The sequence below is a fragment of the Moschus berezovskii genome, chromosome 27, assembly GCF_049115385.1.
Source record: "Moschus berezovskii isolate FMDL1 chromosome 27, NW_MosBer_1.0, whole genome shotgun sequence".
NCBI classification, from domain to species: Eukaryota; Metazoa; Chordata; class Mammalia; order Artiodactyla; family Moschidae; genus Moschus; species Moschus berezovskii.
In genome coordinates this window covers 19,853,578-19,914,525 of record NC_142486.1, presented here as the reverse complement: position 1 = coordinate 19,914,525, position 60,948 = coordinate 19,853,578, and the positions used below count along the sequence as shown (strand labels likewise).

The 60,948-nt window shown below is 41.3% G+C and overlaps 1 long non-coding RNA gene and 1 pseudogene across 1 annotated transcript; one reads left to right on the top strand and one right to left on the bottom strand.

Annotated features, from left to right (window-relative positions):
- The first annotated feature begins 526 nt into the window (after positions 1-526).
- On the top strand, positions 527-40,834 carry LOC148773661 (uncharacterized). The gene is made up of 2 exons (XR_016036605.1): positions 527-735; positions 40,709-40,834. It is a non-coding gene; the product is annotated as an uncharacterized LOC148773661 (long non-coding RNA).
- LOC129545012 (5'-AMP-activated protein kinase subunit gamma-1-like) lies at positions 14,008-18,245 on the bottom strand (annotated as a pseudogene).
- Positions 40,835-60,948: the final 20,114 nt, after the last annotated feature.

The window sequence follows — 60,948 nt, the reverse complement described above, 5'->3', positions numbered from 1 at the left end:
CAGCAGGAGCGTCTCTCCTTCTGCAGCTCCATCGCCTCCCGCCTCCGCCCCACTCCCACCGCTCTGTAAGGAGGCATGGAAGCTGTGGGGAGGGGAGGCAGCCCAGTCGGGTATTCCAGAACGAGGCAGGATGGTGTGAGCTCGGAAGCCCTGCAATTGCTGGAGCAACGGTGGCGACACTTGAGTTATTCACAAAGGCTGGAATTCAAATGAGGCTGGCACTGCTCCAAGTCGCAGTAGCTTAGGAGGAGGGAGAAAGGCATATTAACTATTCATCAAGATCGGAGCGTTGCTGGGGCTCTGAGGTTCTCCATCTGCATCCCTCCTTCTATCATTGATTTCTAGGGGGGGAGGGGGCTCCTCCAGAAGCACTTTATCTGCCAGTCTCTGAGCTGGAGGTGGGGGCAGGGGGGCTGAAGTTAGGCAGATTTGTCTCGTCACATGATGGAGGACCTGTATCATGTGATGACTCCGGTGATGTTGGAGGCAGCATGTGACTCCCAGGGCTACGTGGGCTCAAAAACAATTTAAATACAAAAACACAAGCAGGTTCCCCTCCTCTCCGTTGCCTTTTGGTCTGGCTCTCCCTTCCCTTTGGGTTGGCGCCGGCCTAAATGGAAAACCCGTCGTCTTGCCTCCACTAACCTGTGAGCACCGGGTACCTGGAGGCCAAGGCCCCTCTGCTGGGGGGGGGGCCGGTCCCCCAGGAGCTGTACCCCATCATTCCGCAGCCCGGTAAGTTCCTGAACACTTGGAGCGGTCGTGTGTGAAGCCGATCTAGACAGCCTCATTAGTGTGCACGGGCACCCTGGTTGGGCGCGTTGGCCGGGAAGTGTCGGCGGGCTCTGGGGACCCGCGGCTCCCGCCCCGCCAAACAGACGCAGGCTTCCTAGGGGCAGCGCTGCGCGGCTGTGCCGGGTGGCATGTGCGCCGCATCTCTGCGCCCTGTCTTCTGCCTCCTCTCAGCCTCTCTTACTTCTCACCTCTTCCCTTTCCACTCCCCTCTCATTTTCTCTCTTCATCACCCCCACCCTCTCTCTCTCTCTCTCCTGGCTTTTCTTAGGAGTCCCTCTCCCCTGGACTGTAAACATTTGGGAGAAGTACCTAGATTTTACGATCTTTCTGTCCAGAGTCTGAAGGACCAGCTTCTGGGGACCTGATGGTTGGAAATGTACCCAGCAAACCCTCCTGAGATGGTTTGCTCACTAAGACCTTGCAGAAGGCCCAGCTCCTGTCCTGCGTGTGTGCGTGCCTGTATGTGTTAAGGGTGACTGATGGATTTCCTGTGGCCATCAGAACAGTTTCTTGGGTGGATGTTTGCTGGCTCCAGATCCCGGCTCACCCAGGGGGATCATCAAGTGATAGGAACAGCAGTTACAGCAGTTAGGAGACCATGTCCTTTGACCCTAAACGACTGACTCCCCTGTGAGAAATCGGGTGTGAAAGCAGAAGTCAACATCCAGTGCTCAATGCTTAGGGGCTCATTCAGATGTCACGAGACACCTCTCAGAGGTGGCTTTGAGTTTGAGACCACACCTTGGCAGGATGAGATAGAGTGCTGGCTGAGAAACTAGCCACAAGGAAGGACATGTAAATTTAATCCTGGCAGTGTCTGTTCCACAGAGGAGGGCCATGGCCGCGTCAGAAGCTCCTGGTTCACCGTTCTCTAGGTGTGCTGGATCTCTTCAGCAAGAAATAATTAACATTTTAAAAATATTTACTTATTTGGCTGCACTGGGTCTCAGTTGCAGTGCATGGGATGTTTGTTTTGGCAAGCAAGCTTCTCTCTAGTGGCAGTGTGTGGTTTTACTTGCTCAAGGCCTGTGGGGTCTAAGTTCCCAACCAGGGATCAAACCCGAGTCTCCTGCATTGGAATGGAGATCCTTAACCACTGGACCACCGGGAAAGTCCCAAGAATGAACTATTACTGAGCATAATCTACCCACCAATTCAATGTGGAGATGCTATTTGTATCCCCATTTTAGAGGTGGGGAAACTGAGGCACAAAGGAGTTAGTTAGGTCACTCAGTTTGTAAGTGATGGAGCTAGGATTTGAGTCCAGGCAGCTTTTCTCCAGAGCCTGCACTGATAACCTCTATGATAAACTTCCTTCCCCCAAATACCGGTCCCCAATCCTGTGCCTGGTGGTGTGCAAAGCTTTGTGTGAACAAATAGACATCCTGTTCTCATGGAGTTTACAATCCAGTGGAAAAGGCAACTAATAAACATATCGTCACACAAGACCATGTATTGTTTCAAATCAGAGTGTTTGCTAAGAAGGAGAATAATAGGGTAGCATGAGAATATATAACCAGAGACAAATTTCAGTTGGGGGGCATAGGGGAAGATTTGCTCAAAGGAGTTCCCTTTGCTGCTGTAATATTTAAGTTATGACGTGAAAGGCGAACAGGAGTCAACCAGGTGCAGAGCCAGGAAGAGCATTCCAGGGAGAGGGAATGAGATGTCTGAGAATTGGGACCACTTCAAGAGGAAAAACAGGGGTACCATGGGAGGTGAGGCCATCCAGATAGTGTGGGTCGCAGCTGTTATGGGTCAGTCACTCAGTCGTGTCCAACCCTTTCCAACCCCATGGACTGCAACATGCTAGGCTTCCATGCCCTTCACTGTCTCCCAGAGTTTGCTCAAATTCATGTCCATTGAGTCGGTGGGTCACAGTAGGCCTTGCAAAAATGACTTGGGTTTCAGCTCAAGATCAATGAAAAACCTTTTAAACATTTTACATAGGGAAGTAGCATAACTGTATTTGCAATATGAAAAGACCCCTTCCAGAGATGCATTGGTTAGTTTTTGCTGCATTTACAAAGCGCCCCAAATCTTAACGGCATCAAGCAACCATCATTTATAGCTATAAATGATGACAACTGCAGCTGGGATCATCTGGACAGAATTACTTGCCTAGTTCACTCATATAGCTAGTCAGCTGGCAGGCTGGCTGGCGGTGGTTGATCTTAGATGGTCTCACTCATATGTCTACTAATCGGCAAAGGCAATTGAAACTGACTGGACCTTGTGTCTCCATGTCTAACAAGCCAGCTCAGTCCTCTTCAAATGATGGCTGGTTTCCAAATTCAACAAGAGAAGGGAAGCCCAGGTGCATAGGCACTTTCAAACGTCTGCTTGCGTTGTGTTTGTTAGTGCTCCATCGGCCTAGACAAGTTACATGGTCAAGCTCAGATTGAAGGGATGAAGAAATATACCTCTTGACAAGAGGAGTTATAAAATACTATGTCTATTCATTTCCAGGCTGCTATCTGAATTTGAAATGGTAAGCTGGATGCTGTCTTCCTTTACTATGGGAAGAATTGAAAGCCAAGAGGAAGTCTAAAGCCAGTTTTGCTATGATTAGAGATGAACTTAGATCTGGTCATATATCAAACTTTATTCTCTGCTCAGAATAACCAAGGGTCTGAGCATCTCTTTTGGAATCAGAAGAGTGTCTAAAATGTGGTGTAGAAATATCACCTCTTCTCATGGGGTTATCTGGGAATGACTTGGAATTCAAGAAGACTTTGAGATTGTTACCCTAGAGTGAAATTTGGGCCATTTACGACTTGGAGTGCTTTTCAGTGTTTTAGGCAAGACAACAGTGTGTACAAAGGCCCTGAAGTAAAGTAGGTGGCTTATTTGGGGAAATAGGAAGCATTAGTTTAATGTAATTGCAGTGGAGATGGCATGGGAGTAGACAGATTAGAAAAATATTTAGGAAGCAGAAAGAACAAGCCTTGCTGATGAACTTGATTGTAGTTTAAGAAAAGAGACACAGTCATGAGGACCGCAGGTTGGTGATATCATTTCCTAAGGTGGAAAGATTAGGGGAGGATCATAATATTTTGGTAGGGAAAAAGGTAATGCGCAGGGGGGGAAAAAAGCATTCTATCAACTTGGTCAAATGTTGCTGAGATGTTGAGTCAACTTGTCTGTTCAAGTTGGTAACATGGAGGTAGCTGAACATTTTGACAAGAACAATTCTGGTGGAGCAGTGATGATGGAACCCAGATTGGAGTGTGTTGAGGAGTGAATCCCTAGGGGCTCAGTGGTAAAGAATCTGCTTGCGATGCAGGAGACCTGGGTTTGATCCCTGGGTTGAGAAGATCCCCCGGGGAAGGGAATGGCAAGCCACCCCAGAATTCTTGCCTGGGAAATCCCACAGAGCCTGGTGGGCTACAGTCCAAGGAGTCGAAAAGATTCAGACACAACTGAGCTGCTAACACTTTCACTCTCAAGGAATGAATAAAGGTGAATAAACTTCGAAAAGGAGCACAGAAATCTGGCATCATTTAGACATGGGTCAGGGTTGGGGATCTATCTTGCAGCAGCCTGTAGTTTATGTAAACTGTTGGAGTGGTCCAGTTGAAAGGGAGAGAGGGATTTGGGATCTAAAGTGTATGTGAATCAAAAGGTGATGATAAGGTTATTTTATTTTATTTGTTTATTTGGCTGCACCAGTTCTTAGTTTTGGCACTCGAGACCTTCCGTCTTCATTGCAGCGTGCAGGATTCTTAGTTGTGTCCTGCAAACTCTTAGTTGTGACATGGGGGATCCAGTTCCCTGCCCAAGGATCAGACTTGGGGCCCCAGAGTTGGGAGCACAGAGTCTTAGCCACTGGACCACCAGCAAAGTCCCAGATTTTTATTTTATTTTTTTAAAAGGAGGGAATAATGAGAAAAAAGATGGAGGCGATACATGACGATTTGGTGCTGAGAGGATGAAGAATTTCCCATCAGCCAACTTTTATTTTCCCAGTGAAATATAAGGCAAGGTCTTTAGCAGAGAGAAAGGAAATAAGAAGAGGGAGGAGGTGAACATATAAAATGGAGGGGCTAAGATAAGCATCCTCAAGAGAGAAACAGGGCTGCTGGGCCCAGCAGAGTGCCTACTGAAAACAGAGAGCATGGATTTAAAATCGTCTCCTTTTCTCCAGTAACATTTAAGTGCTGGCTTCATGAACCTGGAGAAGTTGGAGTGCAGGTTGGGTTGAAGTTTTGCTGAACGAATTACACAGGGAAGAAAAGGGCCAGATGTTGAAGGGGTTTTCAGAGGAATGGATTGTCCAGGTGAGCCACAGAATCCAAGCTGGGCCAGATGGGAATGGAACCAGGAAGGGGCGATAGAGGATGGTAGGCTTAGCGGAACGGAGCTTATGATGAGGTGAAAGACTGCATTCTTGGAGGTAGTCTGGCATCGTCATCACCTGGGAGCTTGTTAGAAATGCAGACTGTCAGGCCTCAGCCTCGATTTTCTGAATCCAAGTCTGCCTGTTAACAATCCGCAGGTGACTTATAGGTACACTGAAGATTCAGAAGCAATGATCTAGATTGTCTTGTGAAAAATAAATGGTGCTATTCTGGGCAGAGTGAGAAGTCAGTGAACCCCAAGATGTCTTACTCCTTTATTTTTTTCCCCTTCAAAACAGATCTTGATTTAGCAGAAGATCCCTTTTTAAAATTTGGTCCTGGTTTTTAATTTTATTATGCATAATCCCAAATGTATTTAAAAATGTAGTGAAAACCAGTCTACCAACGTTAGTCTCACTAATTTTCAACTCGTGACCAATCTTGTTTTCTCTATAGCATCCCTTCCCACACCCCAGCAAGACCCTCACCACCATCAAACAAGTTTATCTTGAATCAAAGCTTGGACATGATATAATTTCTCCTGTAAATATTTCATCAACTACCTCTAAAAGACAAGGGCCCCCTTTTAAAACATAACCACTGTATCATCACCACATCCCAATAAAATCAAGAATAAATTCTTCTTTTCAGATATCCAGTTAGTGTTCACATATCTGCAGTTGCAATGTTTGCGATAATTTGTTTGCATGAGCATCCCTCCAAATTATGGTCTAAACCTGGCAGTTGGTTAATATGTCTCTTATGTCTTTTATAATTTATAGGTTCTTTCTTTATCTCTTCTGTTTTTCCTTGAAATTTTGTATTGAAGAAACAAAATGATTTGTCCTCTAGATTTTCCCAGAGTCTAGACTTTGCTGATTGTTTGCCCAAGGTATCATTGAGTATGTTCCACTAGGTAATTAGACCTAAAGAGAACTGCTTTTGAAAATACTTTTATGGTGAAATGTACAACACATAAAATGTTTATGTATTAATACATACATATATACAGATAGCCTGAGCTTCCCAGGTAGCATAGTGATAAGAACCCACCTGCCCATTTAAGAGCTACAAGAGGTGTGGGTTCAGTCCCTGGATTGGGAAGATCCCCTGGAGGAGAGCATGGCAACCCACTCCAGTATTCTTGCCTCGAGAATCCCATGGACAGAGGAGCCTGGCAGGCTACAATCCATAGGGTCGTGCAGAGTCGGACACAGCTGAAATGACGTAGCCCACACGCACATATACATATAGCCTGAAGAATAAAAATATCCTTGTAACACCTACCTGGTGCCTTATTCATATTTTTTATTTTGACTGTGCCAATTCTTAGTTGTGTCACGTGGTGATCTTCAGTCTTGGTTGCAGCATGTGGGCTCTTAGTTGCTTCATGAGAACTCTTGATGGTGGCATGTGGGATCTAGCTCCCTGATCAGAGGTGGAACCCAGTCCCTCTGCACTGGGAGGGTGTAGTCTTAGCCAGTGGACCACCAGGGAAGTCCCTACCTGGCGCCTTGTGTGCATATGCGTGCCTATTAATTGCTCAGTCGAGTCTGACTCTTTGCAACCACATGGACTGTAGCCCACCAGGCTCCTCTGTCCATGGAATTCTCCCACTAGAATACTGGAGTGGGTTGCCATTCGCTTCTCCACGGGATTTTTCCAACCCAGGGATTGAACCCAGGTCTCTTGCATTGCAAGCATACTCTTTACCATCTGAGCCACCGGGAAGCCCCACCTAGTGCCTTAGAAGCCCTTCAATAACATCCCTCTTCATCTTCCCTAGAGGTAATCTCTATCTTGACTTCTGTAGTAATAATTTGTCTTCTAGTTTTATATATATATATATACATTCCTAACCAATATATTAGGTTTTCTCTCAGCTTTTTGAATTGTATGTAAATGTAATCAGACCATACATATTTTTCCATGACATTTATTTTGCTCAACATTTTATTTTTGAATTCATCCCTGTTTATGTATGTAACTATAGTTCATTCATTTTTGCTGACGTGTAGTAATCTACCATGTGGATGTGGTACAATTTATTTATCCATTCTACTATTGATGGACACTTGATTTTCCCCCTCAGTTTGGGGGTATCATGAATAACACTGCTCTGAATAGTCTTGTACACGCCTTATGGACTTGGGCAAGAATTTCTCTAAGCTATAAACCTAGGAGTGAAAGTGCTGAGTCATAGAGTATTCGTAAGTTCAACTTTACAAGAAAATGCCAAATTATTTTCTGCAAGTTGATTTTGTTCCCTTCCAAATCCTTACACCTTTTTATTTTTGTTGTCATGGCCTTATTATACCAGCTAAGTTTTCTAATACAATATAATAGAAATGTTGATGGCAATTATCCTTGTTTCATTCTGATCACAAAGGGAAAACATTCAACATTAAATTGCTTTTTTTTTGGTTGAATGGGGTTTTTTAGAGTTTTCTCTTTTATCAGATTAATAAAATTCCTATTTCTTTTTTGCTTGGAGTTTTTTGAAATTATGAATTATTTTTTAATTGTATTGAGTACTTTTTCTGTGTCTTTTCTGATGATAAAATGATTTTCCCATTTTATTCTTTTAGTGTAGTGAATTATACTGATTAATTCTCCCTTTTTTCTACCTTTATTGACATATATATATATACAGTGTAATGATTTGATACATGTATATATAGTGAAATGATTGCTAAAATAAGGTTAGTTAACACCTCACATAATCACCTTTCTGTGTTTGTGATGATAACATTTAAGATCTACTCTCTTAACAACTTTCAAGAATATGAAAGTGAAAGTGTTAGTCGCTTAGTCATGTCTGTCTCTTTGTGACCCCAGGGACTGTAGCCAACGGGCTCCTCTGTCCATGAGATTTCCCAGGTTAGAATACTGGAGTGGGTTGTCGTTTCCTTCTCCAGGGGATCTTCTCCACCCAGGGATTGAATTTGGGTCTCCTGCACTGCAGGCAGATTCTTTACCATCTGAGTCACTAGGGAAGCCCTTAAGCATATAGCACAGTGTTATTGAGTCTGGTTAGCAAAACTTTTTCATTTTATAGCTGAAAGTTTGCACCCTTTGACCAACATCTCCCCAATTTCTCCCATGCCCCAGCCCCTGGCAACTACCATTCTACTATTTTTGTGAGTTTGAATTTTATAGATTCCACATATAAGTGAGAACATATAGTATTTGTCTTTCTCTGACTTAAAAAAAAAATTATTTGGCTGCTTTGGGTGTTCTTTTTTTTGTAATTTATTTTTTTTTTATTGGAGGCAAATTATTTTACAATATTATATTGGTTGGTTTTGCCATATATTGACATGAATTCGCCCCAGGTTTACATAAGTTCCCCCTCCTGAACCCCCCCTCCCACCTCCCTCCTCCCTTTATCCTCCCTCTGGGTCATCCCCACACACCAGCCCCGAGCATCCTATAACATGCAACGACCCTGAACTAGTGATTCGTTTCACATATGACAACATACGTGTTTCAATGCCATTCTCCCAAATCATCCCACCCTCACCCTTTCCCACAGAGTCCCAAAGACTGTTCTATACATCTGTGTCTCTTTTGCTGTCTCGTATACAGGGTTATCATTTCCATCTTTCTAAATTCCATATATATGCGTTAGTATGCTTTGGGTCTTAATTGAAGCATGCAGGATCTTCATTTGCCTCGTGCCAGAACTTTCGTTGTGGCTCATGAACTCTGTAATTGCAACTCTTGGGCTTAGTTGCACCTCGGCATGTGGGATCTTAGTTCCTTGGTCAGGGATCAAACTCACGTCCCCTGCATTCCAAGGCAGATTCTTAGCCACTGGAACACCAGGGAAGTCCCCCTGTCTGACTTAGCTCACTTAGTATGATGTCCTTAGGATCCATCTATGTGTCACAAAAGGCAGGGTTTCCTTCTTTTTTTTCAGGCTGAATAATATGTGTTTGTGTGTGTGCGCGCGTGCACACCATGCTTTCTTTTTCCATTCATCCATTGATGAACACTTAGGTTGTCTTGGCTATTGGGAACAATGCTGCAAAGGACTTGAGGGTGTAGATATCTCTTTGAGACAGTGATTTCATTTCTATTGGATATATATCCAGAAGTGGGATTGCTGGTGATATGATAGTTCTAGTTTCAATTCTTTGAAGGATCTCAGTACTATTTTCCACAGTGTCAATGGCAAGCCACTCCAGTACTATTGCCTAGAAAATCCCATGGATGGAGGAGCCCGGTAGGCTGCAGTCCGTGCGGTCGCTAAGCACGACTGAGCGACTTCACTTTCGCTTTTCACTTTCACACATTGGAGAAGGAAATGGCAACCCACTCCAGTGTTCTTGCCTGGAGAATCCCAGGGACGGGGGAGCCTGGTGGGCTTCTGTCTATGGGGTCACACAGAGTCGGACACGACTGAAGTAACTTAGCAGCAGCAGCAGCAGCAAGTCACTTTAGTAGTGTTCGACTCTTTGAGATCTCATGGACCTGTAGCCCACCAGGCTCCTCTGTCCATGAGATACTCCAGGCAAGAATGCTAAAGTAGGTTGCCATTTCGTTCTCTAAGGGATCTTCCTGATCCAGGGATCAAACCCATGTCTTTACGTCTCCTGCATTGGCAGGCAGATTCTTTACCACTAGCGCTACCTGGGAAGCCTGTTTTCCACAGTCGCTCCAGCAGTTTACATTTCCACCAACAGTGATCCAGGGTTCCCTTTTCTCCACAGCCTCACCAACATTTACTGTTACTTGTCTCTTTGATAACACTCATTCTAATAGGTGTGATGTGATCTCTCATTGTAGTTTTTATGTGTATGCCCTTGATGACTAGTGGTGCTGAGCATCTTTTTATGTACCTGTTGGTCATTTGTGTGTTCTTTGGAAAAATGTCTTTTAGGTTCTTAGCCCATTTTTTTCTTGGCCCATTTTAAAATCAGATTATCACTAAATCTGACATTGAGTTATACAAGTTCGTTATATATTTTGGATATTAACTTCTTTTCAGAGAGATGATCAGCTTAAATGGGAAAAAAATTTTGAAAAAGAATAGGTACATGTATATGTATGACTGAGTTGCTCTCCTGTGCATCTGAAACTAACACAACATTGTTAACTGTACTCAAAGATAAAATAAAAAATTTAAAAAGATAAATAGCAAATATTCCCCCCCATTCGGTAGGTTGCCTTTTTATTTTGCTGAGTGTGGGTTTTGCTGTGCCAAAGTTTTTAGTCTGATGTAGCCCACTTGTTGATTTTTGCTTTTGTTGCCTGTGCTTTCATTGACATATACCAAAAATTGTTGCTAAGACCAATGTTGAAGAGCTCTATCCCCATGCTTTCTTCCGGTAGTTTTACCATTTTGGATCTTCTATTTAAATCTTTAATCCATTTCCACATAATTTTTGTGGGTGGTATAAGATAGGAGTTCAATTTTATTATTTTGCATGTGAATATCCAGTTTTCCCACCATTTATTGAAGAGATTATCCTTTCCCTATTGACTCTTCTTGGCTCCCTTATAAAATGTTAGTTGACTTTACATGTATGGGTTTATTATCTAGGCTCTTGATTCTTTTCTTCTTGACCTATGTGTCTGTTGTCATGCCAGTACCATACTGTTTTATTATTATAGCTTTGAAATAAATCAGTAAGTATGATGCCTCCAGCTTTATTCTTTCTTCTCAGAATTGCTTTGGCTCTTCAGGGCCTTTGTGGTTCCATACAAATTTTAGGCTCGCTTTTTCTATTTTTCTGGAAAATGCATTGGGATTTTGATAGAGATTTCTTTGAATCTACAGATGTTTTTGGGTAGGATGAACATTTTAGCAATATTAATTCTTCTGATCCACAATATTTGTGTCTTAATTTCTTTCATCAGTACTTTATAATTTACCATATACTTTCATATCCTTGGTTAAATTTACCTGTAAGTATTTTATTTTTTTAATGCTGTTATAAACAGCATTATTTACTTCTTTTTCAGGTAGTTCATTGTTGGTGAATAGAAATGCATCTTTTATAGGTTTATAGGTTTATTTTTGTATCTACAACTTTACTGAACTCATTTACTAGTTTTAAGGTTTTTTTTCTTTTTGGTGGAGTCTTTAGGATTTTCTATGTATAAGATTATGTCATCTGCAAACAAAGACACTTTTACTTCTTTCTTTATGATCTGGATGCTTTATATTTCTTTTACTTCCCTAATTGTTCTGGCTAGGACTTCTAGGACTACATTGAATAGAAATGTTGAGACGAAGCACCTTTGTTTTATTCTTAGTCTTAGTGGGAAAGCTTTCAGCCTTTCACCATTGAGTATGATATAAGCTGTGGGTTCAGTCGCTCAATCATGTCCGACTCTTTGCGACCCTAAGGACTGCAGCACATCAGGCTTCCCTGTCCTTTACCATCTCCTGGAGCTTGCTCGAACTCATGTCCATTAGTTGGTGATGCCATCCAACCATCTCATCCTCTGTTATCCCCTTCTCCTCCTGCCTTCAGTCTTTCCCAGCATCAGGGTCTTTTCCAATGAGTCAGTTCTTCGCGTCAGGTGGCCAAAGTATTAGAGCTTCAGCCTCAGCATCAGTCCTTCCAATGAATATTCAGGACTGATTTCCTTTAGGATTGACTGGTTTGATCTCCTTGCTGTCCAAGGGACTCCCAAGAGTCTTTTCCAACACCACAGCTAAAAAGCATCAATTCTTCGGCACTCAGCCTTCTTTATGCTCCAACTCTCTCATCCTTATATGACTACTGGAAAAGCCATAGCTTGGACTAGATGGACCTTTGTTGGCAAAGTAATGTCTCTGTTTTTTAATGCACTGTCTAGGTTTGTCATAGCTTTTCTTCCAAGGATCAAGCATCCTTTAATTTCATGGCTGCAGTCACCATCTGCAGTGATTTTGGAGCCCAAGAAAATAAAGTCTGTCACTGTTTCCATTGTTTCCCCATCTATTTGCCATGAAGTGATGGGAACGGTTGCCATGATCTTAGTTTTATGAATGTTGAGTTTTAAGCCAACTTTTTCACTCTCCTTTCACCTTTATCAGGAGGCTCTTTAGTTCCTCTTTGCTTTCTGCCATAAGGATGGTTTCATCTGCATATCTCAGGTTATTATGTTAAGGTATACCCAATTTTTTGAGAGATTTTTTTAATCAAAAAAGGATGTTGAATGGTGCCAGGTACTTTTCTGCATCAGTTTTTAAAGTTTATTTATTTATCATTTTCTATTGCACTGGGTCTTCCTTGCTTTGTGCAGGCTTCCTCTCTAGTTGTGATGAATGGGGCTACTCTTTGTCTCAGTAAGTGGGCTTCTCGTTACACTGGCTTCTCGTTGCAGAGCACAGGCTCTAGGCGCTCGGACTTCAGGAGTTCTGAAATACAGGCTCAGTAGCAGTGGTTCGCAGGATGTTACTCCACAGCAGGTGGGATCTTCCTGGATCAGGGATCAAACTTGTGTCCCTTGCATTGACAGGAGGATTCTTATCCACTGCACCACCACACAGGTCCCTTTTCTGAATCCACTGAGATATTCGTGATTGTTATCTTTCATCCTATTAATGTGGTGTGTCATGTTTGTTGATTTGCGTATGTTGAACCATGTCTGCAAGACATGTCCAACATGTCCAACCCAGACATAACCCCACTTGAGGATGGTGTATGATCCTTTTAATGTGCTGTTGAATTCAGTTTGTATTTTGTTGAGAATTTTTGTATCTATACTCATCAGTGAAATTGACCTATGGTTTTCTTTTCTTGTAGTGTCCTTATCTGGCTTTGACATCATGGTCATCCTAGTTTGTGAAATGAGTTTAAGAATTCTGTACTCTTCAATATTTTGAAAGTGTTTAAGAAAGACTGGTGTTAATTCTTCTTTAAATGTTTGTTAGAATTCATCAGGGAAACCATCTGGTCCTGGAGTTTTCTGTGATGAGAGGTTTTTGGTTACTGATACAATTTCCTTATTTGTTATTGGTCTGTTCGTATTTCCTATTTCTTAATGATTCAGTCTTGGGACATAGAATGTTTCTAGGAATTTATCTATTTTTTTTTTTAGATTATTCAATTAGTTGGCATATAATTGCTCACAGCAGTCTCTTATGATCCTTTGAATTACTGTTGTAATGTCTCTTCTCTCATTCCTGATTTCAGCTATTTGGATTCTCTTTTTTTTTTCTTAATTAGTCAAGCTAATTCCTGATGGCTTCCTGACTTCCCTGATGGCTCAGACGGTAAAGCGTCTGCCTACAATGTGGGAGACCCAGGTTCGATCCCTGGGTTGGGAAGATCCCCTGGAGAAGGAAATGGCAACCCACTCCAGTATTCTTGCCTGGAAAATCTCATGGATTTTCCTCCCATGGAGGAGCCTGGTAGGCTATCGTCCATGGGGTTGCAAAGAGTCGGACATGACTGAGCAACTTCACTTTCACTTTTCAGTTTCAGTCAAGCTAAAGCTTGGTCGATTTTATCTTTAAAAAAAAAAACTATTATGTTGATCCTTTTTATTTTTCTTTCTGTCTTCATTTCATTTCTTTATGCTCCAATCTTTCTTTCTTTCTGCTAATTTTGGGCTTGGTTTGTTCTTCTAGTTCATGAGGTGTAAAATTTTCTGCAGGGGCACATAGCTCATGGTTTGCCCAGAAAGGGGGATATGAATAAGAGGACAGGAGCTAGCATGAGCTAGGCTAAAAGTTTTTCTGAGTATTGTGAGGATAAGGACACCTCAAAATTTATTCTCCTTCCTTTCCTCATGGCTTCTCAGCTTCCAGGTCGGAGGGTAGGGGCTCCTGAGTAAGGAAGAGCCACCAGTTTCTTCTGCGATCCCCAGAGCTTTGGGCAGGCAGTGAGTGGGGCACATCCCCTGGTGCCACCTGACCTCGTCCCCCAGCTTAGGGCAGCTTCTCTCTGCCTGTGGGCACCAAGATCTGTAGGATGACAGTGATACCGTTCCCTTGATCACGTCATTCTCATCCACCACCACAAGTCAGTGAATCCCTGCTTGCACTAGCCTGTTGAGAAAGATCTCCAGAGTCTGATGCAGGTACATTTAAAGTAATGTGATCGATTTTTCAGGGCTTTGACTACAGACACTTCTAGGTTGTTGTAGGTCTTTTATGCTGCCTGATGGATAACAGTAACCCACTCTAGCGTTCTTGCCTGGGAAATCCCATGGACAGAGAAAGCTCTCGGGCTACAGTCCAGAGGATCCCAAAGAGTCGGACATGACTGAAGTGATTTAGCATGGATAACATCAAACGTGGAATAGTAGTTCACCACACGACCTTCCTCACTCACTGGCAGATCCTGTACAAAGATGCCCAGAGCCATGTCAGTGGGGTCATAATGCAGAACATAGCGATGCTGGCGTAGAAGCTAATCTATTAGACTTAGACATGAATTCTGGCTTGGGCTTCCCTGATGGCTCAGAGGGTAAAGCATCTGCCTGCAATGCAGGAGACCTGGGTTCGACCCCTGGGTCAGGAAGATCCCCTGGAGAAGGAAATGACAACCCACTCCAGTACTCTTGCCTGGAAAATCCCATGAACAGAGAAGCCTGGTAGACTACAGTCCATGGGATTGCAAAGAGTCGGACACGACTGAGCGACTTCACTTTCTTTCTTTCTGGCTTAAGAACTGAGTGATAAACACTTTGAGGAACTTGAGAATGCACTTGTGGGTGAATCAAGCACAAGATGTTGCTTGATTCTGGGCCAACAACTGGCAGCCTGTGGATCTTGTTTTGAATTAGTGAAAAGACAGCATCAGACAAATTGGTGTTAGGAGAAATGCAGACAAGTGGTTTAAAGAAGTCCTGTAGATAAACCTCCTTTCAAGTTTCTATCTTGTATTCTTCCAGCTCATAGCTCAGTAACCAAGGCTGATTTATAGTGATAGTGCAGGATATTGATGAAATTCGTGATAATCCACAGGCCCACAAGTCCTTGCTTTTTAGTATCCAGAAAGAGGCAGCTTGTATACCTGCAGGGAAGTAGCAAATACAACCAAATTGGAGCTTGTGAGAATCAGGTCATTGCAGCCAGAAACTTTATAAAGGAAGGATATATGCTATTGTTGGATTCTGGGGTCTCTCTCTTTTTTTATTAATTTTATTTATTTTTGGCATGCAGGACCTTTGTTGTGGCATATGGGATTTTTCGTTTAGTGTGAGGGCTCTTCCTTGTGGTATGTGGGCTTCTCTCTAGTTGTGGGGCAAGGGCTCCAGAACACCTGGGCTCAGCAGCTGCCACGTGTGAGCTCTACAGTTCTGGCATCTGGGCTTAGTTGCCCCACCACGTGTGAGATCTTAGTTCCCTGATCAGAAATCGAACCTGCATCCCCTGTGTTGGAAGATGAATTCTTAACCACTGGACCCCCAGGGAAATCCTGATTCTGGAGTCTCTTGAGGCTGTTCATTTTTCCAGAGTTGGAAACTCTCAAGAAGTGACCATCTCCATTGCAAGAGGCCCTGGCTGGGTTCATTTGCTCTAGGAAATTCACTTTCTTTTTATTATTATTATTATTATAAAGGTATTTATTGCTTTGGTGCTTCCCTCATGGCTCAGACGGTGAAGAATCTGCCTGCAGTGTGAGAGACCTAGGTTTGGTCCCTTGGTTGGGAAGATCCCCTGGAAAAGGGAACGGCTACCCCCTCCAGTATTCTGGCCTGGAGAATTCCATGGACAGAGGAGCCTGGAGGGCTACAGTTCATGGGATCACAAAGACTCAGATACAACTTAGCGACTAAATAACTACAACAACAACAAAATAGATAATGTATTTCCTGTGTTTCATGAAGTTAACTAGTTGCTATTATAGGTACAATAAGAATTAATTCTGTTTTCTGACCTCCTGAGAATGATATTTTAAGGTAAGTGTTAGTTGTGTCCACCTCTTTCTGGAACCCATGGACTGTAGCCCACCAGACTCCTCTGTCCAGGTAAGGAATTGCCTATTCATTGAACACAGCTCAATAACTGGAGTTGACTAATGATAGACCAGGGAACAGTCAGGCACAGTGTAGTAAATTATGTTCTGTCATCTTATAATTCTTAATAATTCAGCTGTCACTCTAGACATTTTTGTGTCTTTGTCTGGAGAATGGAGAGAAATAAAATTTAGGCTGCTATTACAGACAAGGTAAAAATCTGGGGTGTCGGGGGGAGGAAAGGCTTCACAGAGAAGACTCTAAAATTGGGTGCTGCAGGGTGAGTGAAAGCTCACGAAGGTGACACAGGGAGAAAAAGGGGGCATTCTAGACAGAAGGAACAAGATGGACACAGATCACAGATGGAAGACATCTTTGCTGGGAATAGAGAGGCTGCGTGCATTTGTGAGAAAGAGCTCAGGAACACAGATTGAAGGGGCGGGGTGGGGGCCAGGTAATATGGTGTCCTTAAGAGTTAGACAAGCCCGGGACCAGACTCCTGCTTGGCCTTTAATTAGCTCTGCAATCTTGAGCAAGTACTTCTGTAATATTCATAATTCCCTATCTATAAATTCATAAGAACAAACCAGTACCTATCTCCTAGGATTACTGTGAGTTTGAAATAAGAGAGTCCGTTTAAAATGCTTAAAATGACACTTGACCTCGAGGTATCATTTAAGGGCTCAGTCAATAGAGTGTGTGGTTGCTGTTGTTACTGTCATACTAGTAACAATGTGTGTGTGGGTATACACACTAATAACAATAGTTCTTTTATGTGAATCAAGGGACTAGATTATGAAATGGTTTAGAGACCATGTTTAAGAGTACAGGCTTTTTCTTTTAGGTCAATGTTTCTAAAATGTGGTCAATTAATCTATAAAGTTAACAGTCCTCAAGCAGCTTCTGTGGCAGAAGCAATGAAAAGATACCTGTTTAAAAATTTTATGAATTTGAAATGGAAGAAAAATTATCAAATGCCATTACGCTCTTAAAAAGGGTTCACACCTAGAGATGGCTCAAATTGGACAGACTCTTAAGGTATAGTTAAAATTATTAGGATATAGTTTATTTTAGTTATATCATTGGAATATTGTTGTTTATGTGTGTAAAGTTTACATTTTTTCTTGTTACTATTGTGTTGTGTTATGACTCTGATTAACAAAAATAGATTAATGACTGAAAAAGTGATTCATTGAAGTGTAAAAGCAATGGTAAAAATAGTACAAAACTACAATCCAGAAGCGTAATTAGTGAACAGGATTTCAGGATCTCTTGGAACAAGAGCATCTGTGAACATGATGAATTCACTCAAGCAGCTGAAAAGGAAAGTGTGAATGGGAAGGGTGGCTATGAATATCTAAAAACAGGATTTTATTGAACCTGGGGTTTATTCCCCTCTTGTCTCCAGTGTGCACTCTGTATTAGAAAACTCTGTCAGAATGCTTTGTGATGCTCTCAGAGGTTTTACATCATTTCCAAAACAGAATAACCTGGAGACTTCCCTGGTGGCCCAGTGGTTAAGAGTCCATTTTTTAATGCAGGGGGCATGGGTTCAGGGAACTAAGATCACACATGCTATGCAGTGCAACCAAAAAATAAGCAAATGAAAAAACAAAATAGAATAACCTTATAGGTAAACCTGGAGAAGGAAATGGCACCCCACTCCAGTATTCTTGTCTAGAAAATTCCATGGACAGAGGAGCCTGGCAGGGCTACAGTCCATGGGGTCACAAAGGGTTGGACACAACTGAGCATGCTTGCCTATGGGTCAACCAGTAGTTTTTCCTGAAGCAGGCACAAAATAATATTTTCTGGTATGAAATTGATTTATTTCTAAATGCGGAGAGGCCAAAACAGTAGCATCCACAGATGTATGCCATGCTAGGGCCAACATGTTTATAAAACTGGCCTCAAACTCAGGACAAATAAAATGCTGGGAGAGGAAGCCAAAGCAGTCATGGCCAAACCTAATGTCAGGACAGGATGCTGTATAGCGCAAATGACACACAAAGATGTGGAACTCTTCTTATTGTAATGATGACAGCCAGATTTTGTTTTCAGTTCAGTTTGCTCCCTCAGTTGTGTCCAACTCTTTGTGACCCCATGGACTGAAGAACGCCAGGCCTCCCTGTCCATCGCCAACTCCTGGAGCTTACTCAAACTCACATCCATTAACTCGCTGATGCCGTCCAACTGTCTCATCCTCTGTTATCCCCTTCTCCTCCTGCCTTCAATCTTTCCCAGCATCAGGGTCTTTTTAATAATTTTTTTAGTAGTTGAGTGATTTATTTTGTTTTATAGTTAAGTAAAACTATAGAAAGAGTAAAACCACAGAAAGAGAAAGATATATTCAACTGAATGCAGAGTTCCAGAGAATAGCAAGGAGAGATAAGAAGGCCTTCTTCAATGAACAAATGAACAAAGAAATACAGGGAGGCAATAGAATGGGAAAGACTAGAGGTCTCTTCAAGAAAATTAGAGATACCAAGGGAACATTTCATGCAAAGATGGGCTCAATAAAGGACAGAAATGGTGAGGACCTAAAAAAAGCAGAAGAGATTAAGAAGAGGTGACAAGAATACTCAGAAGAACTATACAGGAAAGATCTTAAAAGGACCCAAATAATCACGATGATGTGATCACTTACCTAAAGCCAGTCATCCTGAAGTGTGAAGTCAAGTGGGCCTTAGGAAGCATCACTATGAACAAAGCTAGTGGAGGTGATAGAATTCCAGCTGAGCTTCTTTAAATACTACAAGATGATGCTCTTAAAGTGCTTCTTCACTCAATGTCAGCAAACTTGAAAACTCAGCAGTGGCCACAGGACTGGAAAAGGTCAGTTTTCATTCCAGTCCCAAAGAAGAGCAGTGCCAAAGAATGTTCAAACTAACATACAATTGTGCTCATTTCACGTGCTAGCAAAGTTATGCTCAAAATCCTTCAAGCCAGGCTTCAGCAGTACTTGAATCAAGAACTTCCAGTTATACAAGCTGAGTTTAGAAAAGGCAGAGGAATCAGAGGTCAAATTGCCAACATTTGTTGGATCATGGAGAAAGCAAGGGAATTCCAGAAAAATATCTACTCCTGCTTCATTGACTATGCTAAAGCCTTTGACTGTGGATCACAACAAACTATGAAAAATTCTTAAAGAGATGGGAATATCAGACCACTTTACTTGTCTCCTGAAAAACCTGTAGGAGGGTCAAGAAGCAGCAATTAGAACCAGACATGAAACAACTGACTGGTTCAAAATTGGGATAGGAGTACAACATGGCTGTATATTGTCACCCTGCTTATTTAACTTATATGCAGAATGTGTGTGTATGTTAGTCATTCAGTCATGCAGAAATGCTGGGTTGGATGAATCACAAGCTGGAATCAAGATTGCCGGGAGAAATATCAGCGTCTCAAATGATGTAGATGATACCATTCTAATCGCAGAAAGTGAAGAGAAACTAAAGAGTCTCTTGATGAGGGTGAAAGAAAAGAGTGAAAAAGATGGCTCAAAACTCAACATTACAAAAATTAAGATCATGCCATCCAATCCTATCACTTCATGGGAAATAGAAGGGAAAAAAAATGGAAGCAGTGGCAGATTTTCTTTTCTTGGGCTCTAAAATCACTGAGGACGGTGACTGCAGCCGTGAAATCTCAAACCTCTCATTTCAACCTCATCGGATATTAAGTGCAGAAGATAACATATCAGGAAATTGAACTGTGATGCAAGAGGCTTTGTCAGCCAGCATTGAGTCTTCCCTAACCCTTGATTTTTTTCCATTTTCTGGAGAAAGACATCAGTGACATTGGGCATATTTAAAAACCATTCAGTGTGCTAGAAAACATGGAGAAATTCTTTCCTGAGCTGAACCCAAACAGAAAACTTTAGAAATTCATTTGCAACTGTCATCCAAGTTAAAACATCCAAGGACTTCCCTGGTGGTTCAGTGGTTGAGAATCTGCCTGCCAATGCAGGGGACATGGGTTTGATCCCTGGTCCGAGAAGATCCCACATGCCAACTGGGGCAACTAGGGGCATGTGGGGCAACTAGGCTGGTGCCCCACAACTAATGAGCTTGAATTCTAGAGCCCACATGCTGTAACTACTAAAACCTGCACACCTAGAGTCCATGCTCCCAAACAAGAAAAGCCATGGCAATGAGAAGGCCATGCCCAGCAACTAGAGAGTAGCCCCTCCTCCCCACAACGAGAGAAAGCCCTGTGCAGCAGAGAAGACCCAGCACAGCAAAAAATCATAAATATTTTTAAAAATCCAACCATACAGCCTTTGACTTAACTGCTTGTAAAATTGGCCTCAGTGAGAGACTTCACCACTGTTTCTAGGTATATGTTCCCATCCAAATATACACAACACAGTATGTAGGCCACCAAGCATTTGCTGCCCATCATTCTTAGTTATGGGCTTCCCAGGTGGCACTCGTGGTAAAGAATCTGCCTGTCAATGCAGGAGATGCAGGTCCAATCCCTGGGTCAGGGAGATCCCCTGCAGTAGGAAATGGCAATCTACTCTGGTATTCTTGCCTGGGAAATCCCATGGACAGAGGAGCCTGGCAGGCTACAGTGCATGGGGTCTCAAAGAGTTGAATATGACTGAGCAACTGAGCGTGCATGCATTTATAGTTTTGTTTTCTAATTTAGTAGAGAAAGATAAATGGAATCTGTCATTAATCCAGATCGCATATACATGTGTATATTATGTACTCTACAGATTGATTGCAAATAATAGTATCCTTTTTGCTAATTTGTTATTCCTCACCATTCTACCTTTGCTATTTCAACTTTCTATCCAAACTCTGGATCTGAGTATATTTGAATAGTTCTCTTTAGTAAGCCTGGTATACGGCACTATCTAAACTCTTGCTACCTGTTAATTATCCAAAATTCAGGTACCAAGTCTATGCATCCCTTGCTATATGAACTTGATTTCCAAACTCAAGGTCAGGAGATAAATAGGTTTGATAACAGGGGATACTTGAATACTATTAATTTTAAGTTATATATTAATTTTATTATTTAAAATTTTTGTGAATGTTTACCTAAAATCGGAGGTTTTCATATGCTCCAGGCAGCTAACAAGTGGTTATTAGACACTGAAAATTTAAGAAACACTCCTTTCCTTTAGGGAATGGGAGAGGGTGAGATCACTGAAAGAGATTTTATTTATTTATTTTTTATTGGAGGCTAATTATTTTACAATATTATATTGGCTGGTTTTGCCGTACATTGACATGAATCCGCCCTGGGTGTACATGAGTTCCCCTTCCTGAAGCCCCCTCCCATGAAAGAGATTTTAAATAGAAGGGAAAATATAATCAGATCTGCATTTTCAGATTATTCAGGAAAATAGTGTTGAGTTTGGAAGATGGCACATAAAATTCCATACTGGGGACTTCCCTGATGGTCCAGTGGTTAGCAATCCACCTGCCAATGCAGGGGACACAGTTTGATCCCTGGTCCAGGAAGATCCAACATGCTGCGGAGCACCTAAGCTTGGGCGCCGCAATTACTAAGCTCACATGCCACAAATACTTAAGCCTGTATGCATAGAGCCTGTGCTCCACAATACGAGAAGCCACTTCAGTGAGAAGCCTGTGCTCTGTAACTAGAGAGTAGCCCCTGCTCACTGCAACTAGAGAAAGCCTGCATGCAGCAACAGAGACCTGCTGCTGCTGTGTCCGACTCTGTGCGACCCCATAGATGGCAGTCCACCAGGCTCCCTCGTCCCTGGGATTCTCCAGGCAAGAACACTGGAGTGGGTTGCCATTTCCTCCAGTGCATGAAAGTGAAAGGGAAAGTGAAGTCGCTCAGTCGTATCCGACTCCTAGTGACCCCATGGGCTACAGCCTACCAGGCTTCTCCATCCATGGGGTTTTCCAGGAAAGAATACTGGAGTGGGGTGCCATTGCCTTCTCCAAACAAAGACTTAGCACAGCCATAAATCAATTAATTAAAATAAGTAAACAAATGAAGGTATCTGTGTTCCCCCCAAAAAACTTGATATTAGCAGACTTTATTCTTTCTACAGACATTCAGGAACCTACTGAACAGAGCTTATATTGGAGGATACAAAAATGGAAAGATTGCAATGGGGGTCTATTGTCCTGAGTCCAGCCTTGTGGCAGTGACCACTATTCAGCAAATTACCCAAAGATAAATCACAATTGTGTTGAGTCCTGGTGAAGAAGCAGGAGTGGCTCTGAGAGATGGCATGGAGATAGAAACCATTCTTAGAGAAAGATGAGACGTGAAGTTGAGAGAGGAAGGAGATGAAAGATGATTCCAGTTTTCTGGTTTAGAGCCTGAGGTTATTGACAGAAAAAGGAGGGCGGATTTAAGAGGAAGTGATTTGCTATCTTTTGAAAATTAAGTGCTGTGCTGTGCTGTGCTTAGTCACTCAGTCGTGTCCTTCTTTTCGCAACCTATAGACCACCAGGCTCCTCTGTCCATGGGGATTTTCCAGGCAAGAATACTGGATTGGGTTGTCATGCCCTCCTCCAGGGGGATCTTCCCAACGCAGGGATCAAACTCAGGTCTCCCACACTGCAGAATTCTTTACCATCTGTGCCACTAAGTGATAGACATGATGAATTTGAACTGCCTCTGAGATATGCAGGATAGTTGTCCAGAAGGCAGGTGTGTATTTAAATGTGGAGAGAGAAATCTGAGCTGCAGGTACATATTTGGGGATACAGGATGGACTGGTAGCTAAGGAGACTGACTCAGCTTGTCCACTATCCTTAATAGCTTCTCCTCTGGCCTCAGTCAAGGCTATGGACAACTGTTTCTGCAGGGCAAGATATTTTTTTCAACCAGCTTCCATCTCTTAACTTCCACTTTGAACCTCCCTACTTTGGTTTAGTCTTTATTGTTTTCTCTTGCCTTGAATCTATATATTTCCATTATGGAATTTTTTTTTTTTCTTTTTGGTTGCTCAACTTCCATTCACTCTACTTCTGCCAATAGCTTCTGGGTTTTGCTTGAGGCTTCACCTTCCCCCACCACTCTAATCCTATGTAGTTCTGGTAATACTGATTCCACCCTGAATTTGGGGCAGGAGAGTCTATACCTGTGACAGAGGCCTGGCTAACCAAGGTCTCCTGGTGATAGAGATTACCTCAGGGTTGATCACATGATCAGAGTGGGAAAGTAAAAAAGAGATGCCATGAAAGCTTTGCTGAGACTTCTGGCATAAAGTCAGGGGTTCTTTCCCTCTTAATGTAAACCTAAAAGGATGTAACAATAACATTTCTATGATAGTCTTGTAGCCACAAGGATTTTGAGAACAGGCGAATACTGGGAGAGGAACACGACGAGAATGAAGAAAAGGGACCTTGGTGATCTTGTTGAATTCTGTCTTTTAATTAGGGAATTTAACCCATTGACATTGATTGTGATTACTGTTGCCTCCTGTTGAGTTTCTTTATTTTTATTCTTTTCATACAGTGGTTCTCAGATACATAAGTCTGACCCCATCCCACAGATTCTAATTCATTTGGTCTGGGGTGTGCTCTGGCCATTAGTATTTTTTTTTTAATTGATTTGTAATGGAGCATAGTTGCTTTACAATGTTGTGCTAGTTTCTACTGTATAGCGAAGTGTATCAGCTGTCCATGTACCTATCTCTCTCTTTCTTTCCCATTTAGGTCACTACGCAGCATTGAGTAGAGTTCCCTGTGCTCAACAGTAGGTTCTCATTGTTTATCTCTTTTATACGCAGTATCAATAGTGTATGCACATCAATCCCAGTCTCCCAGTCCGTCTCACGGCCCCTTCCTGCTTGGTATTCATATGTTTGTTCTCTGTGTCTCTATTTCTCCTTTGCAAATAAGACCATCTACACCATTTTTCTAGATTCCACGTATTTGTATTACTATGCGATACATTTTTCTCTGACTTATTTCATTCTGTATGACAGTCTCTAGGCCCATCCACCTCTCCACAAATGACCCAGCTTCATTCCTTTTTATGGCTGAGTAACATTCTCTTTGGGTGTTCATTGGAAGGACTGATGCTATAGCTGAAACTGCAATACTTTGGCCACCTCATGCGACGAGCTGACTCACTAGAAAAGAGTCTGATGCTGGGAAAGGTTGGGGGCAGGAGGAGAAGGGGACGACAGAGAATGAGATGGCTGGATGGCATCACCGACTCGATGGACATGAGTTTGAGTGAACTCCGGGAGTTGGTGATGGACAGGGAGGCCTGGCGTGCTGTGATTCATGGGGTCGCGGAGAGTCGGACATGACTGAGCGACTGAACTGAACTGAACATTCTCTTGTGTACATGTCCCTCATCTTCTTTATCTGTTCCTCTGTTGATGGCCATTTGGTGGCCTTTGGTATTTTAAAAACTTCCCCATGTTGTATATGCAACCAGGTTTGAGAATTCCACAGCTAGCAGTCACTCTTGATTTTTTTTTAAACGTTTTATTATAAAATACCACATGTACAGAAATATAAGACACTCAGGGAGAAAAACATAAAGCAAGCAAAACACAATTTTACCTTGAGAAATGAAATATTACTGGTACCCCAGAGCCTCCTGCATGCCCCATTTCAGTTCATCTTAAATCTCCTGGCAGATATCTTCTATCAGTACCTAGGCTTACTCTGTGTCTTCAGCATCCCTGGAGCAATTCAAGCCATAACCTGCTTTCAAACCCTTTCCTGCCCTCACTCCAGTGTTGACGTCTTATGAAATTCTAGTTCCAGGTCTTAATTTTTCTCACAGTATCCATGTCTACATTTATTTAGATATACGTTTTCCTAGTGTTTTTATTTAAAAAAAAAAAATTGGCTGTACCACATGGCGTGTGGGATCTAGTTCCTTGACCAGGGATCAAACCCATGCCACCTGCATTAGAAGGTGAAGTCGTAACCATTGAACCGCCACGGACGTCCTCAGTGTTTTTAGACAGCATGTGTCTTGTATCCACCACTCCTTTTCCTAAAATTTGCAGTGTTGGAAGCTGGAGCATTGTTAGTCCAAATGAGAACCTCTGTTCTTATTCCAGGAGCCGGTTTCTGAGATTTTAAGGGATGGGGTAACTGTACTGCCTGACTAGGTAGTACATTTATATTCGAAGAGGACAGGCATTCTCTCCTTCTTAGTAGGTACTGTGTATTCTTGGGGGCACTGCTTGCCTTCTGCGGCTCCTGGAATTATTCAGAAGTGTTCTACCTTGGAGAGCTAGCTAGGTAACTGTAACAGGGCCAGGCACTTAGGGACAACCTTTCCTCTTCCTCCCCGACCTCGGTCCCTATTGTTTCCGAAGCCCTTTAAGAAGGGCTCTGCTTCCCTATCCAGGCCAGCCCTCAAGTTCGGAGCCTTCTCTAGGAAAGTTATTTATTCTTTTGTTCAGAAAGTAGTCCTGGGGTCTTTATCCCTGGGAACTTTCTCTGCCTGGAGCTGTCAACTAGAGGGCAGTGTCTGATCCAGCCAGACCAAATGCAGCCTGGTACTTAATTACCTTAACAACCGTCCAGGGGGACCTCTTTGTCCCTTCATATTTGTTTATTCTCATCTTGGATTTCCCCCTGGCTTCCTTGGGAAGAGCTGCTTTTCCTCAGCAGCGTTTAGTGTCAAGGTTTCTCTACCTTAGTCTTGCCCTTGATTGGAAACTTTTTAGAGTCTATCTTACTGCAGTTCTTCATCATTTCTTTCTTTCTTTGAAAAAATATTTATTTGACTGCTCCAGGTCGTATTTGCAGCACTGGGGATCTTTAGTTGTAGCATGCAAACTCTTAATTACAGTACGTGGGCTCTAGTTCCCTGACCAGGGATCAAACCGCGGCTCCTGCATTGGGAATGTAGAGTCTTAGCCACTGGACCACCAGGGAAGTCCCTTCTTCATCATTTTTGATTTAATAATAGGACTCTTTCTTGGCTTTTGGCAATCATATATGCAAAATTTGCCAGACTCTATAAATATTTTATACATAAATAATACATATTAAGTATACATAATTTTGTATATATGAATAATTTTGTATATCTCAATAATATTTTTCTGTCATTTTAGTGGAATTTGGGAGCATGGGAAGTAGATATCTGTCTGAGAAAATAAAATAGTACGACTGGCAGAAGACGGCATCTTATAGGGAGTAGCTATATTTTTAGCATCTACATTTGGGCCTTAATGCATACAGGAGTATGCTACAGTTACTTATATATATATATTTTTTGGCTGTGCTAGATCTTCCTCGCTACGTGCAGGCTTTCTCTAGTTGCAGCGAGTAGGGCTACTCTGTCAGAGTGCTCGGGCTTCTCATTGCAGTGACTTCTCTTGCTGCAGAGCACAGGCTTTAGGTACACAGGCTTTAGGCACACAGGCTCAGTGATTGTGGCATCAGGCTTAGTTGCTCCATGGCATGTGGAATCTTCTTGGAGCAGAGATGAAACCTATGTTCACTGTAGTGGCAGACAGATTCTTAATCATTGCACTGCCAGGGAAGTCCAGTTACTTCTATTTTAACTAATTCTCAGCTTGCTAAGGGCTTCTCTCGTGGCTCAGTATGGTGAAGAATCCGCCTGCAATGTGGGAGACCTGGGTTCGATCCCTGGGTTAGGAAGATCCCCTGGAGAAAAGAATGGCTACCCACTCCAGTATTCTGGCCTGGAGAATTCCATGGACTGTATAGTACATGGGGTTGCAAAGAGTTGGACACAACTAAGTGACTTTCACTTTTGCAACTTGCTAAATTTGTAAATCTAAAAACCGAATTTTCCCTAAGTCTTTAACATATGACTCACAGATAATATTGTTGTATTTATAAGTCTAGCTGTATCTCATCTAAAGTTAATGACTAATTTTCATTTGTTCTTATATCAATGCTAAATTAGCATGTAAATTTGGCATAGTAAATTTTCCTAAATATTTAACATCATTTACAAACTTGATTAATAACATTTCCGTAGCTTTGGCATTTTAACCACAATTACAGATTTGATTCCCTTCAGTGCTTCAAACGTCTGACAAGGCAGACTTATAAATGGAATAAATAAAATTGCTAAGCACTGAAACACTGGTTACAGACCTAATAAATCTGAAGTTATTTACTAATCCAGAAGTTTTTTAACATTCAGTTTTAGTCTGAGTCAATCAAATTGTCTTAAATATTTTTAATTAAAGTCACAAATCTTCTTAAATCAATCAAATTCTCTTAACCCAACATTCTGCGTATTTCACCTGTTTGTAGCCTGGCAACTGAAGGCAGCAGAGGAAAACATGCACGATTAAGCTTATTGGTTTTGCTTTAAATTTATGTCCAGAAATCTCCAGAAAGTCCCTGGTACTGCTTCTAATATTAAATTTCCCCAATATATTTACTCTCCTGTATTCCCAAGTAGCTATTTTTTTAAAGGGCAGGATGGTTATTTATTAGCCTTTTTTCACCTTTTAAAAATTATTTCTTTATTATTTATTCTTTTGGCTGCACCTTGTGGCCTGTGGGATCTCAGTTCCCCAACCAGGGTCTGAAGCCCAGCAGTAAAAGCCCAGAATCCTAACCGCTAGGCTACTAGGGAATTCCCTCAAACTTATTATTTTTAATTATGGCAAAGTACATCTAACATAAAATTGACCATCTTAACCACTTTTTCAAGCGTCTCAGATAACTTTTCACAATTTGTCTCTCCCTGCCCTCAGTGGATGATCTCATTCACTCTGTAATTGTAAATATTGGGAGCAATTAGAAAAGAATGATTTTGTTTTCTTCCCACTGCCAGATTTGCCAGCTTGCCTACATCTGTGCCCTTTTAAGCTGCTCTCCCTCATCTAATAGTGGAAGAACTGTTTGCGCCAATCTCTCCACCACGCCTTGGATCCCGTCCCCCTCACCTGCTCAAGGACGCTGCACACAGTATTATCCGCATCCTCTCCTCCTCGTCAGCTTTTCCTTCTCCTCATCCTTTCCGTCGGTATGCCAGAGTGCTGTCTATAAAAACACGACTGAGTTTTCTTTGGCTTTTCTTTTCCTTCCAGCTGCTGCCCCATTATGGGAAAAGTTCCTTCAAAGGCCTGTCCACACTTTTCTCACCAATTTACTCCACATTCTCCGTTCTCTGTGTGTGCTCAGTCTGATTCTTTGCAACGCTATGGACTGTAGCCTGCCAGGCTCCTCTGTCCACGGGATTCTCCAGGCAAGAATACTGGAGTGCAGTGCCGTTGCCTTCTCTGGGGGATCTGCCTGACCCTGGGATTGATTTCTCATCTCTCGCTTCTCTTGTATTGACAGGCAGGGTTCTTTACCACTGGGAAGCCCCCATTCTCTCTTTGACCTACTCCAATACTGCTCCCAAGCCCCCTGCTTTATAGCAGTGGTCCCCAACTGCTAAGTCACTTCAGTCGTGTCCGACTCTGTGCGACCCCATAGACGGAAGCCCACCAGGCTCCCCCATCCCTGGGATTCTCCAGGCAAGAACACTGGAGTGGGTTGCCATTTCCTTCTCCAATGTGTGAAAGTGAAAAGTGAAAGTGAAGTCGCTCAGTCGTGTCCGACCCTTAGCGACCCCATGGACTACAGCCAATCAGGCTCCTCCATCCATGGGATTTTCTAGGCAAGAGGACTGGAGTGGCTTGCCATTGCCTTCTCCATCCCCAACTCTTCTGGCACTAAAGACTGGTTTTCTGGAAGACAGTTTTTTCACAGACAGGGGTGGGGGGTGTTTTCAGGATGATTCAAGTGCATTTCACTTATCGTGCACCTTATTTCTATTATTATTACATTGTGATATGTAATGAGGTAATTATACACCTCACCATAATGCAGAATCCATGGGATCCCTGAGCTTGTTTTCCTGCAACTAGACAGTCCCTTCTGGGGATGATGGGAGACAGGGACACCCAAAGCGTGTTGCTTATGTCCAGTCCACTTTATAATTTTTTTTTGGTTTTTGTTACTGCGGAAAACCCTGCTTCACAAAGATAGGATGTTGAAAACAGAAGCAGGTTTTTCAGTGCTTTTATGGCATCTCAGGATATTCCGCCTTGACTTTAATCCAGAATGTGTGGAGATTTTAAGTTGTCTCAGACATGCTTTTCAGGCCACCATCATTTGCCATCTCAAGCAGTTGATCCTCTTCTAGCAGAGACAAAGTTGATTCACCTGGTTTATTCACAAATGGGTCCCAAATCCATTCCTTCTCACTGCAGGGGTCTTATGTGGTTCTGAAGTCATGCTCAAACTCTTTTGAAAGCTGAGATAGGTGATCTGACAGGAGGTGAGCCAGGCAGTGATACGAGTAATGGGGAGCAGCCGTAAATCCAGATGAAACCTGGCTGTCTTGCCCGCCACTCACCTCCTGCTGTGCGGCCTGGTTCCTAACAGGCCACGGACTGGTACCTGTTGGGGACCCCTGCTCTAGGGGACCCTGCTCAGATCCCCCTTTGGCTTTGCCCCTCCCCCCAAGGGGAACACAAACCCCTGGATTTGCCCCCTTCCTAGGCCTCACCCAGGATGCCTAGGACCCTGCCTCAATGGTCCCACACCAGTTCCTAGGGCCTGTGAGAGGCTGTTCCCCAAATCCAAGGGATGCAGTGTGTGTCTCTTCATGCCTCAGAGATGGCTGTTGGCTGGGGAGGAGGGCTGGGGAAGCAAGCATAGGTAAAATTGGACATTCAGTCTGAAGGGAGGGAAGAAAAAGGGGAAGGGGACCAGGTCAGGGGCCAAGTTCTCTTTATGCCAGTTCATCCTGATAAGGAACTCAAGGAAGTGGAGAATTCTAAGTCTGAATCTTGCCTGCCAATATATAATGAATATAATAATATTTTATTTAGCAGTTTGTGCCATTGATATTATTTAAATATTTAGATCTGTGATGTGTAGACCTCCATGAATGCCCAATCCGGTCAGCCCCATGGAAGCTCTCTGGTGAAGGTCACTGATGACCTGCAATTTGCCAGCCCAGTGGCCACGTCTCCCTCAACGTCTCTGCAGCTTCTGACACAATGATTCACTTTCTCCTTGGTCTGCCTCCTGTTCCCTCTTCATCCGTTCATTTGTTCCTCCTCCTCTTCCCACTTACCCTAAATATGCCCCACAGTTCAACATCACTCCACTTAAATCCTTTCCTTTGTTACCTGAGGTCTCATGTCTGTAAATACCAGCTGCTGCTGCTAAGTCTCTTCAGTCGTGTCCGACTCTGTGTGACCCCATAGTCGGCAGCCCACCAGGTTCCTTCATCCCTGGGACTCTCCAGGCAAGAATACTGGAGTGGGTTTCCATTTCCCTCTCCAATGCATGCATGCATGCTAAATCGCCTTCAATTCAGTTTTGTTCATTTGTTCAGTCATGTCCGACTTTTTGCGACCCCGTGAATCACAGCACGCCAGACCTCCCTGTCCATCACCAACTCCCAGAGTTCACTCAGACTCATGTCCATCGAGTCGGTGATGCCATCCAGCCATCTCATTCTCTGTCGTCCCCTTCTCCTCCTGCCCCCAATCCCTCCCAGCATCAGGGTCTTTTCCAGTGAGTCAACTCTTCCCATGAGGTGGCCAAATAAATCATTTTAGTCGTGTCTGACTCTGTGCAACCCCAGGGACAGCAGCCCACCAGGCTCCTCTGTTCACGGAATTCTCCAGGCAAGAATACTGGAGCAGGTTGCCATTTCCCTCTCCGGTAAATACCAGCTACACCCTTATAATGCAGTCCTTGTCTCTCTGCTCATCATCTCCACTTGGGTAGCTAAGAGGGACCCCACAGTTTACATATCCAAATTAGAATTCTTGATTTCCCTTACTAAACCTGTCCCTCCTCACCCCAATCCCTCCGATATCTTTCCATCATCCACCCAGATATTTAATCCAAAGTGCTAGATGTTTTTCCTAATTTCTCATTACCTGACATCCCACACCAGTCAACCCATATGGAAGATATTTGGCTCTATCATCGTAACCCATCTTCAAACTATTCACTTCTCTTCAATTACACTGCTACCATCCTCTTCCAAGACAGTATCATCTTTCACCTTTAAGGGGCCTCTCAACTGGCTGACCTGCCCCCTATGTGTGCCCCTCCTCAGTACAGACGATGAATTCTTTTCATTTTGTTGGTTTGCTTGCTTTTGGCCAAACCTTATGGGCTTGTGGGATTTTAGTTTCCTGACCAGGAATTGAACTTGGACCCCTGGTAGTGAAAGCGCTGACTTCTAACCACTGGACCACCAGGGAATTCCCAACAGACTATGAATTCTTACAGTAACCCCAATGGGCTTTTAAAGATCATAAACCAGACCACATGATTCCCTTGTTCAAAACCTCGCCAAAAATTCCCTTCACATTAAAAATAAAACCCAAGGACTTCACTGGTGGTCTAGTGGTTAAGAATCCTCCTTCCAATTCAGGGAAAATGGGTTTGATCCCTGGTCAGGGAAGCTCAGTTGGTAAAGAATCCACATGCAATGCAGGAGACCCCAGTTCAATTCCTGGGTCAGGAAGATCCCCTGGAGAAGGGATAGGCTACCCGCTCCAGTGTTCTTGGGCTTCTCTTGTGCCTCAGCTGGTAAAGAATCTGCCTCCAATGTGGGAGACCTGGCCTCGATCCCTGGGTTGGGAAGATCCCCTGGAGAAGGGAAAGACTGCCCACTCCAGTATTCTGGCCTGGAGAATTCATGGACTGTATAGTCCCTTGTACCGCAAGGAGATCCAACCAGTCCATTCTAAGGGAGATCGATCCTGGGTGTTCATTGGAAGGACTGATGCTAAAGCTGAAACTGCAATACTTTGGCCACCTCATGCGACGAGTTGACTCACCGGAAAAGACTCTGATGCTGGGAAAGGTTGGGGGTGGGAGGAGAAGGGGACGACCGAGAATGAGATGGCTGGATGGTATCACCGACTCTGTGGACATGAGTTTGAGTGAACTCAGGGAGTTGGTGATGGATAGGGAGGCCTGGTGTGCTGTGATTCATGGGGTCGCGGAGAGTCGGACACGACTGAGCGACTGAACTGAACTGAACTGATAGGCCATGGGGTCACCAGGAGTTGGACACGACTGAGCTACTTTCACTTTCGGGGAACTAAGATCCCACATGCCATGGAGCAATTAAGCCCGCACGGTTTGGAGACCGCTCACCACAGCTCGAGTCCATATGCCTCAATGAAAGAGCCTGCATGCTGCAACTGAGACCCACTGCAGTCAAGTAAATTTAAAAGAAAGAAGGAAAACCCAGACTCCTCCCCCAAGGTCTTCAAGACCCTACACGACCCGGCACCCACTCTGGCCCCGGTCTCCTCTCTCCATCGCTCTGTCCCACCCGCCCTGCTGCCTTGCAGAGTCTGGAACACACCAAGCTCGTTTCTGCCTCTGAAACTATGCTCTGTTTGCTGTGCATGGATGCTTTGCTTCTGCATGGTTTGCTCCTTCATCCATTTTAGATCTCAGTTCAAATACCTCCTCAGAGAAGTCTTCAAACTAAACTCCCTTTCATGTCTATCACCTTAACCGTGTTTATTTTCTGTAGAGTATTATCAATTACTTTTTAAAAATTGAAGTATAGTTGATTTACAACATTATACTAGTTTTAGGTTTACCACATAGTGATTTGGTATTTTTGTAGATTATACTCTATTAAAAGCTGTTACAAGATAATGACTATAATTCCCTGTAGTATACCATATATCCTTGTTGCTTATCTATTCTATACATAGTAATTTGTGTCTGTTAATCCCATACCCCTAATTTGTCCCTCCTCCGCTTCCCTCTTCCCTTTGGTAACCGCTAGTTTGTTTTCTATATTTGTGAGTCTGTTTCTGTTTTGAATATGCATTCATTTGTATTATTTTATAGATTTCATATACCTGTGATATACGGCATTTGTCTTTATCTGACTTATTTCACTAAGCATAATATTCTCTAAGTCCATCCACGTTGCTTGCTGCAAATGGCAGGATTTCATTCTTTTTATGGCTGAATAATATTCCATTGTCTCTGTGTGTGACATCTTTATTTATTCATCTGCCCTGGGCACTTGAATTGCTTCCCCATCTTGGCTATTAGAAGTAGTGCTGCTACTATATTGGAGTGCATGTATCTTTTTGAATTAGTGTTTTTGTCTTTTTCTGGATATATATCCAGGAATGAAATCGCTGGGTCACATGGTAGTTCCAAGTTTTGAGAAAATGTCCATACTGTTTTCCATAGTGATTGCACCAATTTACATTCCCACCAAGTGTACCAGGGCACCCTTTTCTCTATATCCTCTCCAACATTAAGTATGTGTAGACTTTTTTTTAATTTGTAGACTTTTTGATGACAGCCATTCTGACAGATGTGAGGTGATATCTCATTATTATTTCAGTTGGCATTTCTCTAACAATTAGTAATGCTGAGCATCTTTTCATGTGCTCATTAGCCATCTGTATGTCTTCTTTGGAAAAATATCTATTCAGGTCTTTTGCCCACTTTTTGATTGTGGTTTTTTTTTAAATGTTGAGTTGTATGAGCTGTTTATATATTCTGGATGTTAACTCTTTGTTGGTCACACCATTTACAAATATTTTCTCCTATCTGTGGATTGTTTATTTCATTTTGTTGGTGATTTTCTTTGCTGTGCAAAAGATTTTAATTGTGTGCCATTTGTTTAATTTTGCTTTTGTTTTGCCCAAGGAGACAGATCCAAAAAAATATTGCTAAGATTTATGTCATAAAGACTGTTCTGCCTATGTTCTCTTCTAGAAGTTTTATGGTTTCAGGTCCTACATTTAGGCCTTTTCTCTTTTTTTTAGTTATTGTTGTTTTAAAATTTTTTTATTTTTTAAATTATGAAAGTATAGGCATCACCGACTGGATGGACATGAGTTTGAGTGAACTCCGGGAGTTGGTGATGGATAGGGAGGCCTGGCGTGCTGTGATTCATGGGGTCGCAAAGAGTTGGACACGACTGAGCGACTGAACTGAACTGAACTGAATGGTAAAGAATCTGCCTGCAATGCAGGAGATCCAGGTTTGATCCTTGGGTCGGGAAGATCCCCTGGAGAAGGAAATGGCGACCCGCTCCAGTATTCTTTCTTTGAAACCCCATGGACAGGGAAACCTGGAGGGCCATGGTCCATGGGATCGCGAAGAGTGGGACACAACTAAGCACGCCGACACAGCCCATCCAGCTAAGACATCGCAGAGCACCGAGCTCTGCGCCCTGTTCTACGGCAGCTTCCCATTAGCTGACTGTGTGACAGAGGGTGGTGCATGTATGTCGATGCTGCTCTCTCAGTTCGTCCCACCCTCTCGTTCCCCGCCGTGTCCATAGTCCATTCTCTGTCTGCATCTCTATTCCTGCCCCTCAAATAGGTCAACCTGTACCATTCGTCTATATCCCATATATACGCATTAACACACAATATTTGTTTTTCTCTTTCTGACTTACTTCACTCCATATGACAGACTCTCGGTTCATCCACACCACTGCAAATGACCCACATTAAGGTCTTTAAACCATTTTGAGTTTATTTTTGTGTATGGTGTGAGGAAATGCTCTTATCTCATTGTTTTACACATGGCTAGCCCGTCTTTCCGGAGAAGGCAATGGCAAGCCACTCCAGTACTCTTGCCTAGAAAATCCCATGGATGGAAGAGCCTGGTAGGCTGCAGTCCTGTGGGGTCGCTAAGGGTCGGACACGACTGAGCGACTTCACTTTCACTTTTCACTTTCACACATTGGAGAAGGAAATGGCAACCCACTCCAGTGTTCTTGCCTGGAGAATCCCAGGGACAGGGGAGCCTGGTGGGCTTCCATCTATGGGGTCACACAGAGTCGGACACGACTGAAGTGACTTAGCAGCAGCAGCAGCAGCAGCCCGTCTTTCCAGCACCCTGTGTTGAAGAGATGGATATTTTTTCTACCTTGCGTTTTCTTGCCTCCTTTGCCATAGATTAATTGACTATAGGTGCATCAATCACTTCTGAAGTAATATCAGTTGTGTATTTGTTTGTTCCCTGTGCCCATCTGCCATCATTAAGGCATAGACTTCATCTGTCTTTTTTATCACCATATGCCTAGCGCTTCCTGTGATAATTCAATGAATAAAATTTCAAAACAAATGTACATTAGATATTAAAATTCTTTTAAGTGTTCCACACACATTAAATAGCACGCAAACATTACAAATTATCACAAGGACAATAGAAACTTTCTGCTGGACCTAAAGGGCTCAAGTTGGACCTATCTGTCCATCCCCTATGTTGTTGTTTCTACACTTTGCCATGTTTGTGAAGTCACTTCTTTAAGAAAGCAGAGTATCATCTTAGGGAAACTGAGGTTACAAGTTCAGGGACTTCAGACAGTAATTACAAACAGCCACAGAGGAAGTGGGATATGCTTTCTAGGGTGGGGCAATATCAGCCCCATTTTGATGACCTTGACCCTCTCTCATAATTACGCTGTATGTGATCTGTTTATCACAGATATCCAGTCTGTCTCTTTCACCTAGAATTTAATATTGAATTCACAACCTAAGCATCATTTATTTTTCACATTCAGCTATTTTTTTTAAAAAGAAGTCTTATTCTCCAGAAGAGAGACAACTTTTGACAAAAGAGCACAACTTTTTCAATTTGTAAAGCTAGAATTCTCTTTCACCTAAATTGCTTTACTTTTTATTCATGAGAATCTGTGCCTTTTTTTTTTTTTTTTTTTGCCCATTCCACTCAACTTGTGGGATCTTAGTTCCTCAAGCAGGGATTGAACCTGGGTCCCAGCAGTGAAAACACCAAGTCTTAACCACTGGACTACCAGGAAATGCCCCCTGCCTTCTTTATATCATACTTTCTCAGCTGTTTCATCATATCATTGCATGGACATTCTATTTGCTGGTTTTGGGGGAAAATTGTTGCTCTTGGAGTATTTATTTTGTAAATTTTCAGGACTGTTTTATTGCTGATTGTTTTTTGATGATTCTCCTAGGTTTCATGCAAGGAAAGATCATTTTTGTCTCACTGCCAAGAGCTATACCTTGTTTTGTCTCCATGGTTTTTTGTTTGTTTTTGCTTGAGCTTCCAGAAAAACAACAAATGACAGTGGTCGCTCATATCCTGGTTTAGCTTCTGACTTGAAAGAGACAAGGTCTGATGTTTTATTGTTAAGTATGATGTTGACTGTTGATCTGAGATTCTTTGATCATCCATTCCTTAATTCATTACATATTTATTGGTCCCCATCCAAGTGCATTGGGTTTGGCAATATGTAGGGCACTGAGAGCCTTAGGGAATGCAGTTTCCATGGCATGGTGCCAGCAGAAGCCAGATTGCAGTGGTTTGCAGAGAGGCATACAATGGAAACCTTCTTTAACACATGCCAAGAGTTTTCATCAGACATGGATGCTGAATTATTTTTTATTTTTATATTTTTATTGAAGTACAGTTGTTTACAATATTGTGTTAATTTCTGCTGTACAACAAAGTGATTCAGTTATACATATATACTTTTTTAATATGAATTCTTTTTTAATGCTCTTTCAGCATTTATTAAATGATATTTTTCTCATTTGACCTTTAGGGACTGAACATATTAATATGTTTTCATTCATTTATTCAAGAAATATCTGAGTGCTTACTATAAGCAAGGCACTGTTCTATTATTGTGATAAGTTGTGATTTTTACAAAATGTAAGCTGTTGTGATATCTTTGCTATCAGTTTCTAAATATTCAGTGGTTTTTTATAATACTAGGATAATTTCTACTTAACTGTGGTGTGTTATTCTTTACATTTTAATCACTAAGTCAAATACATTATTATTAATAATTCAAAGGATGCAAAATAATACAAAAACAGAAAGTTCTCATCCAACTTTCCAGGATCCCAAAGGATATTCCCTATTGATAGATATTTCTGGAACTTTTTATTTTTCAGTTTTAGTAAACTTTCAAAAAAAATCATTTGCAAGCATTTTATGGAGGATTTTCACATTGGTATTCATGGCTATGGTGCAGATGTCGCAGTAGGAGAGCCACACCTGGCTCCACATCAGGTTGGCATCTCCTGCTAAATGGTACTTTGTTGCAGACCTGACCCATCTGTTCTGTCTGGGCGACATGGCATTCCCCACCCCCCATCCGCCCCATCCCCTGCTCTGGGCATGCTGGGAGCCTTGCAGCAGTAGCTGAGATTCATTTGTTCAAAAGGTATTTACTGAGCACTTATCTAACTCCATGGAACTCACATTCCAGGCACGGCAAATAATAAACAAAATATATCAAAAGTACAGGCTGTTAGGTGGTGATAATGAGTATGGAGAGAAAGCACAGGAAGGGGATGGGAAACGTTATTGGGAGAGTTTTGTTTGTTGTTCAGTTGCTCAATCAAGTCCAAGTCTTTGCGACCCTGTAGACTGTAGCTCACCAGGCTTCTCTGTCCATGGGATTCTCCAGGCAAGAATACTGGAGTGGGTTGAAATTTCCTTCTCCAGGGGATCTTCCCGGCCAGGGATCAAACCCAGGTCTCCTGTATTGGCAGACAGATTCTTTACCACTGAGCCATCTGGGAGGCCCTATTGAGAGAGAGGGAAGCATAATATTGTGGGAGGCTGAGAGTCTTTGCTACTTACCACAATATCATGAATCCCCAAATCACTGTGTTGAGCAGGAGAAGCAAGGCAATGAGAGGCATATTCTGTAGGATTTCACTTATACAGAGCACAAAAACAGGAAAAGTGACCTGTGACATCAAAGTCAGGTTGGCAGTTATTGCAGAGGTGAAGGAGTGTCTAGAAGGAAACACAGTGGGAATTCTGTTAATGGTCTGTTTCTTAATCCAGGTGCTCTTAACACTCACGTGTTCAGTCTCTCAAAATTCATCAGACTGACCATTTGTAATTGCATGCCTTTTCTATACAAATATTACATGTTAACAGATTCATTTTTTTTTTAAATTCAAAGTTAGCTGTCTCATCAGTGGATGGTACCACCAGCGGAAGGCCCCTTCGTGAAATCTGTTGCCTTGTCTTTTCCCCCCAGTACCTGGCACGTAAAGGGATTCACTACATGTGTATGTTTGAATGAATAAGTGAATTGATAAACAAACGCATCTCTATAACCTCTAACTGGTTTTGTACCTGGCTTCCCTTAAGCTAATCATTAGGGAAAACTGAAGCGATAGTTATTTTTGTTGTCATTTTTGTGTTTCATTATTATTTTTATTTTTTAGGTTATATTTATTTATTGAAGTATAGTTGGTTTACAATCTTGTGTTAGTTTCAACAAAGTGATTCAGTTATATATACATATATATCTATTTTTTCAGATTCTTTTCCCTTGTAGGTTATTATAAAATGTTAATATTAAATTTAGTTCTCTGTGCCCTGCAGTAGGCCTTTGTTTATCTAATATATGATAGTGTGTATATGTTAATCTCAAACTCTTGTTTAATCCCTCCCCCCTTTCCCCTTTGCTAACCATAGTTTGTGTTCTATGTCTGTAGGTCTATTTCTGTTTTGTGAATAAGGCCTTTTGTGTCATATTTGAGATTCCACATATAAATGGTATCATTTATATAAATTTATCTTTTTCTTTCTGACTTACTTCACTTCGTGTGATAATCTTTAAGTCCATCCATGTTGCTGCAAATGGCATTATTTCATTCTTTTTCATGGCTAATATTCTGTTGTATATCTGCACTATATCATCTTTATTCATCATCTGTCGATGGACATTTAGGTTGTTTCCATGTCCTGGCTATTGTAAAACCGTACTGCAATGAACAATGGGGTACATGTATCTTTTTGAATTATGGTTTTCTCCAGATATATACCCAGGAGTGGGCATGTATTTTTAAAATTATTTATATGAGAATATAAATAATTTCCTTCTGCTTATATGAGAATAACAGAATTCATTCAGCAGACATTCAAATACTTTTAGGATTTAGAGTCAGGAGATCAAGTCAAATGAGGACAAGAAATTTCCCGTTGAGTCTGGCAACATGTAGGTTCTTGATGGTGTTGGTGGAAGCAGCTTCACTCTTGTGCATGCAACAGATATCAGACTGCAGAGGACTGAGGGGAAATGGGATCTGGGGAGCGGGAAACAGTAAATGCTGACATACTTCAAGTACTCCAAAAGTTGGGAGTGAATTGTGTGCGGTTGGCAGTTTTCTTTTTCAGTGTTTGTGTGAGTGTTTATCATGAAAAATGAGCAAAACCAGAGCATATTTACATGCTAAAGCAGGAAATCAGTAGCCAGGAGTTGTGTAGTTGCTCAGTCGTGTCTGACTCTTTGCGACCCCATGGACTGCAGCATGTCAGGCTTCCCTGTCCTTGACCATCTCCCAGAGTTTGCTCCAAGTCATGTTCATTGAGTCGGTCATACCATCCAACCATCTCATTCTCTCTGTCAGGCCCTTCTCCTGTCCTTGATCTTTCCCAGCATCAGGGTCTTTTTCTAGCCAGGAGTAGTTTCATTCTTCTACTTCTGCATTCAATCCGTCAGTCACCCATGCGGTCCATAACTGCTTATTGATACCTTTTGTATCAGTTCTTGACAGTAGTAAAGAGCAGTGAATAAACTGGACACAATCTCTGCCCTCCTGCAGCTTACAATCTATTCAAGAAGAGACGTTGAAGACGTAGGTGGCAGAAAGAATGTTGCTGGCAGGGGTGTTAAATCAAAATACAGTAGGAAGAATTAGCATAGGCAAGAGACAGCCTTACAATGAGACAGTGGTGATATATCTTTTTTTTTTTTTTACAAAGGGAGAAGGCTGAAAAATGGATACAAATGTTGCTAAGAAAAATTGCTGGTGAAGCAGCATGGTGCATTCCTTTTAGGCAAGAGTGTGGAAAAGTACCCAAGATCAGGTGAAACCAGGCAGAGGACAGTAGGCTTAAGCCAGGCTGTTCGCAGGACCTGGATGCTGGATGAAGACCTTAGAGATACCTAATTCAGCAGCTGCCCACCTTGGTTCACAAATCAAACAGTTGTCAAGGGTGACTCATAAGACCTGTAAATAAGACTGCGTAGTTGTCTGCAGAGTCACATCTGACACCAGGATCAGTAAGGCAGCAGAGAGGTTAAAAACTGCATGAAGCTTCCAATGAAAAATCTCAGAGGAAAAGGCCATACTGGAGAGGAGATGCTTTTTTGACAAGCTTTCTCCCAGAAAAGCATAAGTATTGATTTTTGTTTTAGTTGAACACGAGCTGACGTCATTGGCCTCCCTGTAGGGCTTTGTATTAAAAAATGATTGTGTAACTCTCAGCTTAATAAGAACCTCACAGGATGGGAGGTGTGGAGAGACCAAGAACAAGCAGGGAGCCAACAGGTCCCTGTTAACCATCTTTTGTGTGATTCCTCGCTATTAAAGTGATGAGTTTTTCTTCCTTATGCTCTTCTTCTCCTTCCCCTTCTCTCTCTTTATTCTCAAGGTGGGTAATTAAATCCTTAATAAGTGTAACTCTATTACTGTCAAAATATCAAGTTTGCAGATTATTTATTTTTTAAAATATTAATAAAAACAAACTTTCTCCGTCCTTCCCTTGCATTTGGATAGGCTTTCTTCAGTGGGGGAAGAAAGGGATGGAATTAGTTAGCACCTGAAATTGGCCTATGGATGTGTGTCTTATAGGTAAATCTGTATCACTGGCTGTATTGGGGAGGGAGAAAAAAATATTCAGAGCAGAGAATCACTAATATGATGCAACCCCTTCATTTCTCAGGTGTGAACACTGAGGCCCAGAGAGGTGATGTGATTTGCCCTAAGCCATGCAGCTAGTGGCAGAGCCAGGCCTAGAAGCCAGGTGTCCTGGCTCCCAAGACATTCCGCTGCCCGAGGAATGGAACAGGTAGTATCGCTCACACTGGGGGCCATGGGTCAGTCTTTTCAGCTCAGAGCTGCCTGGGGTTCCAACCAAGGAAACCAGAGGAAGCATCAGCTCAAATTGCTGACCATTAAATGACTCAGGGATGAAATCGAAACTGGGTAAGAGAAAGAAGGGGAAGTTTGACATGTAACCCTCGTGACTCTGAGACAGAGTCCAATGGACTGTGCTCCCAAGGCAGCGGTCATCTTCTCAAGGTGGATCTAGCTGGCCATATCGTGTCTCTCTTCAAATAGCGAGGTAGTGAGTCACCTTCTGGCCATTCTGACACCTACGCTGTCTCTAGTGCAATTCACAGTGTTAGGAAAATCAGTGGCCACTTGCAGAGGACAGTTGAGGAGTCAGGGAAAAAGAAAGTGAGGAAGACCAGTTAGGAGGCTTTTGTAGGGATCTAGGAGGGAGATAATAAGGAAAGGCTGGCTGGTGGGATCTGCTGGATCAGGGTGACATCACCTGGGTTAGTGGCTGGGAAAACTGGCGAGCAGTGATAGTGGAAAGGTGGACAAAAACTGAAATGTACATCAAAATGGAGAGAAAAAGAGTTTCTGCTTTCATATATCATCGGATGTTCTTAAGACTAGCATTGATAAAACCAAAACTACCTATGATGCTCTAAGTAAGATTTATTCTATGTACTGTATATAAACCTGGGTACTGGTCACTGTTAACATGTATTGACCCCTTTGAGGAGTCTTAAGTCCGTTTTCTTTATTCCTTTTCCTTTATGGTGGTTATTTATGGAGCACCTACTGTGTGCCAGGTTCTTTTCTGAGTACATGGTGCACATCAAGTCAGCTAAGCGTTGAATACTCTTGTCCTCATGGAGTTCATTCAGAGAAAAGTGGCCACAGAAGTCAGTCTCTTGGGAAAAAACAATAGGCGAAGACAGCTATGAGAGAAATAGCTGATTGAGATGGTATTGTTCAAAGTGATAGCCAGAAAGAATAGGGTGAGTTTTACTGGCTCCCTCAGAGGAAGATTTTTTTTTAGTTTTACTATCTGCTCTCTGATTTGGATGCTTTTTATATCTTTATCTTGCCTAACTGCTCTGGCTCTGGTGGCTCAGATGGTTAACAACATTCCTGGAGCACAGGAGACCCGGGTTCGATCCCTGGGTCAAGAAGATCCCCTGGAGAAGAGAATGGCCACCCACTCCAGTATTCTTGCCTGGAGAACACCATGGACAGAGGGGCCTGGTGGGCTACAGTCCTTGGGGTCACAAAGAGTCAGACACGACTGAGATATTTTCACTATGACTTTAGTTCTGTGTTGAATAGGAGTGGTAAACTGGGCACCTTTATCTTGTTTTCTGCTCTTAGAGGAAAATCTTTCAACTTTTCACTTTTTTTTTTTAATTTAAAATTTTTATTGGAGTATATTTGGTTTCCAATGTTGGTTTTTACTGTACAGCAAAGTGAATCAGCTATCCATGTACATATAGCCCTTCTTTTTTGGATTTTCTTCCCATTTAGGTCACCACAGATCACTGAGTAGAGTTCTCTGTGCAATACAGTAGGTTCTTATTAGTTATCTGAAAGATTTTTTTCTAGGCAGAGAGAACTGAGATAACAGAGTTGTCTGGATCTGCCCAGATCAGTGACTGTGATCTTGCAACTCCTGACAGGACCAGACACCTAGGAATAAACTGCAACACAGGTGACATATGGGGAAGGGTTCTGAACCAAGGCCACGTGAGGAGGTTCAGACGTGCAGACAGAACAGAGTGTCTGAAGGAGTGATCCGTTCACGTGGGTAGTCAGACTTCAAGAGACCAGGGAGTTTTGTCACAGATGATTTCAACACAGGAGTGTGGGGAGCAAGGCATGGGAAGTCTGGGAGCATCTGAGATCCGGCTAAGTCAGATAAGGGGTGAGTGTTGGTCATGGAGCTGAAAGCAGGGCTGTGGTCGCTGAGCTGAGGTTTGAGGAACATCTCCCATCTCTGGGAGGAGCAAACAGCATCCCAAGCAAAGCACTGACACAGGGACTCAGGCCCAGGGATGAGGAAGGGAGATGCCATCAGAACCAGAGCATGAAGTAGGGACTTGCTCACAGGAGCCCAGTTACTAGCTGGACCCTTCATCAAACCTGGCGTGATAGCCATGAACCTTAAATCTCTGGGAATTAAGCCTCCATCCCTCTGATGCACAGGACCTAGCCTTTAGAGGGTGTGTTGTAGGTAATGTATTATCAGTAGGATATATTATATGTAAGATGAGGGAACAGGAAATGGGCACCATCTCCCTTCCCCTACCCCCACCAGGATGGAGGGAGAAGGTCATGTCTGTTGCTTCTTTTGTCAACAGTAATCCCCGCTAGTGCCTCCTTGGTTGCCGTGGCATTGGATGGTTCCAGAGAATCCTTTTTCTTGAATTAACCCAAGTACTCACTCCAAGATTCCAAGGATGGGTTTCTTAGCAAGACTGCTGGTTAGCGCAGGCACAGAGTCCTTATCTGCATCTTACTTAATCTTTGCGTGTTTCTTTCAGCTACCACGCCATCCACCCTCGTGCTTAGCCTCAGTTCATTCTCAATCCACGTTCCTTCCATTTCCATCTCCCTGGCTTCCACCTTTCTTGCTTATTCCCTACTGGAGATTTAGCTCTCTCTTCACATGGCTTGGTGCCATCTTTGCCTGATTCTGCATCTTCCTCTGGCTATGCTTCTGTAGGGGACATTATGTTTGATTCTCCACCCTCATTAATAGCGGCAATACAGTTTGGTCCACACACTGCCACGGAGACCATGTTAAGGTTGGCTTCCAAACAGTCCTTCTGTCTCTGCACCTTCTGTCTTAGCCCAGAATCAAAGTCCCAGGAGTAAGCATCTGACAGCCCAGGTTCATGGCTCCTTGGATCTGGTTCCATGGGTTTCCATGGTGTGGGAGCTGAGAGAGGAGGCAGCTGCCTTCAACTGCCCTCTTGTCAGACCTAATCACAATGGATAATTCTCTCGGGGGTAATCTGGTGGTAATCAGAAGGGAGGGATTCTAATCAGTGCTGTCCAATAGAATAATAATGCAAGCCACATATGTAATTTAAAATCTTCAAGTATCACATTGAAAAAGGCAGAAACAGGTAAAATTAATTTTAATATTTTATTTAATCAATATTTCCCAAATATCATTGTGTCGACATGTAATCAAAATATAAAAAATTATTGGTTAGATATATTTTTTTTAAAGTTTTGTTTTATTGAAGTATAGTTGATTTACCATGTTGTGTTAGTTTCGGATATGAAACAAAGTGATTCAGTTGTACATATATACATTCTTTTTCACTATGGCTTATCATAGGGTATTGAATATGGTTCCCTGTGCTATACAGTAGGACTTTGTTGTCTATCCAGAAATGTTCCTTTTTATGGTTGTTTTAAGTCTTTGGAATTCAGGGTGTATTTTACTCACACAGCACAGCTCATCCAGATGCTACATTTTTATTGGAAATATTTGATCTATGCTTATATTTGGGGCATTTCTGGTGGCTCAGCTAGTAAAGAATCTGCCTGCTAATGCAGGAGACATGGGTTCAATCCCTGGGTTGGAAAGATCTCCTGGAGAAGGAAATGGCAACCCATGCCAGTATTCTTGCCTGGAAAATCCCATGGACAGAAAGGTTCCTGGCAGGCTACAGTCCATGGGGTAGCAAAATTGTCAGACACAACTTAGTGACTAAACAACAACAACAGCATATTTGTATTTACAGCTGAGAAAAAAAAACAATACTAGGAACACATTCCCAAGTTCTTCTAGACCTGCTTAAAAGTTATCCAATTACAGAATCAACTACCAAAAATCATTAGCCTTTAATATTTGCTTCTACATTGACAAGACAAATAGATCTTTATTAGAAGAATTGTTTGAAGCAAAAGTTTATCAGTTTCAAAGCTATGTTTGTCCAAGTTATGTTCATACATTGTCTTTTGTGTCAACTCAGTAATATTAAGGTGGAATGTGAAGGAGTATTGCACAAATTGAAAAGTAATCTTAAATTTATTCTTCCAATTTTTGGTAGGTTTTGCAGATAATTTACATAATACTGCTTATCATTTAAAATATTTTATATGTTGATTCATATCATTAAAAGGTATAAAAATTATTGTTGATTTACATTATAAAAAGTTTCCATTTTAGTGTAAACCCTTATACTTTTCTAACTGGGTCAAAAGGAACCTTTCTCTCTTTCCTTAGAGCTTCAGTGCACCTCATTCATACCCACTGTGATATCAGTAAGAAAACTTAAATCCTACTGCCATTTTTTATCTTTGATTCCTAAGTATTTGGTAAGAGTTTCTTCTGTTTCAAGAAAATCTTGAGTTGGAATTGACAGTACAGTAAATCTCTGTAAATTCTCCTATGACTCAACCCACAAACATAGATTAGGATACAAGATCATCACATTTATTGCTTTTTATTTCTTTCCATAAACTGGTGATGATTCACAGCATTTGAATGCATACACTGAAAATTTTTAACCACTGTATCCATAACACTTTCCATAGAATGTGCTTCTGAAAGTGAACACAAATATTTTCAATATATATCATACAGTGGGATAAAGCAATAAGGAAAATATCATTCTTATTTTGAAATTCCAATAAATCCATATTTTTAACATAGCTGGAGTACCATCTGTTATGATAGAAACTAATTTTTTTCGTATCTGACTGAAACTCTTCTTTATCGAATGTCAAAGATTCAAAAATTCTAATCGGCAGTTTTTTAAGTCATGAATTTACAATGTTTCTGTACAAATTTGGAAGACCTTTAAGACTCAGTATACCCAAAGTAGTCACTGGGCAGTGTCTCATGGCATGACTCAGCTAAAATTTGCTATTTTTCAAATTTTGAATTAATTTATCTTTGAAAAGTTCTTTTATTCTATGGGCATTTGGTAGCTTAATTGAAAATTGATCACTTGTTATGAAATATCTTTTTAGTTTCTTCTTCATAATTTTCTAATAAAATTTTCACAGTTGAAAAAATAATTTCTTTTACCATCTTTACATTAAAAATTGTGTGTACGTATATGTGTGCAATCTTCTTTAAATTTTTATTTATTGTTTATGGCTGTGCTGGCTCTTTGTTGCTGTGACAACCTTTTCTCTAGCTGTGATGTGCAAGCTTCTCATTGTGGTGACTTCTCTTGTTGCAGAGAAGGGCTTCAGTGGTTGGAGCACACAGGTTAGCTGCCCCATGGCATGTGGAATCCTCTTGGAGCAGGGGTCAAACCAGTGTCCCCTGCATTGGCAGACAGATTCTCAACCACTGGACCACTAGGGAAGTCCTACCTCACTGATTCTTTTTTAAATGTTGAGAGAAAACTTCTTATCAAAAGCAACTCTGTATGTGCAAAAAATGCCTCAATATTTTCTACTTTATTATTTTTAAAAATGTTTGTTTCACAACAACACAGCATTTTCATTTTGCTCTGCCATAGCAAATTGCAATCGACATTCATCATGAAATTTGTGGCGTTATCCTCTTCCAGTCCATCTTTTCTTTACTATTTTGTTTCTAGCTTCTGCAACTCCATTGGATCATCAGTATATGCCTTCATTTTATACATTTAACAATTGATTTGTATGTAGGAAAGTAATTGAATTATATTATACTTAAAATAATACATATTGTTGTTCAGTTGCCCAGTAGTGTCTGACTCTTTGCGACCCCATGGACTGCCACACACCAGGCTTCTCTGTCCATCACCAACTCCCAGAACTTGCTCAAATTCATGTCCATCGAGTCAGTGATGCCATCCTACCATCTCATCCTCTGTCATCCACTTCTCCTCCTGCCTTCAGTCTTGCCCAGCATCAGGGTCTTTTCTAATGAGTCAGCCCTTCAAATCAGGTGGCCAAAATACTGGAGCTTCAGTTTCAGCATCAGTCCTTCCAATGAATATTCAGGGATGATTGCCTTTAGGACTGACTGGTTTGATCTCCTTGCAGTCCAAGGGACTCTCAAGAGTCTTCTCCAACACCACAGTTCAAAATCAATTACAATTTAAAAGGTATCCTATCCATATAAAATATTCCAGTAAACACATTACAGTGATTTACTTCAGTGCACAGGAAAAAAAAAAAAAAAAAGATCATTTAAACTGAAACAGTCCCCCAAAATCCACAAACAACAAATGTTGGAAAGGGTATGGAGAGAAGGGAACCCTCCTACACTGTTGGTGGGAATGTAAATTGGTACAGCCACTATGGTGAATGGTATGGAGATTCCCTAACAATCTAAAATTAGGGAAAAAAAATCTAAAATTAGAACTACCATGTGACCCTGAAATCCCACTCCTGGGCATATATCTGGAGAAAAACATGACTGGAAAGGAAAAATGCACCCCAGTGTTCATTCCAGCACTGTTTACAATAGCCAAGACATGGGCCCATCTAAATGTCCATTAACAGAGGAATGGATAAAGATGTGGTACATATATGCAATGGAATATTACTCAACTATTAAAAAGAATGAAATAATGCATTTGCAGCAACATGAATGGACCTAGAGATTGTCATACTCAGTGAAGTAAGTCAGACAGAGAAGGAGAAATATTGTATGACATCCCTTATATGTGGAATCTTAAAAGAAATGGTACAAATGAACTTACTTACAAAGCAGAAAGAGACTCACAGATTTAGAAAACAAACATGATTGCCAGGGGGTAAGGGTAGTTAAGAAATTTGGGAAGGTCATGTATACATTGCTGTATTCAAATGGATAACCACCAAGGACCTACTGTATAGCACATGGAACTCTACTCAATGTTATGTGCCACCCTGGATGGAGGGAGTTTAGGGGGAGAATGGATACAAGTATATGTATGACTGAGTCCCTTTGCTATTCACCTGAAACCATCACAACATTGTTAATCAACTATGCTGCTGCTAAGTCACTTCAGTCGTGTCCGACTCTGTGTGACCCCATAGACGGAAGCCCACCAGGCTCCCCCGTCCCTGGGATTCTCCAGGCAAGAACACTGGAGTGGGTTGCCATTTCCTTCTCCAATGTGTGAAAGTGAAGTCGCTCAGTCGTGTCCGACCCTTAGCGACCCCACGGACTGCAGCCCACCAGGCTCCTCCATCCATGGGATTTTCTAGGCAATAGTACTGGAGTGGCTTGCCATTGCCTTCTCCGTAATCAACTATACCCCAATACGAAATAAAAAGGTTTAAGTTTGAGAAAAAAAAGGAATCAGTCCATATACACCAATTAAACAGGTGATATATTTATATGTTATCCTAGGACTGTGCACAAGTGGCCTACCTATAACAGCACACACCTGCCCTATATTATGAAAATATCTTATACAGTGCAGTTATTTGTTTGCCCTACTGAAATGTAACAAAAAAAAAAAGCTGTTTTTCTGATTTAGTTTTGAAATTTTAAATATTAGGTAAAGCTAAAAATTTATTTCAAGTGCTCAATGCCTATATGTGGCTAATGGCTACTGTATTGGATAACACAGCTCCAGAAATACAAAACAATAACAACAAACGGAACGATTCCATTGTTCAGTTTCTTCCCAAAAGAAATTCTGTACACGTGCACAGGAGGGCATGTAGAAGGAAGTTCTGGCAACACTTTGTTTACAGTGGCCACTAACCAGAAGAACTTTATATCCATCAATTGGGTTATGGCCGAAAAAATTGTGATGTATCCATTCTAAGGAATTTTGTGTCACAGTTTAAAATAGATCTCTGATTAGGTTTTTAAAACATATCACTAGGTGGGGAAGCAGACAAAGCAAGCTGTTCAATGTGATGTCATTTAAAAAATACCACCTTTAAAAACTGATTAGATAGGTAGATCAAGATAGATTCACACCAAATGGTTACTTCTGTGTTTCTGTGGAGGGAAAGAGGAAACTTAGGCTAACTTGGATTTAATAAGAAGAATGCATTTGTGTCTTACTCATCTAACTAAACTAATTTGGAGAAAAGATCTTAAGAAAGGGGAAGTCTTGACAGAAGTGGAAAGATGAGCAAAGACACCAATTAAATAGAATTAACAGCAGCATAGATTATATGGTGTCTAAATAAGTGTAATCACATGATTATAACATTTAATGCATAAGTCAAAAGTAATGCTTCAAAAAGAAGATATACAAATTATATAGTGGCCCTCCTGTAAACTGAAAATGGGAAATGCCAAACAGTGATTAAAACTAATTTACGCGGCTTGCCTCCACCAGCATTTTGGCAAACATCCAGGCTACCTATCATGTGCTGCTATTGCATTAAAGCCTCCAGACCATAGTCCCAAACTGGCATCCAGCCCCTTGACCTCACCGACATTTTCCAACACACCAATTGTTTTTCTAGTTCCTATTTTCATATCTACTGTTCTTTTTCTTCTGCTTCCTTTGTTTCTTAAATATAGATGTTGATGCAGTGGCAGTTAGGATCCAGACAAGTGGTGATGAGATCAAACAACATAACCTTTCTCAGGAAAGAGATGGGGAAAAAAATCGAAGTGTCTGAGATCTTCAATTTGACCTTCTTTACCGCAGAGAACCCCAATTTCAAATTAATAAATACCCCGTGCTAGTTTTTTGCCTCTCCATAGATCAAATTTACCCCCAGGCCCTAGAGGACATGGATTGATTAATTTAATCCTGATCCCAAATTTCCCCTTGACCTACCTGACATTGATTGAGTAAATAGATTAGTCAAGAAAGACAATAAAATCAGCAGAGAGGCTTGGGAATCTTCCTGAACTTTGTGTAAAAATGTCCTGAAATTGGAGCTTCTTGGGAGCATTAGCTTCAAACCATGTCCTAAATTGAAATCACATTCCACTTCCCTAAGATCACAGCCTTTCACTAAGACAGGATTATGGAAACTCTGAACCATCCAAGCAGAGGATATGTGTCTGGGAGTAAAACTGAAATGAATAAATCTATAAAAAGTCGAACAATAACACCAACAAAGGCAGCATGATTCATCTTGCAAATGACAAGACGAAAAAATAAACAAGGGAGCATTAACTTTAGAAAGTATAAAACATGATGACAATGATAAGACCTAATAGAACAGTAATGAAAAGACTTAACCAATCCCATTAAAAAACAAAGCCCTTTGAGAGGAGATTTTAAAAATCTAGCCACATCTTGTTTCCAAGAGACAAATCTATGGAAAGTGAATCGAAAGTGTTAAGCAAAAAAGGGGATGGGGTGATCTAAAAATACATCCGAAATACAAAAATAAAGAAAACAGAGCAGTAATAATTTTACAGGAAGGAGGACAAAAAACCATTTTGAACCAAGTATTATTTTATGGCAGAAGGTACAATCCTCCTAAAAGATAATATTTGTGAACATTTATGAGATAAAAGGCAAAGCACTGTAGAAAAAAAATGATAGAAATTGTAAAAGAAAATGAGACTGCTTTGTGGTTTTCAATAGTTTCCACTATAATAGCCTTTTATTTCTGTAGCATGACTTTGCTAAGAGTCCCTTGGACAGCAAGGAGATATGACCAACCTAGATAGTATATTAAAAAGCAGAGACATTACTTTGCCAACAAAGGTCCGTCTAGTCAAGGCTATGGTTTTTCCAGTGGTCATGTATGGATGTGAGAGTTGGACTGTGAAGAAAGCTGTTTGCCGAAGAATTGATGCTTTTGAACTGTGGTGTTGGAGAAGACGCTTGAGAGTCCCTTGGACTGCAAGGAGATCCAACCAGTCCATTCTAAAGGAGATCAATCCTGGGTGTTCATTGGAAGGACTGATGCTAAAGCTGAAACTCCAATACTTTGGCCACCTCATGCGACGAGTTGACTCACTGGAAAAGACTCTGATGCTGGGAAGGATTGGGGGCGGGAGGAGAAGGGGACAACAGAGAATGAGATGGCTGGATGGCATCACCGACTTGATGTACATGAGTTTGAGTGAACTCCGGGAGTTGGTGATAGACAGGGAGGCCTGGCGTGCTGTGATTCATGGGGTCGCGGAGAGTCGGACACGACTGAACGACTGAACTGAACTGAAGTGAAGAAGAAAAGTCTTGCAAGAACTTTTCTTGACTCCAAGAGAATATACAGAGTTTATATACTGTCTGGATTCATTATAATTACATCAGTAAGAAAAATTAACTTCCTGTGATAAATGTAGTTTACAACATTGAGGAAACAAGCAAAATTATTTACAACAAACACTCTAGCAAATGCCATTTCCTGTATCAATGTTTAATTTTTTAAGATTTTAAATTAATGGTCCTTGGGACTATTAAAATGAATTTCCAAATTTAAGAAAATTCTTTGCCTTTTTAAGTTATCAAACTTAGGCAAAAACTTACTTTTATAATGACAGAAATTCATAAAGTTACATATTTAACTTGATTTTATCACTAGCATGTAAATATCTCTTTAATATTTTTTTAAAAAGCCAATGTTTGCATTCTCAAAAGAATTGGAGTCAATATTTTTTCTATCTTAAAGCTTTTTGTTAGTGTGATTGAATCTATTACCTCAAATTTAAAGGCTGAGGCAAAGAATATGGGAATAAAAAGTAATCATTTCTATGGAATTATAAGAAATACTAACAAAAATAAAATTAAGCAAGAAATTAACAAGATATTCTCATTCTGAAGAACAAAATTTAAGAAAATCAGGATTTGACTAAAAAATGATAATATATCAGACCAAGTGAAAACTTCAGTCCCAAAGGCAGAAACTGTATAAGTCAAGTTATGTATTTGATAAAAAAACAAACTATAAATGCATAATGTATTTTGGGGTTAATGAAAAAATCAAAATAACCTAGAATTTTTAAAACTTCCCTATAAAATTACTTTGGGAAAAAGAGGGAATTAAAACTTCAGTTGCTGTTTGTGTACAAAAGAGCACAAAAAGAACTATTTTTCAAAACTGATGAGACGAGGCAACCCAGTAATCAGAGGCAAAATCATAATTTTAAACACTTTTATTAAGAAAGCATAAAAAGAAATGTTTCTGATAAAAAGATGTTTTGGGAAAGAACTAAATGAACTAAAATAGCAGGTAGATTGAATCAATCATGACAAGACAATTACTATTACATTAACAAAGAGAAACAATTGTTAAATAAATCCATGAACCAGATCTTTGATAAGATCAATAAAACTCTAGAAAGATTTATGAAGGAAAATAGAGGGCATATTTCAAAATTTGGAAATAAAAAAGAAAGTTCAACCAGATATACTGTCAAAATTTAGAAAGATATGAAAATATTTTCTCAAGTCTATACAAATAACATTTAAAGTTTTATTTTATGGTGCTTTTTTAAAAAAAATGAAGATATATGGGCAACAATATTCTTAAGAGATTTCTTCAGAGTTCCCTGGTGGTTAAAATTCCAGACTTTCACTGCCATGATCTGGGTTCAGTCCTTGGTCTGGGAACTGAAGTCCCACAAGCCACGCAGTACAGGAAAAAAAAAGATTTCTTAACACTGAGCATTAATTACATTCCTGAAATATGTTAGGTTTTCTTCAGCAATATCTTATTTAAGATATAATATTTATAAATGAGTTTGGTATATAGATTTTGGGATATGATTTTCAGGTTTTGATGTGACTTTCAGAGAAAATGTGAATGCCTTTTGCTTCTATGTGCTCTAATACAACTTATATAGAAGCTAAATTGTTTATTTCTTGACTATTTCAAAGAAACTCTGTAAGAAGCCCCCTGGATCTGGTGGACTTTTGGTAGGGAGCTGGTTGATAACGTCTGTTTTGTTCTTGCTTACTGTTTTAAGATTTATAACATTGTGTTCATTTTGTTGTTGGTGCTCAGTCACTAAACTGTGTCTGACTCTTTAAGATCCCATGGACTGCAGCATACCAGGAGTTTGCTCAGATTCGTGTCCAATGAGTCAGTGATGCCATCCAACCATCTCATCCTCTGTCATCCCCTTCTCCTTTTGCCTTCAATCTTTCCCAGCATCAGGGTCTTTTCCAATGAGTCGGCTCTTCACATCAGGTGGCCAAAATATTGGAGTTTTGCTTTCAGCATCAATCCTTCCAGTGAATATTCAGGGTTGATTTCCTTTAGGATTGACTGGTTTGATTTCTTTGCAGTCCAAGAGACTCTTGACCTAGAGGGATGATATGGGGAGGGAGGTGGGAGGGGGGTTCAAGATGGAGAACACATGTACACCCAGGGCGGATTCATGTCAATGTATGGCAAAACCGATACGATATTGTAAAGTAATTAGCCTCCAATTAAAAAAAAAAAAAGAGTCTTCAAAAGCATCAATTCCTCAGTGCTTAGCTTTCTTTATGGTCCAGCTCTCACATCTGTACATGACTTCTGGAAAAACCATAGCTTTGACTATATGGACTATGATCAACAAAGTGATGTCTCTGCTTTTTATTACTCTTGTCTAGATTTGTCATAGCTATCCTTCCAAGGAAAAAGCATCTTTTAATTTTATGGCTGCAGTCACTGTCCTCAGTGATTTTGGAGCCCAAGAAAATAAAATCTGTCACTGCTTCCACTTTTTCCCCATCTATTTGCCATTAAGTGATAGGACCATATGCCATTATCTTAGTTTTTTGAATACTGAGTTTTAAGCCGATATTTTTTTTAACTCTCCTCTTTCACCCTCATCATCTATTTCAGATTTTCATATTTAATTGCATTAAGTTTTTCTAGGTACTAAATCTTTTCATTTCCTCTGTATGATGTTATTTTCCTCTCCTTATTTCTAATGTGTTTTTGCTGCTTTCCCCCGTGAGGTTTGTTTTTTTTTTTTTCCTTCTAATTAGTTCACTCAGTAGTTTATTATATTTTAACCAACCTCATCCCAAAGAGTCAGATCTTGGATTAACCAGTTCTACTTTTTAAATTAGTTTGAGTTCTAATTGATTCATTTCTTTATGATTTTCTTCCTTCTGATTTTTGTTTTTCTTTTCTCTAATTTGTTTGAATACTAAATGTGTTTGTTTTGCTTGCCTCTTTTTTTTTTTACTAATGTATTTAAGGCTCTGTATTTTCTTCTCCTGGTGGGCTTCTGTCTATGGGGTCACACGGCGTCGGACACGACTGAAGTGACTTAGCAGCAGCAGCAGCAGCAGCAGCATTTTCTTCTATTTTTTTTAATTTTTGGATGCACTGGGTCTGTTGCAGTGCATGGACTTCTCTAGTTGTGGTGCATGAGTTCAGTAGTAGCAGCGTGCACTTAGTTGCCCCGAGGAATGTGGAATCTTAGTTCCCCGACCCAGGATCAAACCCGCAACCCCTGCATTGGAAGCTGGATTCTTAACCACTAAACCACCAAGGAAGTCTGTGTATTTTTCTCTTAACAACCCATATTAACTCTGTGACACAGGTTTTGGCACATATTGACTTTCATGTCATTGTTTGAGATATTACGAAATTTGGGTTTAAATTTTTTCTTTGATTTTTCTTTCTTTTCCCACACTTCCCCACCCACATGAGGTAGGTTTTTTTCCTTCTAATTTTGTAGCTAATTCCTAGTTTTCTTGTGCTGTTATTTGTGAATGGTCTGTCATATTTCTACTTTTTACATTTTGTTAAGATTTTCTTTGTGGCCTGATATTTTTTAATTATTTTAAGTTTAAAATTTTCCCAGAACCATGAAAAGATGTATCCTCAATTGTCAGCGTACAGCATTCGATACAAAACAACAAAGTCAGCATAGTTAAATATACATTCAGGTCCTCTAAATCTTTACTTTTAATTTCCTTTCTTGGAGACTGGGAGAGGTGAGCTACATAAATCTGTTGTTAGTCTTTGGTGTCTGTTGAAAGTTGATGCTCTGATTATTTTGATACTAGCTTCAATTATGGCCTCATATCATTGAAGTTTTAGCCTCATTGTGGAGTGTACACACTCTTTCTTATTATCAAATGCCCTGTTAGTCTCCATTACTTCATTTAATTATAGATTCAGCCTTGTCTGGTATTAATATCATGAACCCAGCTTCATTTCTGTTATCTTTACCTGATATGTTTTTGTTCATACCCTTCAAACTTCCTGAGAAATTTCATTTGACATACTCTTTTGTTTTCAACCAAAAGTTTTGTTTCATTTTTTTGACCCAGGAAGTCTTTCTCTTTAAATTGTTTAAAAACTCCACATTCATTTATGGAAATAACAGATATAGTTTGTTTTCATTCTCTCATGTTACATTTTCTGTTTGTAATATTTCCTTTATTTTCTACCATTTTGATACAAGGTTTATGTTTGCTTTGCTTCTCTTTGTTTCTGGTAATTTTTAGCTTTATCATTTTAGGTTGCCTTTTGTACTTTCAGATAATATTTCAAGCCTCGATTTCCTGATGGTAAATGTCTATTTCCTTTAGTGCATGTCTATTGAGATCCCAAAAGAAAAGAAAATGGATGAGACTCCTGGGTTTCTGTTTTGTCAGTTTTTGCCTTGGGGATGGTGTGGGACAGGCAGCAAAGGGAGAGACAGACTGAGCCCGTGCGCCTTAGTGGCTCTTGGAGGCTGGTTGCTTTCTACCATTGTGCTAATAGCTTCATCACAGGACTGATTACCTCGGTTATTCGGCCACCCAGTTTTCCCAGACAGTCCTCTTGTTGCAGGAAGGGGGACCCCTTCTAGGGCCCAAGAGTGGACTCTTGTCTAACGCTCAGAAGTGAATTGTCTGAGGAGACACATGTGCTGACAAAGCAAGAGACTTTATTGGGAAGGGGCGCCCGGGAGGAGGGCAGGAGGGAAAGGGAACCCAGGAGCACTGCTCTGCCACGTGGCTCACAGTCTCAGGGGTTAGTCTGAGCGGGTTAGTTTCCAGGGTGTCTCTGGCCAATCATGCTGACTCAGGGTCCTTCCCAGTGGCGCCAAGATGGATTCCAGCGAGGAAGATTCTAGAAGGTTGATAGGACTGGGGGAGTGGCATCTCCTTGCTTTTGACCTTTCTCCAGTTCTTCCGGTTGGTGATAGCTTGTTAGTTCCACGTTCCTTACCAGGACCTCCTGTTCTCAAATAACTCATGCAAGTGGCTTCTGGCTTGCCTGGCCAGGATGGACGATTTCTGTCAGTGTTTTCCCTGACACTCCCCCATCCCTTTCAGCCAGAAGTGGGGCAGGGGAACAGCCAGCAGGTACTTCCACCTGCCACACTCACCACTGAGAGACTTATCTGATTTATTTTTTTACAGCTCCTCTTCTGTCCAGTTCTTTTATGGCAGGACATAGTGACAGTAGGTGGTTGAGACCAATCTATATCTCCTTTCTTGCTTTCCTGTTACCTGAAATACACCATGCCAGCCCCTACCTGTTTTTCAGCTCTCTTGTAGGACTCCAAGATGGAAACAAGGAGCTTCTCCTCCAGTGGGTGTGGGAAGGGAAATATTACTAAGATTTTTCGGGACTTTCACCTTTATCTTCTACCCATTCCTAACCCTGCTTCACGCTCCCTGCAGGGCAGAATGCTGCCTGTTGATTGCATGAAGCTTCTGAATTTTTTTCCATTGACATTTTAAAGCCAAAACATAAGATCATAAACCTTCCTCTAAATGATCCTGGTGGGGTTTTTTTTAATTAATTAATTTAATTTTTATTTATTTTTGGCTGTGCTGGGTCTTTGTTGCTGTGTATGGCCTTCTCTAGTTGTGGCAAGCAACAGCTACTTTCTAATTGCAATTTGCAGTGGCTTCTTTTGTTGGAGAGCATGGACACTAGGGCGTGAAGGTTCTAGTAATTGCAGTGTGTGGGTTTAATTGCCCCACGGCATATGGAATCTTCCCAGGCCAGGGATCAAACCCTTGTCCCTGCATTGGCAAATGGATTCTTAACCACTGGACCACCAGGGAGGTTCCATGGTGGTTTTTAAAATCTAGATTGTTGTCAGTTTTTGTCCACTTCATTATATTGGGATAGAAAAACCTATCTCTTTGCTTACCTTCACCTTTATATTCCAGAAGCTTCCTTTATTCTTTGCACCATTATATTGTGTAGTGTGACTAACTATCCTCTTATTGGTAGAGCAATTTATTAATTAATGGAGCAAGTAATTAATGCACAGTGTGATAAGGAAGCAGGGAAACAGTCCTGCTTGCATAGAACTGGTGAATTTTAATTGATATAGTCCTCAGAAGATATACTCTATCAAAAATCTTAAAAACATCTGTACTCTTTAATTCAGAAATTCCATGTGTAGAAACTTAAGATAATTATAGAAGAGCCTAATGATTAATGTACGAGAATCTTTATTGGTGCCTTATATGGAAGCACAAAATTGTTAGAAACAATCCAAGTATCTAACAATGCAGAACTGGCTGAGAAAATCATGGTACAGCCATACCGTGGAATCCACACAATCATTGACTGTTAGGAGGGAGTGGTGAAGAGACTTTCAGCTTATTTGCAGAGAGGTACACTGCCAATTGTACCTCTCTGTACCAATGTGTTTCTCATTCTACTTTCACTGGCCTTATGGTGAATCTAGGAAATGATTCCTAGATTCTAGCCCTGGTTTTGGTAAAGGTAGGACAGCTCTGAGTATGAATGTGTGTGTGCATGTGTGTGTTTGTGTGTGTGTGTGTGTGAAAGAGAGAGAGAGTTTGCACACATGTAAGAAGATCCAAAATGATTTGCCCATGGTCACCATTGCCTTGCGAGAGACTAGTCGAGGAAATCTTCTAGTTTATTCCTGAAGAAGTAGAAGAGAGAAGAGAGAGTGGGAAGATGTGTCAGGGGTCTTTAAGACCACCCTCAGGTTTGACGATTTCCTGGGAGGACTTAGAGAACTCAGAAAACTGTTATGATCACAAAGTGTATTACAGTTCAGTTCAGTTCAGTTCAGTTCACTCGTTCAGTCATGTCCGACTCTTTGTGACCCCATGGACTGCAGCACGCCAGGCCTCCCTGTCCGTCACCAACTCCTGGAGTTTAGCCAAACTCATGTCCATCGAGTCACTGATGCCATCCAGCCATCTCATCCTCTGTCATGCCCTTCTCCTCCTGCCCCCAATCCCTCCCAATGAGTCAGTTCTTTGAATCAGGTGACCAAAGTATTGGAGTTTCAGCTTCAGCATCAGTCCTTCCAATGAATATTCAGGACTGATTTCCTTTAGGACGGACTGGCTGGATCTCCTTGCTGTCCAAGGGACTCTCAAGAGTCTTCTCCAACACCACAGTTCAAAAGCATCAATTCTTTGGCCCTCAGCTTTCTTTATAGTCCAACTCTCACATCCATACATGTCTCCTGGAAAAACCATAGCCTTGACTAGATGGACCTTTGTTGGCAAAGTAATGTCTCTGTTTTTTAACATGCTGTCTAGGTTGGTCATAGCTTTTCTTCCAAGGAGCAAGTGTCTTTTCAGTTGAACTCCACTGGAACCATCATTTGGTGTCCCTGGTGGCTCAGTGGTGTTGCAGTGAAAGGATACGGATTAAAACCATCAAAGGAGGAAGGTACACAGGACAGTCCTGGCCCCAGCTTCCAGCTGTGTCCTCTCAGTGGAATGGCAGGGGTATTGCTTAATTCTCCTGATAATAATATGTTACAACACACAAAGTATTGTCAACCAGGGAAGCTCACCTAAGCTTTGATGTCTGTGGTTTTTGTTGGGGGTCAGTCATGGAGACATAGAATGACTGTGTGACTGATCTTAGTTACTCAGTCTTCAGCCTCTCCAGAAATTGAACTAATACAGAATGACTCAAAGCCCCCACCATAAATCACACGTTAGCATAAACCATCTAGCATGGCCCAAGATCCCAGGTATATGAAGCCACCCTCATCAGGCAAGATAGTCAAGGGCTTTGAGGTCATCTCCCAGAAGCAGATCAAAGGCCATTCCTTTTCTTTGAAATGTGTATGGTTTGGCCATCCCAAGCCTGCTGAGTTAATCTGTTAGTGCACAGAGAGAATAAAAGCAGGGTGATATTAGGAGACTCTCCTCGACAGAGGGTCCTGACTAATACCCAAATATCCAGGAAAGTCTATAATAAATCGTGAAATCTTCCTGCATATGAAGTTCTTATGAAAATCCATGAGCTGGAAGAATTTTGCATCAGAGAAAAAAGTGTTTGTTTAGGACAACAGTTGCGGAAACAGAAGTCAGGGGAAGTAAGACATGGGACTAAAGGACTTAGAGGTTTGCAGTCAGATTCTAACATCAGAGGAGCAAGAATCAGGTTGGAGATCTCCTCTGACAAAGAGAAGAGGCAAACGTATTTTTAAAAATATCATTTCACTATATTCTTTGTATGACTCATTGTCTACTACTTTTCCTAAAATAGTGGTTTTCAGCCCGAGTTGCATATTACAATCACCTGGAGAGAATTTTTTTAAATGACCCCACCCAACTGAATCAGAGTCTTTGGGAATGGGGGCTGGGCATTAGTATTTTAAGAAAATTTCCTGGATGAATCTAATGTATAGCTAGGGTTGAGATCCACTACTCAAAAGTATTTTTGTTATAGTCATAATGATGGTCTTGTTTACATAATATTTTTTTTTAATGTGGACCATGTTTTTTGCATAATCTTTTTTTTTTAACTTTTTATTTCCTATTGGGGTATAGATGATTAACAATGCTGTGAGTTTCAGGTGAACAGTGTAGGGTCTCAACCATATATATACATGTATCCATTCTCCCCCAAACTCTCCTCCCATCCAGACTGCCACATAACATTGACCAGAGTTCCACGTGCTATACAGTAGGCCGTTGTTGATTATTCATTTTAAATATAGCAGTGTATGCGTGTAGATCCCTAACTATTCCTTCCCCACCTTCTTCCCCTCCCCCCAACCCCAGCAGCCATAAATTCTTTCTCTAAATTTGTGAATCTCTATTTTGTAAGTAAGTTCTTTTGTATCATTTCATTTTAGATTCCACATATAAGGGATGTCATGCAATATTTCTCCTTCTCTGTCTGACTTGCTTCTGATGTGGACTATTTTTAAAGTCTTTATTGAATTTGTTACAATATTGCTTTTGTTTTGGTTTTGGTTTTTTGGCCAAGAGGCATGTAGGATCTTGACCAGGGATCAATCTAGCTCCCTAACCAGGGATCAAACCCACACCCCTTGCATTGGAAGATCAAGTCTTAACCACTGGACCACCAGAGAAGTCCCTTGTTTACATATTATCTTAAAATGGTGTCTCAGCCTCCTCATTATTGACATTTTGGCCAGACAATTCTTTGTTGTGGGACATTGTCTTGTACATTGTAGAATGTATATTTAGCAGCACCCCTGGTCTCCATCCATTATATCCCAGTAGCACCCCACTTCCCAGTTGGGACAATAAAAAAAAATTGTCTCCAGTTACCACCAGGTCCCCTAGAGGGTCAAAATCACTTCTGGTTGAGAATCACTGCCGTATATAAATTATTGAAGGTGCCGTTTATAGACAAGTTTCTGGGGACACAAGTCTTTCCCTGCTCCTCCTATATCTATGCTCAACTAGTATATCACTCAAATCTTTGTGAGGTGGGCATGCTGCTGCTGCTGCTGCTGCTAAGTCACTTCAGTCGTGTCCGACTCTGTGTGACCCCAGAGACAGAAGCCCACCAGGCTCCACCGTCCCAGGGATTCTCCAGGCAAGAACACTGGAGTGGGTTGCCATTTCCTTCTCCAATGTGTGAAAGTGAAAAGGGAAAGTGAAGTCGCTCAGTCATGTCTGACTCGTAGCGACCCCATGGACTGCAGCCTACCAGGCTCCTCCGTCCATGGGATTTTCTAGGCAAGAGTACTGGAGTGGCTTGCCATTGCAGGGAAGCTGTAATCCATGTCCAGTGGAAAGTTGCAAGCAGTTGTATTGAAAAAAATGTGACATACCAATGTAATTTGGAAATCTCAGTGTTCTTGAGAAATTGTATTTAAAAACACAGCCTGTGATGTTTGGTAGAAACCAATACAATACTGTAAAGCAATTATCCTTCAATTAAAAATAAATATTTTTTTTTTTAAAAGCAAAGCCTGGGGAAAACAAACAAACAAACATAGGCTAGGAACAATTCTTGACTCCAACAATTACTCACTAGATTAGCCAGATTTTTCGGTTATCTTTTATCAGCCAAAGCAGCTCTAAAACTAATGAACCCCATTCTTCATTGCTCATGAATCTATGGTCAATGGCTGGTTGTTCTGGCCTCTCC